At 46.9% G+C, this 61,613-nt stretch overlaps 2 protein-coding genes across 5 annotated transcripts in view; one reads left to right on the top strand and one right to left on the bottom strand.

Annotated features, from left to right (window-relative positions):
• The window catches only part of MSS51 (MSS51 mitochondrial translational activator), a 14,329-nt gene extending 3,902 nt beyond the window's left edge, over nt 1-10,427 (bottom strand). Inside the window, exons 1-6 of one of the 2 annotated variants that reach the window (XM_034783290.1) lie at nt 10,242-10,427; nt 7,706-7,917; nt 6,856-7,011; nt 5,903-6,027; nt 4,509-5,072; nt 4,122-4,331 (exon numbers count right to left, since the gene is read on the bottom strand). In XM_034783290.1, coding sequence (XP_034639181.1) covers nt 4,252-4,331; nt 4,509-5,072; nt 5,903-6,027; nt 6,856-7,011; nt 7,706-7,890 — 1,110 coding nt within the window. In that variant the 5' untranslated portion in view covers nt 7,891-7,917; nt 10,242-10,427 and the 3' untranslated portion in view covers nt 4,122-4,251. Of the gene's footprint in view, nt 1-4,121; nt 4,332-4,508; nt 5,073-5,902; nt 6,028-6,855; nt 7,012-7,705; nt 7,918-10,241 lie in introns of those variants that run through there. The other variant, XM_034783289.1, reaches the window with a different exon arrangement.
• A 3,114-nt stretch (nt 10,428-13,541) lies between these two features.
• CFAP70 (cilia and flagella associated protein 70) lies at nt 13,542-58,306 on the top strand. 3 transcript variants are annotated; one of them, XM_034784457.1, is made up of 28 exons: nt 13,544-13,666; nt 14,941-15,070; nt 19,187-19,373; nt 19,774-19,872; nt 20,089-20,168; nt 22,359-22,535; nt 23,010-23,192; nt 23,576-23,670; nt 26,986-27,085; nt 27,858-27,992; nt 29,384-29,545; nt 31,149-31,229; nt 32,063-32,154; nt 34,519-34,579; nt 37,275-37,466; nt 39,036-39,167; nt 40,500-40,625; nt 41,280-41,413; nt 41,523-41,638; nt 41,822-42,016; nt 46,559-46,711; nt 47,273-47,409; nt 49,438-49,590; nt 51,334-51,495; nt 52,002-52,091; nt 56,192-56,293; nt 56,622-56,669; nt 57,108-58,306. In XM_034784457.1, the coding sequence occupies exons 2-28, from the start codon at nt 14,945-14,947 to the stop codon at nt 57,186-57,188; spliced, it is 3,399 nt and encodes a 1,132-aa protein (XP_034640348.1). In that variant the 5' UTR covers nt 13,544-13,666; nt 14,941-14,944; the 3' UTR covers nt 57,189-58,306. The 3 variants fall into 3 exon arrangements, with proteins under 3 accessions (XP_034640347.1, XP_034640349.1, XP_034640348.1); XM_034784456.1 differs by having other exon boundaries at nt 13,542-13,666; nt 56,622-57,200; XM_034784458.1 differs by lacking the exon at nt 46,559-46,711 and having other exon boundaries at nt 13,542-13,666; nt 56,622-57,200.
• The last annotated feature ends 3,307 nt before the right edge of the window (nt 58,307-61,613 follow it).

A 61,613-nucleotide genomic window follows, 5' to 3' on the forward strand; every position in this document is an offset into this window, starting at 1 on the left:
GCAGGCTGCAGCCCCTCCCTGGGAAAAGGGGAGGGGGCTTTGGGAACTGGTAGGCTCAGGAATAAAAGGGGAACCAGTAGTTGGAAGCAGCCCAGGGACAGAGCAGTTAGGTCTGGAAGAGATGGCCCAGGCTGCTGAGCTGAGGGTCCCTGGGCTGGAACTCACAGTAGATGGTGGGCCTGGGTTCCCCTTCCAGCCACTGGGTGTGTGGCACTGAGGCAGTGACTACTGAGGAGCTAATCTTCCCCTCATCTCCCCCCCCCCCCCGAAGGATAGAGACATGGCTGGAGAGCCAAGCCATAAAGAGGAAAGTGTGGATCCTGAGGCTGTGAGAGGTGCTGCAGGCTGACAGCAGAGATGGAGTGATGGTGCACAAACTGTGGAGAGGGGGTCATAGGCCTTGAGTTAATCCCCAGAGTGACCAGGAGGCGGCGTCAGCCCAGCGGTGAGTGGTGCACCCTGTGACACCACGTGAACTTTAAAACTCTAGGGCCACCTCTCTGCCTGGATAGCCCTCACACCCAACTCCAAACACCTTGCTGGCTTCTTGACCCCACTTACTGTGAACTGACTGTCAGGGCTTCTGCAGTTACCTCGCTCTTTGCCATCTGCCTCTGATTAGATCATTTCACAGCTCCCCATGCTACTGCCCCAGTCTTTTAGAAAAAGACTCCTAGCCCGCTGCACCCCTGCAATGAGTTAAAACCATCTGCCTGGATCCGACCCTTGTGTCCTCTCTCCTAAAGACTAAGCTCTGGATTACTCTATGTAGCACCTACTGGGGACAGATATATTTTCCCCAGATGCATTCCATTTCCAGTAGCTCACGGACTTATTTAGTGATGATCTTAAAAGCACTTTTCCATAAACAGGCTTTCTGAAGCTTTCTCTTCACCCCACCCCCACATCTCCAGATTCAGAACTCGTTGCCTGAGCTAAACTCAGGGCTGATTTACTACAGCCCCAAACTGCCTTGCCATGTCTTCACTGAGCGGGAAAGCAGCGGATCAGAGGGGTTCTAAAGGGCCCGATCCTCAGCTGACTCCAGTGGAGTCAATGGAGTGGTGCTGATTTACACCTGATTTAGCTCCAGAATATCCCTCTGCAGAGGCTGCCTTTGCTCTTTGGGCTTAGCCTAGCACCATTTACTTCTGCAATAGGTTGTGCCATGTCGGTGCTTTCATATCCTAGGCCTTTCTCTTTCTTTTAAATAAAAGTGCTGATATGTTACAAACCCTTGTAATTCTCTGGCCATTTCTACATGCTTGTGAGTATTTCCTGCCCTTTCCAGCCTCGATTGGCCAGTGCAGTGATGCAGGCCTCAGGCAGGCTATGCCGACTGTGAGGAGAGGCCGAGGCAAACCCTTGCAATGGAGATAACCTGAAACTTTGTAAAGGAAACCCCCCAAATTAAGTAAGAACATAAATATTATGAAGTAACATCAAATACTTGTTTAGGAAAATAATAAACTGTAAATAACCATCGCAAGGAAAGAAACTTGGCCAACATGCTGCGTCACCCTCAGGGAGGACTCAACTCTTCCTCCCTCTGGCTACAAAGTCTAGTTTCACCCCGGCTGTCCTGACTTCTCCGGCTTGTGATGCTCCTTTGAGCTGATGCTGCTATGACCGTACCTCTTTCCAGCAGGTTCACCCACAAGTGACAGTGCCTCCCTGGACAGCCATGCCTGTTCCTCCGGTGCCTAAACTTTATTCCCTCTGTCAGTGTCCCAGTGATCAACCTCACCGGTCACACGCTCTGTGCCCCGCACAGCTGGGCTCCTTGCACACGGCCCTTCATATCCAGCTTCCTCAGCAAATCTCCTTTTTACCCCAGTGCCGCTGCCTTCTTTAACCGCCTTCCAATGGCCTCCTCTCCGGCAGAATCTGAGCCCCCTCCGCAGCTCGAGCTGCCCTCTCTCTGCGGGGGTCTATCTCCCCACCAGGGCAGCATTCTGTGCTGCTGCATCACAGCTGCAGGCTCTAACGCTAAGCCCAACTGCAGCAGGGACTAGTGCTAGGGCCAGGATAACTACGCCTTCAAACTTCCTAACCATTTGCAAACGTCCCTTCAGGCTGGATTCTCAGTTCAGAGAGTGGGCTGATCCACAGGGTTCAGAGCGGGATGCGCAAGGCAGGAGAGGAGTCCCAATCTGATGATCTGATTCAGGCCTGTCTCCGCTTTCCAATAGACTGGGCTCTTGGTGACGTCCCAGGGTATCTAGAAAGCACACGGTAGGTCTGGCATAGGCAGAGGGGGAAAGCGCACACCATTCTTGGCTGTGCTTGCTAGGGGGCAGCAGACATCTGGACTGAAATCTTGATAGCCTGGCTGAGCTGTGATATTAGGCCTACAAGATCCTGGCTATGTGGCACTTCCTGTGGCAGCTAGTCCCTAATGGCATATGGCAACAAAGTTAAAAAGCAATCTGACTAGGAGCTAACAAAGTACCTGGGTTTGCCTCCTCCTTTCCCTGGGTATAAGCTACCACAGCCAGTGTCTGCAGTGTTGCTGAGCTCTTGGTTCATGTTATTGTCCCAGCAGAAGGCAAATGCAAGTCACAAGGAACTTGGTTGATGATAAGAGAGCACGGGCTCTCAAAAATCATATACTGTGGCATATATGAGGCAGCAATATCTAGTGGCTAGGGCAGGGCAGTGGGAGTCAGGACTCCAGGGTTCCAATCCCAATTCTGCCACTGACTTGCTGTGTGCCCTTGGGAAAGTCAGTTTAAAAAAAAAAAATCACTTTGTGCCTCAGTTTCCCCATCTATACAATCCCTGCATTTTTAAAGTGTTTTGAGATCATCAGCTCCAAGGCTCTCTATGTGTAAGCCATTATAAAGATGTTATGAGGAAATCTTCTGATCCTGGTTAAACACATGAAGGATCCAGCGTGTATGGTGCATTAAATACTAAAGCCTGTGGCACAATGCTTAGGAGCAGAGACATTAAAAAAAAAAAAAAAGGCAAGCCAAGCTCTAGGAGGAATATACACTAAGCAAGGCCGCCCTTTCCTGACACTGTCCTTTGGTACAAAAATGCTCCCAGCACATTCTAACACCTTGATGCTGAGTCACCGTGTTGCCACATGAACCTCAGTACGTCATTGACAATGGGTCAATGCAATGACATCACGTTGTGTAAACTCAGGAGTCTCTAACTGTCCTGCTAAGCTGGGGTTGCAGGATGCAAGCTGACCCATGCAAAGTTGGACTATGTCATCAATTCCCAGCCCACAAAGCCCGCTGGGAATTCTTCTTGCATGGCAGAAAGGAACAGTTGAAATCTTTTCAGTCGTTCTGGCCTTTAATCCCCAGAGCCTCCTTGGTATCCAGCATTTCTGCCGCCCCAAGCAAAAAAAAAAAAGCTGCGATCGGCGGCGGCAGTTCAGCGGCAGGTCCTTTGCTCCTAGAGGGAGTGAGGGACCTGCCGCCCCCGAATTGCCGCAGGTGCCGCCCCTCTCCCTTGGCCGCCCTAAGCACCTGCTTGTTAAGCTGGTGCCTGGAGCCGGCCCTGTTGGTATCACCATTGAGAAGATGTTGTCTTGGTGTCTCTTCCTTCTTTTTGCTTTATGTTGCCTGTAGTGGAGTGGCTGCCCCACTCCTGTATAACAGGCTAAAAGCAGCCAAGCTAGGCTGATTGGGGAAGCAGCCAAGCTGTAGCCAGCCCAATCAGGGCCCAGCTGGCCCTGATAAGAGGGCTGGGGGCCAGGAACTGGGAGGAGTCTCACTCTAGTCCTGGAGTGGGAAGGGTTAGCTGCCTGGGAGCAAGGCCTCTGAAGCAGAGCAGTGCTGGGGAAAAGACCAAGAGGAGCTGTGGGGAGCTCCAGCCTGGTAAACCCCCAGGCTGCAGGCCTTGGCGAAGGCCTACAGAGGAAATGGGGCTGCAGAAGTGTAGCCCGGGGATAGGAAGAGGCGGCTGGTCCTACCCCATTGCCAATGGTGAGTGGCCATTATAGACTGCAGTCGCCCCACTGAGCGGGGGCTAGATGATGACTGGCAGTAGCCAATGAAGCAAGATGAGTATAGAGGGTTGGGGGTTCCCCTGAGAGGGGAGACCCAGAGCGTGGGGGTACTGCTGAGGCAGAACCCTGAGGTAAAGGGCACCAGGGTCCAGGAGACACTGACCTGCAGAGGGTGCTCCATATGCTGGAAAAGAGCTAATTCCAAGATGACCAGCAGGAGGTGCCGTGCCAGTGGGTCTTCACTTTGCTACACTGCCCCAAGTCCTTGTCAATCTGAGCGTCCTCTACCTTCTGGAAGTGGAGAAGGTCAGCAGGAGGAAACCCAGCCGCGGGGTGTGGTGATAACAGAGGGTGCAGAAACAAGCTGCAGGAGAGGAGATTTCGGGGGAGGGGGAGCTGTCAGGGAGAAGCAGGAAATCTGAAGGGCAGCATTGATTGGGCCTAGAAGGAGGGACCCAAGGAGCGCTGCCCCAGATGGGCAGTATCAGTGGGGAGGGCAGCACCATTTGAGACAGTAGTTAGCCTCTGTCTGTGCACTCACCTGGATGAAAGCCTACCACAAGGTCTGGGCGGGCAGCCTGATGAGTCTCCACCTGGGATTCCCAGAAGTCAGGATAAAGCGACTTGTAGCTGCTAAGATAGACTCTTCCCCTGGGTCCGAACGCTGTCAGTGGAGGCCTCATGATGGGTCCATCTACCACATTGACTCCCACCATTACTACCTCGATGCCCTGGTGCCCAGGAAACACCCGTGTCAGCTCATCGTAATCCGTCACCCGGGTGTTGAGGGTCTCGATATGGGAAGCCCCTATGATATGCACTGTGACAGGCTTGGTATAGAGATTAATGCCGAAAGCGTGCAGCGCCAAGCCGATGGTGATCGGCCTGGACTGGAAGTCTGTGGTCAGCCGTTTGACAGACTCCAGCAGCTCTCCCTCCTCTGGCTTTGGCTTCCCCACGTTGGCCCAGAGGATATTCATATAACGCCCGGTCAGTATAGCACTCAGCTTTTCTTCCAGGTGCTCCTGCATGGAGAACCAGTCCTCCCAGCTTTTCACCTCCTGTATGCGCTTTGTCCAGGTCGCCGTGGGGAATGGGATGTCACCTAGAAGGAGAACCCCAGAAATTCTCAGCTCAGTGCTCCAGACTTCCCCAGGGTGTACTGATCTTTTTCCCTGGATAAGGGTATCATCCCTTTAAAAAGACAGCGCTTGAAGCTCTGCCATTCAGCTTAACAGGAGGTGCTGAGCTCAGAGCAGCCCTGCCAGTGAACAAGGATACATTGTGTGGTAACGAAGGGGAAACAATAGGGAGATGAACGAGCTGACTGTATAACGGACGTCTGAGCCATCAACTCTGTGAAGGATGTTGGAACCCCAGAGAACCCAGGAGTCTTCAAGCCAAACTAGGAGAGCAGCTACAGGTATGCAGGACTCCACAAATCCCCTGAACAGTTGTGTGTGTGTGTGTGTGTGTGTGTGTGTGTGTGTGTGTGTGTGTGTATATATATATATATATATATATATATATATATATAAAAAATTCCTGGATTCCCCCTAGCTAACACTCAGTGGTATCCAGACACCACCTTGCTTGGCTTCACAGCATGACAGGGCTCTGTCAGGCTTCAAAGACAGCCCTCAGTGCTTGTCACTGATATCATGGAAACCCAGGCAAGCCACAAAGGTCTGGGAGCTGGGGAGGGAATGTGAGCAGGTCTGGATAGAATCCACCATGAGACCCCAGGCCCAATTCCCTTCTTGGTGCAATCTTCTTACTATCTACTTGGAGGCTTGCTTCCTGCATGAGGCAGCAGACAGATGAATCTGCACTAAGACAGTCAAATGGCCTCTGGCTGCAGATAGCCCAGCCAGCTTTGACCCAGTCAAAGAGGACCCCTTGTCCCCTTCTGTTGAATGTAGGCAGCAAACCTACCTGTGAAGACGAGCCATTCTACCAGCCGGTCAAGAGCTACCAACCTCAGCTTCTTACACAACTTCTTGTGCACAGGCCAGTTGGCCCGTTGGCACTCTGAGTTGCAGTAATACACGTTCTGGCACCTAGAGGGAGCAAGAGAGAGGAGAAAGAATATGGTGCTCCACCAGGCAGCAAATTCAAGATACATCCTAGCACCTGATAGGAGAGGACCATCAGGAGTGAGCCTGAGAGAGCTGCCCCAAGGAGACCAATACTCAGTGCGTGAGTTGATGGGCTCTCTCTGGACTGCACAGCATTCTTGCCCTCCCCTATCCCTGCATGTGAACATGAAACATAAATACAAGAATTTGTTCCTGGGGTAACTTCATTGATCCATTGGGGTTACACCAGGGATTAGTTTGGCCTTGGTGCTGTTGCAATGCCTTTCAAAGGGGCTGGTAAGAACAGAGAGCTCCTCACTTAGCAGGTGTCGCCCACTGAGTTGGTACTGCCGCCTTCATGCAGAAGGCAGCCAGGCAGCATCACTGGAATCACGTACAAGCTACCCACCAAGGGACAGCTACACCCCCTCTCCTCAGTTATACCCCCTGCAACATCTCATCCTCCACCCATGATAGCCAGAGAGTGCAGAGGTTTAGACACTGAGGGCCTGTGCTCACTGAAGTTAATGGAATGACTCCCATTGACTTTGGATCCGGTCCTGAGGAATTAAAAAAAAAAAAAAAAAAAAAAAAAAAAAGATGCACCCAGCCGCTACTCAGAGGACTAACCTCTATTATGGGGCCCCATTCAGAAGCCTAGCTAAGCCTCTATGTTAGAAGGAATTGTCCTCCTGTTCCCATAGATATTCTGGGAATATTTCCACTGGGGACAAGGGAAGGATCTTGCCTTATGCTATGGCTCAGTCCTTTATAGCCGCCCTCAGCCACACACTGGGTGCTGTTGAGTACCTTTTGCATCGTCGGAGGCTTCTGGGGTCAGGGAGGGCATCGGGGAGTTTCTTGCACTCAGCACAGAATTTGAAGGTGTCCTCCATTTTTTGAAACATGTCGAAATAAGTCCGGATCCCGAAATCCATCCCCAGCTTCTTCCCATCCATGACAGACCTGCAGGAAAACAGCCAAAGTAGCAAAGTCGATGAAAGGCGAGCAGGGCACAACCCAACCTTGTCCTAGCGTGGTCCTTTCATAGCGACAAGACTGGCCCAAAGATGCCGTGTAATGGAAGATGTTAGCATCAGCTCAACTTGCAGGGGAGTACTGTATGCTGCTTCATCACTGCTGCAGTATGAATTCATTACCACAGCTTTGATGAGGGCTTCTGTTGTAAGGGCCAGCCCAAATGTTATCAATGCCCTGATAGCAGCTAGCAGAGACTGTCCTGATCGGATGCCTTTATCAATGCTTGGTATGATCAGTGACTGTTCTGAACTGAAGGGAAGTTATAGCCACATGTTGATATGAACTGGCAGGGCCAGGCCTCATCTGAGGACCCCTTAGGAGAGAGAACTTTTTCCCTACTAGGGTATGAACCAACAGGGCATGATGTTCTGATCCTTTGAGAACAAGGGAGTTTAACTTTCTTTTCACTGTAAGTGGCCCTATCAGTCCACCAAGGTCCCTTCTAGCCAGGGTCACATAGTGTTTGCTTTGTTCTTTCCCTCAGGCCATCCAGCAGTCTAATGCTCCCAGTGGCTAGTGCAGACAGTCCTAGAGCTGTCTGAGGTCGTGTGCCATGCGGGTGTTCAGATGGCAGCACACACCTTGTGCAGAAGCCACCAGGTACCCCGGCATTACTCACTTGTATTCGTCATAGCTCTTCATGTTGAGCTTCTTCAGGATGACCTGCGACAGACCAGGGACGTTGCTATCCATAGCTTGGAAGCCCAGGGAGTCCATGTTGTGGCTTGTAATTACTGGTTCTTCCGCAGGCTTCTTCTTGGAGTGGCTGGACTTGGAAGTCATGCCCTTGTTTATGTGGGCCATTTCTGTCAGTGCTGGAAATCGGGCAGGCTGGAAATAGGGAGAATGAATAAAGGAGAATAACTGTGGAGGTCTTGAACAGGCCCCCCCCCCATCTATCCCAGACTATGGTGCCTGAGCTCTGGACGCCTCTTCTTGGTATGCTGGAGATGTCCTCCCCACTTAACGACCTGCAGGGAAAGCAGCAGAGTCTAGCATGCAAACGGCTGTGAGCCTGGTAATCTGGGATCCAGTGTCTGGTCTGCTCTGTGTGAACTGGGGCAAGACACTTCACATCTCTGCTTCTCTGTTTCCCTGACTTTAAAATGGAGAAGTACTGATATCACCCCACTTCCCCGATGAGTTGCGGCTGAATTAATTCACGTACATAAAGCCGTTTTAAATCCCCCCTGGTATGGAAGTTTGGAGAAACCTGAGATGCAAAATATAGATCTGGATGCTGAATTTGGGGAGGATCTGACTCAGACCCATGTCTAAATGGAATGGCCATAATAGTAGCCACTTCTACTGGGTGGTTTTCAACTTTCCTCTCTACAATAGCTGTCTACATCCCCTCTCTCTTCCTCCACCCACCTCTGACTTCCGTCAGCTCCCCTTCCCACTAGTGATTGGGATCCAGTTTGTTTCTGTTATCCTGACTGGGTCTGGAACGTTCCCACGGCACAGCAGGAATGTCCAAGACTGGCCAGGATCCCATTGTTCTGCCCCTGCAAATGGACTTTCTCTGCCCTCTTGGCTCCCGTACCTGGTCAGAGGAATCACTGACTATATAGCACATTGCGGGGGTCTCTCTGGGAGGCACCCAGCTGACAGCCAGAAAATGTGGCTTTGCTCGGTGGCGCATCTGTCATTGCTTAGCACAAGCTGCCAGCATTGCATGACTCAGCCTCTCAGATAGCTCTTGCTCTGCTCCCCCCACAGCAGCCGTGACCTCTCTTCTGAAGAGGATGCCAGCAGCAGGAGGAGAGAAGGAAGCCCTTTCATCCTCTGGTTTTGCCTAGTCCTTTAACAGCAGACCCCCAAATCTGCTCTGGGCTGTGCGCAGGAGGCTCCCAGGGCAATCAATGAGATCCATGTGCATCTCTGACCAGCACGAAGGGTAGCTCAGCAGGTGTCATGACTAGCCAGTGGCACAAGACCATGTCAAATGTTCTCCAAGCTGGCACCCTGGTGAATGCAGTAGTGTTATTACCATAGCTGCATGCTGTGTGGGCAGACAGAGCCAGGGTGGGGTGACCCACGGTGTAAAGAACTGGTCCCACAAGAGGAGACACAGAAGATGAAGGAGGACATAGGGTAGGAGGTCCTCAGGCTGGTTCTAGTTGGCACTGTTGGAAGGAAGTCTGCGCTAACGGTCTAGTGATCTGACAGGTTCAGGGAAGGATAAGCTTGTGGCCAAAACATGGGGGTTGGGAGTCAGGAGATCTGGGTTCTCTTCATATCTCTACCATGGACTCACTGAGCACAGGACGGCCCCTCTCTGTGCTTCTCTTTCCCCATTTATACAACAGGGGCATGATAATGATCTATCTCTCAGGAGTGGTTTTTAAAATTAATTTGCTAACATTTCTTGTAAGGTGCTTTGAGATCCTCAGCTCAGAAAAGGGCGGTGTGTTTTTACTTCTAGATCAAAGGTTCAAACTTGGCCCAGCTCAGTAGTACAAAAGTTACCACCAGTTTCATACAGACCACACATCAGATGGTAGTGTCCATGGAAAGGTGCTCCTAACATCCAAGACACCACCATAATTGGCACTTACAGCATTTGCCCCCTTTTGTGCAGTCCCAGCAGAGAAGACAAGAACTGAGTGAATAGAGTGAGCTCTCCTTATTGGAATAGGTCCCTGCAGAGCAAGACTGGGGCACACTGGGGAGAGAGCTTACACTTTCCCTGCCTGTGTTGTACCTGCTCTGTTAGTAGAGAGAGGACTCTGGCTCCAGGACTGGCAATCAGGCACGTTTTCCCAGCACTGAACTTGCATAGACTAAGAAAAGGTGATCTGTACAGCGGGCTGGTTTCTCTTTATGATAAGCAAGTTCATTGCTGTTTCTCAGCAGGGCCTGGAGATGCACGCAGAGGTCTGGCCTAGGGGAATAACTGCTGACAGGTGGACGGTGCCTGCCTTGCTTGCAAAGCTGGTTGAAAGCCAGGAAAACGCTTTCAGCCCAGCCAGCTGACTTGGTTGGCAAAGAACTGAGCCCTGCTGTCAGCCTTACAAGGGCCTGATCATGGTCCAGAGCCAGAGAAGGAACAAGTCTGGTACCCCCGATCTCCATTTGATGAGTATTAAATTCTAGGCTGTTGTTATTCCGGCTTTATGCTCTACCCATAACCATAGCATCTGAGCACCTACCACGTTGCCCTTACAAAGTCAATCAGCCTAATTAGGAAATGCAAAGGGAAAACATTGATGCCACCATCAGCCAGTCCATGTTGTTTGGTTTGTCTCCGGATGGGACAGATCATGCTTGAACTTCATGGGCACATAGGAGTTGGTGATGCTATACACCGCGAAGGGAAGGGTGTTGGTGATGGCCATGATCTCACCCCTTTTCCATACTAGCGGCAGCTAGCCCACGAGGGAGCATATGTTGAACCTGTAAAAAGGAGGTCTAGCTGCTGCCTCTGAGCATACTCTTCCCCCTCTCCCCTCCACATACATACATATACCAGCAGTGACATTCTGTCTACATGTGTGCTCCACAGACAGAATTCTTCCTTCATGTGTGTGTGTACCAATGCACATGCTGCTAGTGTTTATAAGATACTTTTCTGCGCCAGCTCCAGGGACCTGAATCTTGTGGCATATAATAACCCAAGCTCAACAGAAGCCAGTGGTGGTGGAATGGTACAAATCACTCACCCAAGGGAGCAGGGCATGGATTCAATGTGTGAGCTGGGGCGGGGGGGGGGGAAGGGAGTTTGCCAGTTGGATCACTCGGACTGCCTCCCACACCACTTGACAGATGCTTGATCTATTCCTGTACCAGACTGATTGCCTTTCCAACCCAGAGTAAAAAAAAAAAAGCACTTATGGAGATAGGGTGATGAGGAATAAAGGAGGAAAGCCAAGGGCAGCCATGCTCAAATGTCATGGGGCAAGAAGATAGACCCAGGAAAAAACACAACCACTACCAACACAAATCTGATAGCAGTGCTATTCTGGTCCTGGGTCACCATGGGGAGCCAGCCAATCAGCTATAGGACTGGCCAGAGACCTCCTAGGAATCAAGCCAAAAGCAATTTTAATGGCAGGAGTGATTTCCATTAACTGTTTGCCCTGGAACTTTTCAGATCTTTTCAGTCCGTATTTTGCTCCCCAAGCATCCAAACATAGCTCCTCAAGCTAGCCACAGCTAGTCCCAAGACCCTGCTCCCCCCAGGAAATCGGTGGGTACATTAACAACAAGGAGTCTGGTGGCACCTCAAAGCACTCTTCCAACCCAGATCAACAAAATGGTTAAAAATGCTTATCTCACTGAAATCCTCCTCACCTGGCCCTCAGCCCCATGCCGGCCAGGAGCTTGAGGTGTCCAAGCAGAGAGAAAATTGTGCTCAGCCCCTGAATATAGAGACCGGAGAAGGTTATTTCCCCTCCCCTTTGAATCCTCTTAGCCTGTTCCTTCATTCATCTGTAGCTCCATTTGTCAGAAGGGAGAAATGTAATGGGTCTAAAAACTGCTTCAGCAGGAGGAACGTAAGAGAATGCTAAGTGGAGGTGACGAGAGGGGAGGAAGAAAGCAGTGCAGGAAGGGAATCTAAGGACCAGAGTAGACTTTGAGAAGTTAAACCATCCATTCCTTGAAATGACAACAGCTTACAAGGCAGACTAACCTTTTAGGTGCTTTTTCTTTCTTTCTTTCTTTCTTTCTTTCTTTCTTTCTTTCTTTCTTTCCCACTCCGTTGCTCTCTCCTTCGCTGTGGATTTGTCTTAGAGCTGCAGCTGCCTGCCTTCTCCTGGATTGTTTTCTGCTTCTAACTGCAGAAATGCTAGACAGAACCTTGTGGTCTAAGAATATACTGCCTACTCAGACCCTGTCAAGAATTACTTCTCACTGGGTAGAGTGACTGAGACACTGGGGCTTGGCTCTTAGGAGACGCACGTGCAAAACTCTTATCAGGTCCTGACAACAGGATCTCCAGGATCCTATGTCTCACCTGCCCCCTGCTGGAAAATATGGTATTATTCACTAACCCCATGCCAGGGAATACTGTGAATCACCCAATTCACCCCTATGCTGGATGATAGTATCACCTAACTGATCCCATCACTTCCACGTGGCTGGAATGTGTGTATCCCACCTCACCTCTCTGGAAGAGGACAGTGCATATCATCTACCCTATGCCACCATTTCTCCATGGCCAATGATACTGTGCATCACCTGTTTCGCCCCCACATCCCTCCATGCCTGAGGATGAGACTTGTAGGGCACCTGTGGCTCAGGAGTTGTGTATGCCTGTTAATTTGTTACTATATTTCCAGTGCAATATGGACACTAAAAAAATTATAGATGAGGAGGACATTCAGAGCCACGGATTTCCTTCTTCCCTGCTTTAGTATACTGCCCCCACAAGATGCTATCCACTCTGCTCTTGAGGATTCTAGTTTCTCACAGCTGTGTCCTGTAAATCAGGTAGGGTGGTCACCTATGTGTCATGGAAATAAAGGATTATCTATCTATCTACCTATCTATCTATCTAAATGCCAATAGTTCCATTCCTGGACCAAAGCCCCACATTTGTATTGCACTGTGTGATACTTCGTGTAATTGTTGCTGAAATGGGAAACAAAATGCATTCTACTGTATTACAAACTCTCACGAATCTTGCAAGATTTGATATTTTTCTTAAGTTGCAGCTCATGGCATCATTTCATTATGTGAGAATCTCAGCTTTCTCTTTCTTTCTTTCTTTCTTTCTTTCTTTCTTTCTTTCTTTCTTTCAATTAAGCTTTAAGCCCTCAGGGCTGAAGAGAAAAGCTTGAAAGTGTGACCCTAAAGGTCAAATAAAAAGAATCCCAAATGTATTATTTTTTAAAATCTCGTGACTTTTAAGGCAATCTCATGATTTTCAGGGCCTGATGAGTTTTGAATGCTTGGGGCTCGCTATAATGCTTCCATGGTGACTTGATATGGGATACGGCACATTGGATCCTAAGTAAGGGAATTCCTTAAACAATAGGGTCCATACTATAGGGTCGAGGGCAGTTAAAGAGCCCCAGATTGACTGGGAGCATTATAGAATCATGTGTTGATAGGCGAGGATGTGTGCCAGGCAAGGTCCCAGGGCATTCCCATGGCCCAGCCATGGGAACTCATACCTGTTCCCACAATGTCACTGTGTGAGGTCACAGCATGTTCCCATGGCACTGACAGGAGAGGACACAGGCATGTCAGAGTGGTTATGTCCCGGGCGCCCTAGGCTGCATGAGGTTTTGCCCCTCAGGACCCCGCGCAGCTAGAACCAAGGTCCTGCTCTGCTCCAATCAAAGTGACTGGCCAGTCTGCTCAGGCTCTGGAGCTGGGCACAGTCCACCTGCGCCAGTAACCAAAATGGCCGCCTGGGCCTCAGCCCCAGCTCAGGAAAGAGGCTCCCCGCCCCCTGCTGCCCACAACAAGCTTGGCGGCAGGAGAGGTGGAGTCAGAACACCGTCACGTGCCCTATGCGTCGAGCAAGGGGCGGGGCACGCGCGGGAGTAGGAACGGTTGCTATGGTTACCGAGGACGCGCCCCTGAAAAGTGATCACTGACTCGCCCCTCCCCGTCCCAGCCGTAAGCGGTGAGTACCCCTCGCTCGCGTCCCCGTACACCCGGGACCAGGGGTGACTCTACCCTGGGGTCTGCCCCCGTCATGTACATCCGGCGGGGAACCCCCGGGAACTGCCCTCTCTGGGTAGGTAGCCCCCTACCCCGGGAACCGGCCTCCATCGGGTATCCCCCCACCTATCCCCTGCCCTGGGAACTGCCCCCCCCCCGGCTGTCCTCTCCCCCTACCGAGAACAGCCCCCTCTGGGTATCCCTCCCTCCTACCGCGGGAACTGCCCCCTCCAGGCTCTGGGTATCCTCTCCCGGCTATCCCCTGCCCCGGAAACCGGCCTCCACCGGGTATCCCCGCCTAGCCTATCCCCTGCCCATGGAAGTTGGGAACTGCCCCCCTCATCCCCGGTTGTCCCCTCCTCCTCCCGGGAACTCCCCACCTCTGGTTTCAGAGTAGCAGCCATGTTAGTCTGTATCCGCAAAAAGAACAGGAGTACTTGTGGCACCTTAGAGACTAACGAATTTATTAGAGCATAAGCTTTCGTAGACTACAGCCCACTTCTTCGGATGCACCTCTGGGTATCCCTCCCCCAGGAACTGCCCCCTCCCCCCAGGTATCCTCTCCTGGCTATCCCCTGCCCCGGGAACCGCCCCCACCAGGTATCCCCTCCGCGCCTCCCCTTCCCCCAGGAACTCCCCCCCCCCACCAGCTATCCCCATCCCTGGGAACTGCCCTCCGTTGGCTGTTCCCTCTCCTCTCCTGCCCTGGGAACTGCCTGTGGGTACCCCTTCCCTCCCTGCCTATCCCCTGCCACAGGAACTCCCCACACACACACACACTGGGTATCCCTGTCCCTGGGACCTGCCCTTCTTTGGGTATCCCTTCACCCCACTCTCCCTCCATAGCTAGATACATCACACAAACGTTTGACATGCTCCCCGTCCTGTACCATTTTGGGTTTATGTCCATAAGATATTTTTCACTTTGAGCTTCACACTGAAGGGAACTGAACTGTACAAAGTGTTTGTGTGATCAGTAAAACCATGTGCATTTTGTGATGTTTCAACATCCAGGTCTTGAATCTTATTAGAATGTGCCGTTTCTGTGTATCATTTACATTATTTTGAATTTGATTAGCTGGGAGAGGGGGTAGTTTTAGAGAAGGTAGAAGAGCTCACAACACAGGAATAGTGCCGCTGAGAGCATAACAAGAGGTTGTGCTGAGTTACTGCAAAACAGAGCCCAGAAGAAAGAGTATGGGTATGTTTAATTTTTTTCATTCCTTATTTCTGCAGAGACATGGCTGTTCTCTCTGGGCAGGCTAGTAAAAGAGGATCCCTCATATTGGCTCCACCTTCTTCCATTGAGGCACCTCTGTCCCCAATCAAACCGGTACAGATCACAGTGTTGGAGGCACGTGACCTGGTAAAGGCTTCTGAAATGTCTCATCTTGTCTGGCATTAAATATATCTGGTTTAGTAAATGGGGCAGACATGAACTTTTATGCTGTAAACGCTTCCAAAACTTGGTGTGAGAACATAACACTCCTGAGCAATCTATAATGAAACCAGGACCTCAGTGTAACCCATAGTTACACAGCATGGTTCTCTGTTCCCCAGTAGTGGCTAGCTCGTATGTAGAGTAAAGGGTCTTGTTTTTCGGTCCAAAAATCTTGGGTTCAATCCCCACCGACAGCCCATCCAGGAATATTGCATTGCATAAACATTAATTTGAAACGTGGCCTGCTATGCCCCCTCTTGCATTACTATCAGTATTTTTAGTTATTTCTTTACAACAAAGTTTTCTAAGCAATGCATGATATAAATCATACTCCTTGTAGTAGTTCCGGGGTGGGGCTCGTCCCTTCCTGGGGCGCCTGGAAGCCAGGCCGCCCCGCTACAAAGCGAATAACAGTTAGGGCCCCGACCTTTGGGTAGGGGCTAAGCACACAATTAGCAGTTTTAGAGCTCAGGCCCTTATGCAGGGGCTGAGCACACAATTAGCAGTTTAGAACTCAGGCCCTTAGACAGGGACTGAGCACACAATTAACAGCTCCGGCCCTGGGTCAGGGCGGGGCAGCAAACCAATAGTCTGTCAGGGGCCCAGGCCCCTTGGACAAGGAGGAGGAGAGACTGCCACCCGGCGCGGGGTGGCAGGGGGGAACACAGGTCCACCCACTCCACTGTGTTCCAGCCCGGGGCCCTATCCGCAGCAGTCTGTCTGCCGCGCAGTCAGTGGGGATCCTGACCGCAACACACTGACATGGGTTCGGGGTCTGCTATCCCCGGGCCACTTCCCATCTCCTCCTCCATGGGTACCTGCTCCTCCTGAGTTCCGTCTGCTGGGTCGCAGATCATGGGCTCCTCCGGGCCCCGAGCACCAGGTAGGTCTGTCGCTCCCTCTGGGCCCTCGGCGGGGGGAAGCTCAGACCGCTCCTCAGGATACCGGGCTCTCGGCAGGCTCGGCCAGTCCTCCTCAGGGTACCGGGCTCTCGGCAGGCTCGGCCAGTCCTCCTCAGGGTACCGGGCTCTCGGCAGGCTCAGGTCCGCGGGAGCTCGGGCACCAGCGTCTGTCCGCTGCCGGCCAGCTACTGAGCGCTGGGGCCTGGCCTTTATACTTCCTGTCCTGCCCCTTGACTTCCGGGGGGCGGGGACAGGCCGCGGTGGCTCCGCCCACTCTGGCGGCTTTTCTGGCTCATCGCTTCCTGGGGCGCCTGGAAGCCAGGCCGCCCCGCTACACTCCTGTTTTGCTAACATGTTCTTTTTTTTTTTAATTCCACACCCTCCTTCCATCACCAACATAATATAGAGACAAATACTTATAAAAGAGTTGATTCTGATCTCAGTTACAGCAATGTAAATCTCAAATAACTCCACTGAAATTTGTGCCAGTTAACTAAAATCAAAATCTGGCCATTAATGGAGTCTATGTACCACATTACATTCCTGGCTGATCTTATTGACGTCCAGAGTAATTGTAACAACTCAGGAAAAAGACCTGGGTGTCACAGTGGACAGCACAATGAAAATTTCTGCTCATTACATAGCAGCAGTCAGAAAAGCAAATAAAATGGTAGAATGCATCTAGCTATCTGTCTAGGCATTTATACTATAGTATCAAAATACCTCTCATGCATTAATAGATTTACCCTTGCTATGTCTTTGTGCAGTAGGGAAGTCTATAAAGGAATGAGATGGGAAATAATACTGAAAATATTAAATGTCATTATATAAATCAGTGGTACAACCTGAACTGGAATACTTCAGTTCTGGTCGCCCCCTCTCAAAAAGAAAATAGCAAGTATAGAGAGGGCTAAGAGATGGGGTGGGGGGAATGTTAAGAGATACGTAAAAGCTTCCAGATGAAGGTACATAGAAGAAATTTGGGAATGTTTAGTTAGAGAGGAGATGAATAAGAGAGGACATGAGAAAGGAATACAGAATAATGAATGGTATAGAAAAGGTGTCTTCTATTTAGCCTTTCTCTTAATAGATTAATAAGGAGGCATTTAATGAAACTGAAAAACAGCAAATTTAAAACTGATAAAAGGATATATTGATTACACAATGCACAATGAAAGCTGGGGAGGCATCAGTTGGAAGTAACAGAGGAGGAGAAGGACCTCGGAGTATTGGTTGATCACTGGATGACTATGAGCCGCCAATGTGATATGGCTGTGAAAAAAGCTAATGCGGTCTTGGGATGCATCAGGCAAGGTATTTCCAGTAGAGATAAGGAGGTGTTAGTACCTTATACAAGGCACTGGTGAGACCTCATCTGGAATAGTGTGTGCAGTTCTGGTCTCCCATGTTTAAGAAGGATGAATTCAAACTGGAAGAGGTTCAGAGAAGGGCTGCTAGGATGATCCGAGGAATGGAAAGCCTGTCTTATGAAAGGAGATTCAAAGAGCTTGGCTTGTTTAGCCTAACCAAAAAGAAGGCTGAGGGGAGATATGATTGCTCTCTATAAATATATCAGAGGGATAATTACCAGGGAGGGAGAGGAATTATTTAAGCTCAGTACCAATGTGGACACAAGAACAAATGGATATAAACTGGACTTCAGGAAATTTAGACTTGAAATTAGATGAAGGTTTCTAACCATCAGAGGAGTGAAGTTCTGGAACAGCCTTCTAAGGGGAGTAGTGGGGGCAAAAGATATATCTGGCTTCAAGACTAAGCTTGATAAGTTTATGGAGAAGATGGTATAATGGGATAGCCTAATTTTGGCAATTAATTCGTCTTTGACCAATAGCGGTAAATATGCCCAATGGCTTGTGATTGGATGTTAGATGGGGTGGGATCTGAGTTACTACAGAGAATTCTTTCCTGGGTGTCTGGCTGGTGAGTCTTGCCCACGTGCTCAGGGTTTAGCTGATCGCCATATTTGGGGTCGGGAAGGAATTTTCCTCCAGGGCAGATTGGCAGAAGCCTTGGGGGTTTTTCGCCTTCCTCTGCAGCATGGGGCATGGGTCACTTGCTGGAAGATTCTCTGCACCTTGAAGTCTTTAAACCATGATTTGAGGACTTCAATGGCTCAGACACAGGTTTGATACAGGAGTGGGTGGGTGAGATTCTGTGGCCTGCATTGTGCAGGAGATCAGACTAGATGATCATAATGGTCCCTTCTGACCTTAAAGTCTATGATTACCGCAAAGTATCATTAGGCAAAATTGCTTAGCAGGATTCAAATAAAGATTTGGCTTATATGGATAAGAATTAAAGAAAAGTTTGGAGAGGATATCAGCCTTTGTTGGTCATAAGTCAACCTCTATCTTGAGAGGGTTAGGAAATATTTTCCCCCTGTATTGAGGTTATATTATAATTGCCCACCTCATCATTTCTTGCACTGTCTTTGGGAGCATCTGCTCCTGGCCAGTGGCCACTGTCAGAGAAAAGCTGGTGAGTTAAATGGACCACTGGTCTGATATACTTTAGAACTTCCTATATTCCTATGTTTAAGAACACTGGTAAACACATGCTAAAAACTGTGCCCTTCTTTAAAGCTACTAGTGTAGAATTAATGAGTCTACAGAATCCAAATATTTCCAAAAAACTTGCTAAAATTCCCACTAGATTTCAAGGAGTTCTTTAGCTATACAGTATTCTAGAATTTCATATTAATGCAGCCATACCATTTGTGAGCTACCTCCTCAGTTGTTTACAAAAATCAGAACCTTTCTTGAAATTATTATTATTGTTCATTATTATGTTGCCCCTTTGGATGAAAATCAGTGTAGTTATGCTTCTCTCCTCCTCCATGTTAATGAAGACTATTAGTTCTAAATGTCCCTACCACATCTGGGTGCTAGTAACCACTGGGGTGCTGCAGAGAGAGAGAATGAAGAAAAGAGGGTGAAATCTCAGTGAGACCAGAATTTTTCATCATAAACCCATTCTTGTGTGTGGAGTAACTGAAAAAAAATCCTTCTTTTCCTTAGCTCAACCACCTTTTGTGGACAGCTCTGGTTGTGAGCAGTTTGAAATCTGCCTTTTGCAGTAGAATAAAATAATTAACCTATTGTTGGTTTGTGTTTGCCAGAAAGGTGTCAAAGGAGACACTCCAGTGACCTATGTGCGTGCAGAGTATAATGGTGTTATCCTGGGTGACTCCCTGAAAATTGATGTTTCTTCAGATGGAACAGTGAAATATAACTTCACCACTAGCTTTGAATACAACTCTGATGGGCCAAACTCTCTAGATGACATCGCACACAAACCCTTATTCTGTAAGTAACTGTCACTCTAACTGTCCATTTATATTTGCTCAGAATGAATCACTAGAGAATTGAAAGGAGCTCTGGCCGTGGGGATCTCTCACTGCTTCATCCCCATCTGCTCCTAGCAGGAGTCACTCATTAGAGAATGGAGTAGAAGCATCACTGTAGGGAACTCTCAGCTTCTCTATTCTCATCCTCTTCCAGCAGGACTTGCTTGAGAATGAAGTCTGAACACTGGCTGTGGGAAACACTCAGCTATTCTATCCCCTTCAATCACTGGGGAATCAAGTAGGAATGTTGGTTAAGAGCTAATATACTTTTTAGGCACCCTGAATGATCTCACTGTTTCCAACTGCTGTTTTATAGGTGATTGAGAAACATCACCAGATTCTATGTTTTTCCCCCCCAGTGACTGTGATTGAAGTTTTACCAAAGGAGAAGAAGCAGAAGGAGGAAAAGACTGTGGCTCTTGGTCAGGCTGTTGTGGACCTTCTACCTCTGCTGGAAGGTGCAAAGTAGAATTCATACTGTGTCCACATCCACCTCTTGCTCTCACATAGCTTCTTCATTGTAGCTTCACTTCTGTTGACAAATAATACCTAGTGCTGTCTTTAGAAAGTTGGATTATATGGGGGGCAGATAGCACAGTTTTTCCATTCAGGAAGTGATTTCACTACAGGAGGGCTTCAGACTTTGTGCTGATTCTGTCTTTGTTTCTTCACAGGACAGTGTTCATTTAGAGCAACAGTTCCACTGCATCCAGTTCCTGGCTCTCCACTAGAGAGCCTTCGTCCAGATGCCAAGGTATTTAGAATTTCCCAAGGCCATTCACTCAATAATTCAACTATGCAGCTATATGGTGTAATTTAAATAAAAAGCTATGAATATTTCAGGAACTATGACTCAGCCATATTGCAAATTATGTATACATTATGGTAATACATATAAAAATGTGGGGCCCTGTCCTTCTCCCATTGATTACAATAGGAGCAGGATTGGGTCCATAAACCCTAATATATGCTGTACAAAAAGCTACATTGAAAGAACGTTAATGTAACAAAGCGAAGGACTGAAAAATCAGAAAATGGCTTTATTAAGGATGCCTGAATAACCTTAACTCTGTCCCTTTGTGCAAACAAAATATTACATGGTCTTTTAGTACTTCATCGCATACTATTTTTACTATAGGATCCCTGCCTTATTCAGCACACTGGTTGAACAGTGTTCAGTGAATGAAGCAATGATACATAGTGAATGAAGCAATGATACATAGTGAATGAGGAAATGTGTCTAATTTTAATCCAAATTCTGTTTGCAATTACCAGTGTAAATTTAAAGTCCACTGATTTCAATGAATTTACACTGGTATATCTGAAAATATATTTCTGCCGTCAGTAGACAGGTCAATCGATATGTAATGAATGAGGCAAGTGTCCAATCACACTGAACAGTAAAGATAATAAATATTCAAAAGTTACTTCATTCACTGAATCCCATCCATCCTATATGTGATCTTGTAATTAAATACTGTGTAATAATGTATATGGATAAAGAGCTCAGTTGAGGTTCCATGTGTTAACTTTGGCATCTCCTGAATGTTGAGTGTTTCATTTTGCATCCTTTATGTTCTTTCAACACAGCTAAGTTTTAACTTTTCATTTGTTTGTTAAGCAGTGACTGTGAGAGACATGGTCCCTGCCCTGAGAAGCTTACATTCTAAATACAGTAACTCCTCACTTAAAGTTGTCCCAGTTAACGTTGTTACGTTGCTTATCAATTAGAGAACGTGCTCGTTTAAAGTTGCGCAATGCTCCCTTATAACCTTGTTTGGCAGCCACTTGCTTTGTCCACTGCTTGCAGAAAGAGCAGCCCATTGGAGCAAATTGGGTGCTTGGAACCAGGGTGGACTGGCAGTCTCCCTATCAGCTCCCTGTTCCCCTAAGTTCCCTGTGCAGCAGCCGCCCAGCAAGCTATCAGTTGCCAGCTGTTCAGCTGTCCCTCTCCCCACTGCCGTGTGCTGCTCCTGCCCTCTTCCTTGGAGCTGTCCCTGGGAGCCTTCTGCTTGCTGTGCAGGCAGGGTAGGAGGGGGGCTAATGTCAGGGTGTCCCCGTACCCCCACTTCTGCCCCCCGCTCCTTTACCTCATCTCCACAGAGTGGGGGGGGGAGGTGGGGAACAAAACAGGGCTCAGGACGGAGGGAGCTTGCTGGCAGCAGCTGCTGTCTCAACTTGCTGAGCTACTTAAAAAGGCAATGTACTTAGAGTGGGGTCAGCGTACTTAAAGGGGCAATGCGCATCTCTCTCTCACATAGGGTGTGTGTCTCCGTCTCTGTCTGCCATGCTGTCTCCCCTCCCTCCATTCATGTTGCCTTGTAGAGTGTGAGGCTACATTAACAACAATGTGTTAACCCTTGAGGGCTCAGCCGAGTGCTAGTTCATCATTTAGCAGTAAGGCATTCCCTGGGAAATATCCCATCCTCTGACTCCACCACCTCAACCAAGCTTCACAATCATCATTGCTGTGTATGGTACTAAATTGTTTGTTTAAAACTTATACTCTGTGTGTGTGTGTATGTGTATGTGTGTGTATATATATATATATATATATATATATATATATATATGTCTGGCAAAAAAAAATTCCCTGGAATCTAACCCCCCCTATTTACATTAATTCTTATAGGAAATTGGATTTGCTTAACATTGTTTCGCTTAAAGTAGCATTTTTCAGGAACATAACTACAATGTTAAGTGAGGAGTTACTGTAGAGAAACATTACAATTTGGAAACAAATAATTTAATTACCGTAAGATTCATTTAGCACACAGTAATGCCCATTTTGTCTTCATTTGAATCAATGAATAAAATAATATTGTAGATTTCTAACTTAGGCAGACCTCTACTCATTTCCTCTGCAAAGACGGATGCATGGTAACTGTTTAATAACTTTGCCGTTTCCAGTGGAATGTCACTTCAGTTTGCTCTTGTTTTGCAGTGTGGCCTTGAAGTGTCAGTGTCCATCCAAGAGTCCCTGCTTTCTGTATCACAACTTTCAGGTGGCAACCTCCTCAGGGTTACCTTGGAGGCCGCTTATTCTGTCCCTGAAGTGTTTGTTCCCACAGGACCCCAGCAAAACTACATGGTTTGCTTGCAAGTACCAACTGTTGGAGAGGTGGGGAACTGTCAATGAACTCTTTGTACATGTCCCAGATAGATCTTTGCTTCTGTGGTTGTGGTTTCTAAGATGTTAATCTGCATGAGTAATGAATGCCTATGCCTATTATGTGAGTATGTCCAACTGTTTCTGTGGCCACATAAGTATATTGATATTTGTCAATGATTTTTCAGCTGTTTGTGTATGTATAGTTCTGTGACTTAGATCAAGCCCATTGTTGCCTGGTCTGTTCATCACCATGGCAACTCCCATGTGCATGTGTGTTGAAATGGGTGGGATTTTCCTGTCTCTGTCAGTTCATGCAGTTTGATGCTTGTGTTTTGTAGCTTCTATACCTGTGTGGGCTGGAGCATGTTTTCCAAGTTGTGTCGCTATAATGTTGCTTTTTACTTGTTGGTCACACCTCACTAGTGTTTACTTGCTTTTGCTCAGACCTCTGAATGAAAATCCTTTTCCTTTATACCTCTCTAGAAAGAGTACCCCTTGGCATTCAAGAACGGGATCCTGAAGCTTGGTGGTGAAAAAGAGCCAATACCTCGGCCAAAAAAATGGCCCATTAGCAACATCCTGGCACCAGGAGCTCAAAACATTCCAGACTCTTTTATTGTTGGTGGGCCCTATGAGGAGGAGGATGGAGAGCTCAACAAAACAGAGGTGAGGAAGAAATGACCTTGAAGCAGCCGGGAGCGAGCCGGAGTATGTAGCAAAACTAATGACTGACAACCTACTTTCAAAGATACAAAATGGGAGGAATGAGAAGCAAGGTTCAGAGGAGGAGACCTGATGCTTGTCCAAGCACCATCAGCCAGGCTGCTGGTGACACAAGTAAATCTAACTTTAATTGGCCCAAGAACTATAGTAACGGTTGCTAACTCATTTTGGTCATATGCTGATTTTTCTGTGTGGAGCTGAATTCTGCAATAAGTTCTCCCCTTGGAGGTGATAAGCATTTCACTGCTAGGCTAGGCACTGCCCATCAGTTGGAATGCAGTGTACTGAGTCAGGGTGTGATCTGAACATCCGACTGTTTCTCCTAGGACAGGGAATTTAGGATTCAGGCAGAGAGCATAAAGAAGAGAATTGTTTGGGACTTGGAAAGGCGCTGTTACCTAGACCCTCCAGCAGTTCTCAGGTAAGAAAACTAAGGAAAATTCTCTGGGCAAAAAGTGATGGGGATCGGGAGGAACATATGAATTTCCAGATTGCATCAGCCCCATGATTCATCTATTTCAGTATCCTGTCTCTGACAGTGACCAGCACCAGGTGCTTTCGAGGAAGACGCAATAGACCCCACCATAGATGTGGGGTAATCTGCCTAATCCCTCATAGAGCTTGTTTTAAATCCTGAAGCATGAGGTTTTATATCCCTTCCAGTACTTTTAATTTTTTTAGCATCCATAAGTCTGGATATTTCTGTTATCTATATAAATATCAAATCCCTCTGAATCTTGCTAAGTTTTTGACCTCAGTGTCATACTGTGGCAATGAGTTCCATAGTCCAGTTATACATTATGTGTAGAAATATTTCTTTGTATCCGTTTTGAATTTGCTACTTTTCAATTTCATTGAATGTTCCCTTTGTTTTTGAGCTATAAGACCGGAAGAATGGACACTCTCCATCTACCTTCTCTATAATTCATTATTTTAAACTTTTGTCATGTCTGCTCTTATTCATCTCCTTTCTAAGGTAAAGGGGAGAAAAGAAAGGAAAACTCCAACATGTTTCAGACCGATTTGCCAATTAATAATAGATCTATATCTAATGTGCCACAGTGAGTAAAATATGCCAAAAAAATAAGAGTCACAGCCCCAAAATGCTTATTTTCTAAAGCCACAAAATGGTTTGTTCTGTCCAATGCAAAGGGTACTGAACAAACAGAGTGGATGCTTTGCAGGAGGGGGAAGATGGTTATCTTCAGGAGTGTTTTGAAAGAGAGGGAGGACTTGGCTCACATTAAATGGAAGGCTATTCCAGGCATAACAAGTAGCATGAAAGAAGACGTAAGATGTGGTCTGAAGTTTCCTCTTTAAACCTTCCCAGCTCTCTCCCTGCCCTAAGTGATCATCCTAGCCTATCAACAGCAAACTATCCCAATGCAAAGATAGGAGGAATAGTAAGAGGCCAACATGGTTGCATTGGGAGCTCTTTAATGACCTGAAAATCAAAAAGTAATCCTACAAAAAGTGGAAGCCTGGACCAATTGCTAAAGATGAGTGTGAAAGAATAGCAGAAGCATGTAGGGACAAAATCAGAAAGCCTAAGGCACAAATTGTGTTATGCCTAGCCAGGGTCATAAAAGGCAAGAAGAGGTTCTATAATACAGTAGGGGCAAGAGAAAGGTGAAGGAAAGTGTAGGTCTATTACTTGTGGGGAAGGAGAGCTAATGGACAACACCAAAAAAGCTGAGGTGTTTAATGTTTTTTTTTGCTTCTGTCTTCCCTAAAACCGTTAATTATGATCAGATGCTTAACACAGTTAATATTAACAACAAGAGGGAAGGAACACAGGACAGAATAGGAAAAGAACAGGTTAAAGAATATTTAGATAAATTAGATGTATTCAAATCATCATGGCCTGACAAAATGCACCCCTAGGGTACTTAAGGAACTAGGTGGAGCCATAGGCGCCGACTTCCCGTCTTCCCCGTGAGTGCTCGACCCCCTGACCCCGCCCCTGCCCACCCCTGCACCAACCTCGCCCCGCCCCAATTCCACCCCCTTCCCCCAAGTCCCCACCCCTGCCCCGCCGCTTTACCACCTCCTCCCCTGAGTGCACTGCATCCCCACTCCTCCCCCTCCCTCCTGGAAAGTCCTAAGCGTGCCAAACAGCTGTTAGGCGGCAGGCGGGAAGCGCTGGGAGGGGGAGGAGTGGGGACGCGGTGTGCTTGGGGGAGGAGAAGGTGAGGAGGGGATGGGGCTGGGAGAGCTTGGCTGCTGGTGGGCGTGGAGCACCTGCTAATTTTCCCCCATGGGTGCTGCAGCCCTGCAGAAACCACGGAGTCGGTGCCAATGGGTGGAGCAGTCTCGGAACCATTAACAATTATCCTCAAGAACTCATGGAGGATGGGTGAGGTCCCAGAGGAGTGCAGAAGAACAAACATAGTAGCTATCTTTAAAAAGGGGAACAAAAAGGACCCAGGGAATTATAAACCAGTCAGCCTAACTTTGATACCTGGAAAGATACTGGAACAAATTATTAAATAATCTGCTTGTAAGCACCTAGAATTTGTGGATGACACCAGGCTGGCAGGGATTGCAAGCACTTTGGAGGACAGGATTAGACTTAAAAATAGGCTTGAGAATTGGTCAGAATCAACAAGATGAAATTCAATAAAGACAAGTGCAAGGTGCTACACTTACAGACAACTACAAAATGGGGAATAGCCAGCTAAGCAGTAGTGCTGCTGAAAAGGATCTGGGGGTTATACTGGGTCACATTGATTGTGAGCCAACTACAGATGCAGTTGTAAAAAAAATTAATATCATGCTGGGGTGTATTAACTGGAGTGTCATAAGTGTGACCTGGGAAGTAACTCTTCCATTATACTCGGTGCTGGTAAGGCCTCTCCTGGAGTATTGTGGCCAGTTCTGGGTGCCACACTTTAAGAAGGACTTGGACAAGTTGGAGAAAGTACAGAGGACAGTAACAAAAATGATAAAAAGGTTTAGAAAACCTGACCTGTGAGGAACAGTTTAAAAAACCCAGGGCATGTTTAGTCTTAAGAAAAGAAGACTGAGAGGGAGCCTGTTAACAGTCTTCAAGTATATTAAGGACTGGTGTAAAGAGGCCAGTGAGCAATTGTTCTCCATATCCATTTGAAGATAGGACAAGAAGTAATGGGCTTAATCTGCAGCAAAGGAGATTTAGATTAGATATTAGCAAAAACTTTCAACTATAAGGACCGTTAAGTACAGGAATAGGCTACCAAGGGAGTTTGTGGAATCCCCATCATCGGAAGTTTTTAAGAAGTTAGACAAACACCTTTCAGGGATGGCATAGGTATACTTGATCCTGCCTCAGCATGGGGTAATGGACTAGGCGACCTCTCAAGATCCCTTCCAGCCCTACATTTCTGCGATTCTATCCTGTGATTCTGTCCTTTGTGATTTTTACAGTTGAATGCTGTGATAGCACAGCCAAAGCACTGCGATTTACAATGGAGAATGAGCCATAGGAGCTGATGAACTCTTAAGGAATAACGTTCCTGTTTTCATGCAGTTGTCCCTGCTAATAAAAACTGAAACGTAGAATAGAACATTTCACTGGGGGCACTGGTAGATTTTTTTTTATTTTTTTATTTTTATTTTTTTTAAGAAGATAATTCTACCAGTTTATTTCTTCTCATAGAGTTTACTGTAAATGTGTAGCCTCACTTTCCCTACATGGCACAGGCTAATTTTTGGACTGTTTTTCTATATTTCTCAATTGTCTCCTTTGGTGTGGCAGTTTACAGAAGCGCATTGCAGAATGCCGCTACTGGCCAGTGGAGATTACCAGGGTGCCTGTGGTTACTTCCACCAAAGGGAAATCTAGCAAGTTAGACAAGGTAAATATGCCTAGAGATTTGTATGTATGTGTATGATTGTATTTTGGTGCCATTTTCCATCAGCGGTTCTGCTAAGCCAGGAACAGTTTCCAAATGGCAGAGGTAAGTTAGGGAGGGCTAGAGGCTTTGGTAATGGAGTAATCAGCCTTACAAAGCTGTCAAACAAATAGCAACGTTTCAAGTTACAACACACAACTATCTTGCTAGTGCTCTTTTGTACCATGGCAACTGAAGAGGGATTACTTGGGAAAATAACTGCTTGGGAAAGTGATTAGCTGATCTTTCCTTTGGCCAAGATGTTCCTTGAGCACCTCTCAGATGTTCAGGGATCCTAAACTGGCCATATGATTTTGCAGCAATGACTAACTATGTTCTCCTTGCCCCATACTGGACACTAAGCTCCTCATAACTCTAGCAGAACATTCTGTTTCCTAGTCAGCTGGTGAGTGCCTTTAGAGGCTTATCTCTTTGAGTGCCAGGATTCAGCCCAGTAGGAACAGAGCACTTGGCTTCACTAAGAAAATGTGTCCTTGACTTGCAGAGATTGGAATAATATTGGGTATGGAAGGACTACAGCATATTCTTTCATGCTGACACAGCTTTATGCCAGCTGGGGAAACTTCAGTGACAGGACACCATTGATATAACTTTGTTTTATTAGGAATTGGGGCAGTATGCAGAAGCCTGCAGTGATGGCCTGAAAACCTTGCAAAGAACAGTCCTGAGAACAATCATTTAGCTAACTCATGCCTGGTCTTGTTTGCCTTTCCAGGGAGATGATGATGGACAGATTTTCTTCCATGGCGTGGCATACGTCAACATGGTGCCTTTGCTGTACCCTGGTGTGAAGCGCATACGAGGGGCTTTCCGTGTATTTGCATATCAAGACAGTGAGGTGTTTGGGAAGGTGAGAATGGGCTTGTACTGTACACTGCAGTACAATCTCCTTGTCCATCTGTGTTCATGCATCACATGTTTGGGAGCAGTCAGGGCTATCAGAATGGTATTTTAGTTTGCCTTTACAATAAAGCTGGCTCTGGATTCACTGGATTTCCAAGCTTATTGGAGCAGTTTCCTAAATGAGCCAATTTATTTCCTAAGCCATGGTATGAGGCAGACATCTTGTGCAATGGGGTTTGGGGATTGAAGGGACCCTTAGGACATGACTTGTCTGCACTCCTTTCTCTGGCAGCAGCTAATCAGTGTTGTAAAAATCCTCTTCCCCCTTATGATAGGTGTTCACCACCACTTCTTAGTGAGGCAGGTCCTCCCTAGGAAAATATAGTGGTTACTGGATCAGTGTAGTTACCACCAAGGATGCTCAAAAGATTTTAATTAATTAAAAGGACCACATTGAGGTTGTAATTCATACAGTTTTTTCTGTTTTCGTTTCTCTTCTCCCCTTCCCCCAACCATGTTACTTTAGGCAAATATTAACATTCATGTTTCCCTTGACCAATGTTGAACTTGTTTCTGTGTTTGTCCCAAAGCAGGAGAGACTCACACAAGGGAAAGTAAGTTGGTTTTACTGGTCCCCTCATTCACCTTAACTGTTGACTGGGGATCACAAATATCCCAGGTGCAGTCTAGTAGCTGGACCTGGATGAAAACACCAGCCCTTTCCTGTGTGAGTCACACAAACTTTATCCTTCTAGGAGATGGATTATTGAAAAACAGGTCCAGGCAGACAGCTTTCCTCTAGTCTCTGCTCCATAGGGTGACCAGATGTCCCGATTTTATAGGGACAGTCCTGATATTTGGGGCTTTTCCTTATATAGGCTCCTATTACTCCCCACCCCCATCCTGATTTTTCACACTTGCTGTCTGGTCACCCTACTGCTCCACAATATCCCAGTAATGCTTTGGTGATGTCTTCTTTCCCATATGGTACTCCCCACTGGGTCACAATTATAAAAATACGTTGTAACTTGCAAATAAAACAACACATGCTCTCTCTGTCTCTCTTACATTCTCATTTCCTGGTTCCTTAATGCCATGGACTGGACCTTATGCTTGATGAGAGCTATTGTCCAGATGATGTAGCTAATTCAAACCAACCTAAGTTATTGCACTAACCATAGCTTTTAAATAGGTGCTAAATTGCAGGTGATGCAACCCTCCTATGCAGAGATAAAATGTTATTTAAAAAGGCAACCTTTGAAAAATGTTTAGTGATAATTTAATGATTCATTGCTGTGCTCTAACATGTGAGTGTTGAGGCAAGAAGGATGGTGAAGTCCAGTCCCACAAGCTGCATTTCTTTTTTTGCCTCAATTTCATAATTTCCTTCTTTTTCAGACTAAGTGTCTATTCAGCATTTTACGTGATCTTGGGCATCAAGCCAATCTGAACAAATTAGGGCCAGTGATCGCAGCAGCAAGCTCCCCTCATTCAAAAGCTATGCCCAGTAGGAACCAGAAAGAGGATAAAATGACCAAAGAGAAGGATGTTCTAAGAAAGGTAAGGGTTAGAGAGAAATTTACCCATGGTTATAAAGCTCTTGGGCCTTGCCATGCTTGTGTGACCTGGGGTGCCTGGGGCAGACCTCACTGAAAATGCCAAGGTTAGGGAAAGCTGCAGAAGGGAGGGCAGATACACCCAAAACTGGTGGTTAACACTGAAGTTAAGTTCATCAACCAGTCACAAACTGTGCTTCTGATCTCCCCGACACTGGTTATCAAGAAGCTAAAAAAGAAATCACCTAGCCCCCTTTATTGCATTCCAGTTCTCTGGCTCCCAATCAGCACCTAAGTCCAGGATAGTGAGAAGTTATTTAAAAAACTGTGCTCACTATATAAAATGTTCTTCTGACCCCAAAGGGTCAGCCACATTTCCAGGTCAGTATAAGTTTGGTTCTTACCCGAAATACCACGCTGCCAGCCAATCCTTTAGTTCCTAAAACTAAAGGTTTATCATAACGAAAAAAGAAAGAACAAGAGAGTTGTTAAATGGTAAAGCACTCAGATACATACAGAGACTTCAAAGTCCATATATCAGGTTCGTAGCAATACTGGTGAGATTGCTGGCTTGAAAGTCCTTCTGGAACACATCCACAGCTGGATGGGTCATTCAGTCCTTTGTTCAGAGCTTCGTTTGTAGAAAATACGATGGTATCTGATCGTCTTCGAACCTCCGACTTTCGTTCTTGATTAATGAAAACATTCTTGGCAAATGCTTCAAAGCGAAAGCATTTGCCAAGTTTGTAGAAAAGTTATTCAAGGGTAAGAAGCAGGAATGAAGACAAAATGGAGAAGATGCAGCTGCCTTTTATATTCTTTTGCCATGTGGCTTGTACTTCCTGTGTCCCAAACACAAGCTTCACAGCACATGGCATGGAAAAGCCTTAGAATTTTCTGTCTACCGACGTGCCCCTACATGCCTTGCTGTCTCATAAGGTGTATCCCTTACCCTCTCTCAATGGGTCAGTTGTATAGCAGATGACCCTTGATGAGCTATCGAACAGGCTAGGCAGTGCTGTTGCCAATCTGTCTGGGGGTGTTACCCAGAAACACAGCACAAGTTTGGAAATAACTGATATACCCTACATATCTATAACTTACCATAAAAAGGTGATACAAACATATACACAAGATTATCATACTTGGCAAATTATAACATTTTCATAGATACCTTACACTGCATATCTGGCCAGATTCTTTGCAATTTTATAATATGGTATCAGTAATATCACAAAATGTCCCACATATTCCATACAGTGTCACAGTTTGTATAAGAGAAAGCAGATTTGTGGAACTCAGAAACTTGGAAACGTTGCATGTTTTAGGACAGAAGGGAGGCAGGGGGGCCAGCTAGTATTCCTTCTTCCTGAATGATTGAAAAATCGTCATCACTTTAGAATTTCCTAATACATGATGCATGAACCAAATCTAACATTGAGAATGGCTTGGCTGTTTAATATTCATGGCTTTCAAAACTGTAGCACGGTAAGCAGGTAATAAACCTCTGTTTTACTGCTCTCTTGGTGTCACAGGGACTGGATTAATTTTGGGAAGTGTGAGGATCTTTGAATACTGAACAATGTAGACCTTCTTTCTCTTGCTAGATGTCCACTACGCTAAAATCTCAGGTGTCAGAGACTGCTATAGAAACTGAAGCAACAGTGTGTCAGAACCTGGAAGGACAGGTCAGTGTGTGCTTTAAAGAGATGGAAAGAATCTGTAAACTGTCATTGTGTAAATTCCCATAGCCCAGATTCCAGCATCATCTACATAACTGACTTCTGCTAGGAGAGCTGAGGACTGGGGACTTTCACCTCTTTTGCAGCTACCACAGTGAGATCTCTCTAGTGACAGCTGTGCACACATTATCATTCAAGTGGGGGATCAAAAATATCGGGAACTGAATTTAGGAGGGTTCTTCAACAGTTTTCATATTTTGGCTTCCTTCTCAAAAAAAAAAAAAAGAATCTGAGGAAATTGTTACTCCAGACCTGTGCCTTTCTCTAACTCGATTTTTCTGTGATATAAAATCTTGAGATCAGATAAGAAAACAAGCTGTTACTCTATGATTCCAGCAGAGTCCTTGGTAAACATTTGGCATTGTGCTAAGGCTTCAGTCATGACAGCAGTGACACTGAAAAATGTGACACTGAGAGAGCAAGGTTCTCTTGCAAGGTTCCCAGCAGGGCTGGTACAAGGATATGTTGCACCCTAGGCGAAACTTCCACCTTGCGCACACACACCCCATGTCCAGCCCCCACCTTCCTACGGTCAAGTTCCCCCACGGGGGGAGGGATAGCTCAGTGGTTTGAGCATTGGCCTGCTAAACCCAGGGTTGTGAGTTCAATCCTTGAGGGGGCCACTTGGGAATCTGGGGCAAAATCAGTACTTGGTCCTGCTAGTGAAGGCAGGGGGCTGGACTCGATGACCTTTCAAGGTCCCTTCCAGTTCTAGGAGATGGGATATCTCCATTATATTATTATTATTATTATATTATTATTAATGTTTGTCTTCACAGCAATATGTAGATGCAGGGACATTCCTGGTGATGGAAATAGAGCTGGCCAAGGCCTTGGTACCAAAACGATTGCCGGAGGAGCTCGCCAGTCGGTGCGTAAAGGCGTGACTGTAACACTGGAGTCAGTGGTTTGACTGTAAGCTCCTCAGGCCAGGGACTGTTTTGTAATATATCTGTTAAATGTCATGCACACTTGTGGTGCTGTATAAATAATAATGGGCCTGATCCAAAGTCCATTGAAATCAATAGAAAGAATTGCCTTGACTTCATTGGGCTTTGGATCAGGCCCATTAAGAACAGAGAACTGGTGTGGGTTTGGAAGACAGGAAGATAGATTCACATTTCACCTAGCCTTGTATGGTTCTTTTTAATGTATAATTTATTGAATAGGAAAGAGAGAATACTGAAAACAGATAAAATCCAGCATGTGCGGAAAAAGGGCCTCACAAACTCTCTCGATGTACAACTGAATCAACAGACCTAAGGGAACAGCACAGGTGGGCAGAGGGATAGGAGAGGGTGTGAGGGAGCTACTGAGACTCGGCTGAGGGGGTGGCAGCCCACTTCAGACTGGGAAGGGTGGTCCCAGCAGTTCCTACCTGCTCACCAGCCCTCTGGGTCCCACTCTTGCTTCCACCGCTCTCGCTTCCACTGCCCCCTTGTCCTCCCACCCCCATGCACAAGTTTACATGGGGGCAGAGCCCACGCAATAATTCCATTGCATGGGCACTACTCCCCATTGCTCCTGGAACAACACAGGAATTGCCATAATTCAGTAGGTCACTGGCCTACATAAACTGGTATGCTCTAGCAATGGCCTATGTCTGGTGCATGAGAGGAAGTTGAAACCCCTTTATAACAGCCTTCATTTTAACTTTGTTTACACCAGTTCTACTTCTGGGCAATTTCACTGAATTTGGTGTTATTGGTCCTGATTTATACTGCGGTAAGTGAGATTGGAATCAGGTTCAGAACACCCAGCCAGTTGTGCAATGCTGAACATTGGGCAGGAGGGCTTCTGGCCTGTGTTATACAGGTCAGACTAGGTGACCACAGTGGCCTTGGGATCTGGGAATCTGGATTCTGGGTTTGAAATCTGAATCTATTCTGGCCCTGGATGGTAATCAGGTTACACCCAGAAGTGTGCTCATCTAGTTGCAAACGTTATTCCTGTGTATGTCAATACTGAATCATTTCTGGACTCGTGTTTAAAATACTGTGAATTCCATAGTCAGCTTCTGTGGGCTGAGTTTAAGGTTCTCTATCAGTCTAAACTCATATTTCCAGCGTTATTTGCCTGATCATTGACCCTTAACAATATTTTCACAATATTTGCTAATGATAAAGTAGATAATGCTGTACAGTTTTCATTCCTGACAGTAGTCATGGATTCCATGAGACTGGTATTGACAAACATACAAGATCTGAGATGTGGGGGTTCATAGGGCAGCAGGTGGGTAGGTAAGTGAGGTAGGGGATGTACTTTGAATATTTGTACTGATGTTGAGCATTTTCAGAGACGAGCCCGTGGCAATGTACAGAGGTGGGTGCTAGAGATCAATTAAAACATTGCAGGAATAGAAAGGGCTAGAGCAGTGGCTCACAGCACAAGTACTAGACACTGGACTAGATAGTACAGGACAGTCAGGTTTGTGAAAAGAGCCTAGGGACTTTATTTGCGTTCATACTAAGCCCCCTTTATACCCTTTAATGTAAATGAAAATCAGGCCTTGGGCCTTTAGTGAGGTGTGAGGTTTTGAGCACTGGCCTGCTAAACCCGGGGTTGTGAGTTCAATCCTTGAGGGGGCCACTTAGGGATCTGGGGCAAAAATCAGTACTTGGGCCTGCTAGTGAAGGCAGGGAGCTGGACTCGATGACCTTTCGGGGTCCCTTCCAGTTCTATGAGATAGGTATATCTCCATATATTTTTATATTTAACTAGTTATCCAAGAAGTCACGATGAGCCCCACACACTGAATGTAGAGATTTTTGTCTGCACTGAGTTGTTCTTGGTCTATGGTATGTCTACACGGCAGCAGGCAGGGTAATTTCCAGTTCTACTTGAGCTGGTACACTGAAAATAGGAGTGTGGCTGTGATGGCATGGCAGCAGTTCAGGATAGCTGCCCAAGTATTTACCCAGGAGGTCAGACAGGATTGTACTCGGGCAATTAGCCCAAGCCACCACCCGTGCCATCACGGACACACTACTGCTTTTAGCATGATAGTTCAAGCGCATGTATGTCTGGCTGGGTTGGGAATTGCCCTTCCAGCTGCTGTATGGACATTCCCTGTGAGGCTTCATAATTTCTCCCATGATCTGATTGTTTCTGTGCCTTATCCCCAAGCTAACTATAACAGGCCAATAACCCTAGAAATACAAACTACTTGGGTCCAGGACAGATTGGGGCTGCTTTCTGCACATGGAATAGCTTCCTTCTGCTTTCTCTCACACAGAGTTAAGGAGATGATTCCTCCACGCCCTCAGCTACCACGCCGGAGTGCAGGAGCTAAGAAGGTAGGTCCTTTCTGTGACTGTTTTCCGCTCCACAGGTGTCTAGTAACCCTCCACGATCCTCATTTTCAAGTCCACACTACCGAGAAGTCAGTAATAGAATGAGCTAAAAGGGCTATGTCTACACTACAGCCTGTATCAACATCATGAATAAACCACCCCCTGAGCGACATAAGCACTTGTGTACACAGCGCTATCCGACATAGCTTCTGCTGTTTACAGAGGTGGTTTTATTATGCTGACGGGAAAGATCTCTCCTGTTGGCATAGAGCAGCTTCACCAGATGTGCTGCTGCTGCAGCACTGTACATGTAGTCATGCCCTAAGATTTGCAGGAAACACGTTCCTTTCTAAAGGACAAACAGAATGAAGAAAGCGTTTAGGGATATATTGTGTATATATGGTACTTGTATCACACCTTTAAGGAGCTCCTCCCCTAATCTGTGTTAGCTAGACTCATGGAAAATCAGAGAGGGAGGAAACAGCAGTAGTTGGGTTTATTCCCCCCCCCTTTCACTAGGTTGGGCATGCTTCCAGCTACAGAGTCCTTGGGGTCTGTTCCCACCGCTGCAGTCACCAGGACCTCAACTTCCAGCTCCAGGATACATGTCTTTGTGCACCTCTTCCACTCCATTACAGCCTGTTCATGCTTCTGGGTCTTAATTGCTTTGTCTTTAAAGTCCAGGGTTTGCTGGTGGGCAGCCTTTTCTTTTTCCAGGGCAGCCTTTTCCCAGGAAAATTGCACATCAATTTCCATTTGTTTTCCCTTTAGATCATCACTTGATGACCTGGGATACCACAGAGAACCCCCTCCTGCCAGAACAGGCACCCCTCCACTCCTGTCTTGCTAAGTTAGACACTCCAGTCAGCTTCAGCACAGACACAGAGGTTGGGCCACACCTGTCTGCAGTTCACTGAAACAGAGGTGCACTCAGCTCAAGGGCTTCTTAGTTAACAGGGATTTTCCCAGTGCCCAGAGTTCAGCCTTCCTGGCAATTTGCAACTTGTGTAGTTCTAGCCTCTTCTGATCTTCACTCTTACTTATTTTGCTTCCTTTTCTGTCCCTATTTCCCTTACCTGAAATAAGCAAACAGAAAATAACAAACCAGTAACCACTGTGTCTGTTCTCCAGCCACCACACTTAAAACTCACTTAAAATCACTACCAGTATCTCAAAGCAATCAGCTGTGCACAGACCGTGCTCGACTACACCACTGTGACGGGTTGGGTCACAGAAACCCCCTTGGAGACTGCCAACTGATGTGCCAAGACTACTTCTGCCCCTGCTTTCCCTGCCAGCTTGGGACTCCAGCACCGTGTCTAGAGACACGACAGTCTGCTCCAACACAGACCCAGGATCTGAACCACGTGCCCCAAAGCTGCAGATTTAACTGAAAGCAACTTAAGAAGTGTTCCTGTCTTTAACACTCAGATGCTCAACTCCCAATGGGGTCCGAACCCCAAATAAATCTATTTTACCCTGTATAAAGCTTATACAGGGTAAACTCATAAATTGTTCGCCCTCTATCGCAATGATAGAGAGAGATGCACAGCTGTTTGCCCCCCCCAGGTATTAATACATACTCTGGGTTAATTAATAAGTAAAAAGTGATTTTATTAAATACAGAAAGCAGGATTTAAGTGGTTCCAAGTAATAGCAGAAAGAACAAAGCGAATTACCAAGCAAAATAAAATAAAACACGCAACTCTAAACCTAATATAATAAGAAAAGTGAATACAGATAAAATATCACCCTCAGAGATCTTTCAATAAGCTTCTATCACATGCCTTCCTAGTCCGGGCACAATCCTTTTCCCTGGCACAGTCCTTGTTCCAGCTCAGGTGGTAGCTCGGGGATTTCTCATGATTACAGCCTCTTTTGTTCTGTTCCACCTACTTATATGTCTTTTGCATAAGGCAGGAATCCTTTGTCCCTCTCTGGGTTCCCACCCTTCCTTCTCAATGGAAAATCACCAGGTTAGAGATGGATTCCAGTTCAGGTGACATGATCACATGTCACTGCAAGACTTCATTACCCACTTGCCAGCAATACGTATACAGAAAGACTTACAAGTAAAACAGAGCCATCTACAGTCAACTGTCCTGGTTAATGGGAGCCATCAAGATTCCAAACCACCAATAATGGCCCACGCTTTGCATAATTACAATAGGCCCTCAGAGTTTTATTTCATATTTCTAGTTTCAGATACAAGAGTGATACATTTATACAAATAGGATGACCACACTCAGTAGATTATAAGCTTTGTAATGATATCTTGCAAGAGACCTTTTGCATGAAGCATATTTCAGTTACATTATGTTCACACTCATCAGCATACTTTCAAAAAATCATAGAGTGCAACGTCACACTGACAAATAAAATTGTATTTTATGTAAAGCCTATTATACTACCGAAGAGATGACAATGTCTGAAATACTAGATTATGCTGGAAAAATAAAACAGGAGCAATATCTAATTATAAAGGAGAAAGCTTCTATTTATACACAGACACCTTAGTAGTTATCAATCACTGATGAGACGGATACGACAGGTTAATTGAGGCTGAGTCAGACATACTTAGCAGGAGGAGTGGGCTCTGTAACATAAGTCAATTTCAAGCTTTGTACTAGAAGTTACCTTTAAAGTCTGAATCCCAGGACCGGATTCCTGTTTCAGCTCCGGCTTCTCTGTTTTCTAGGCTGTGGAAGGTTACCACAATCAGATCACTAGTATTGCTGGAGCCATCCTGGATGAGTACCATGAGCTGTTTGGGAAGCAGATGGTTGATGGTGGTGTAATAGATCATCACACCCTGGAGGAACAGAAGTGTCAACTGAACTATGAACTCAACAGCTCAGGAAAATACTTTGCTTTTAAGGAACAGCTGAAGGCAAACCTTCCATTTGTATCTCTTTGATTGCCTTGTCATTTCCTTTCTGACTCTTTCTCTTCAGCAGAGAGCTTCTGTACTTCAATAGGAACTTAAAATGACAGGTGCCATCTTACTGCAACTGAGGAATCCCTTTCAAATAGTCAGTACCTGTTCCAACAGGGGCATAAATTCTGAAGTTTCTCTTCTAACGGGGCAGGTAGTTGTCCAAACTTTGGTTGCATGCAGTGACGGATTAATGATTTTGCCGCCCCTAGGCCCTGAAATAATTGCTGCCCCGCCCGCCCCGACTCCACCCTTTCCCCGCCCCCATTCCAACCTCTTCCCCAAAGTCTCTGCCCCCTCCTTGCCCCATTGGATCCCTTCCCCAAATCCCCGCCCCAGCCCCGCCTCTTCCCCCAGCACGCCGTGTTCCCCCCTCCCTCCTCCTCCCTCCTCGCCCCACGAAACAGCTGTTTCGCGGTGCAAGCGCTGGGAGGGAGGGGGAGAGAAACAGGACATGGTGGTGTGCTCGCGGAGGAGGCAGAGGCGAGCTGGAGTAGGGGGGGGCGATGTGGGGAGGGGAGGGGAGCGGAGCTTCTCCATGGGTGCTCAAATTTGCCACCCCTGCAAATTTGCCACCCTAAGCCTAGGCCTTGTCGGGCTAGGCCGGGGTAGGCAACTTATGGCACGCGTGCCGAAGGTGGCACACGAGCTGATTTTCAGTGGCACTCACACTGCCTGGGTCCTGGCCTCTGGTTCGGGGGCCTCTGCATTTTAATTTAATTTTAAATGAAGCATCTTAAACATTTTAAAAACCTTATTACTTTACATACAACAATAGTTTAGTTATATATTATAGACTTATAGAAAGAAATCTAAAAATGTTAAAATGTATTACTGGCATGTGAAACCCTAAATTAGAGTGAATAAATGAAGACTCGGCACACCACTTCTGAAAGATTGCCGACCCCTGGTCTAGGCGATAATACGCCGCTGGTTGCATGTCAGGAGAATCTTTTCTGTCAGTGGGGTACAGCTACAAGCACGAAGTCACAAATGGCATGTGTTTGCACCACATTTCTAGGCAGGTTTAGTTTAGTTTCGAGCTAAAGGAAGGGATGGATAATCAGCTTTCCACATGCAGTAATCCTCTGTGTACAATTCTGGACCTGAACCATCCTACTAAGATGAAAAAAAGAGTTCACTTCTTTGATTTAGTTAGTCTTGGCCTATGCTTGTACCACTCTGCCAATTGACCCCAGCCGTTGGAGGAACTGCCCTTTCTGGGGGTAAGAGCAGAATTCAGTCTCCATGTGTATTTATCCAATGCTCCACCATGGACTGCTCCACCAATGGACTTGGGTCTGTCCAAGAGGGACCATAGTCAGCTAGGCTGAAAGTGGAATTCAGCTGCATTTACCCATCCCCTTAATCAGTGCTGTACATGGCCTTCTTTCATTAAATACATGTTATGGGTTCAGGCTAAATTAAGTTGGTGTTTTTTGGCTCTCTGCTGCTGCCACAGAGGAAAGTGGTAGGTTGAAGGTGGGGCCCTATTGTCAAGTAGTTGTTTTATGTTCTCTGCAGCATGCAGTGGTGAAGATTGTGAGAGAGAAGTACTTGAGGACAACAGCATTCAACAACCTGGAGCAGCTACAAGCTTTCTTGAGTGAGCTGTATGTGTACCTTGTGGATCAGATGCACGTTGCTCTAAATCAGGTAGGCAGACACCCAGTCACATAGTAAGAACATTGTCAAATGTGACTTGGAGTGTATTTATTTCACTATGGAGCTGAGGCCTAACACGGCTTTCTTGGAAATCAGTGGGGGCAGGATCAAGCTCTGAATATGCAATTACTACAATTAGCCTAACATGCAGCCCCGAAACATTGTCAGAAACATTTTTAATCTACAGTATCTAGGTATTTCTATGGTCCCATAGCCAGAGGTGAAAGTATGCCGGTACAGTCTGGTACGGCGTACCCGGCAAGAGCTGGTACGCCATGCCGGACTGGACCAGCTTCTCCGGCGGTGATTTAAAGGGCCCAGGGCTCCAGCTGCTGCGGGAAGCCCCGGGCCCTTTAAATCACCACCGGAGCTCCAGCAGCCAGGCTCCGTTGCTGGAGCTCCAGCAGCGCTTTAAAGGGACCGGGGCTCCCCACAGCGGCTGGAGCCCCGGGCCCTTTAAATCGCCTCTGAAGCCCTGCCACCGCTACCCCAGCCCTAGCCCGAGCCCTGCCGCCCCGGGGTAGTGGTGGTAGGGCTCCCGTGGTGATTTAAAGGGCCCGGAGCTCCGCGGCAGCCGGAGCCCCGGGCCCTTTAATTCGCTCCGGGGCTCCCAGCCGCCTCTGCAGCTGGTAACTCCAGGGTGATTTAAAGCCCCTGGGGCTCCCAGCCACAGACGGAGCCCCAGGGCCTTTACATCTTGAAAGGCCCCACCTCTTCCAGTTGAGGCCAGACCCCGCTCAGGACTCTGACGTACCGGTAAGTCCTTTAAGTTACTTTCACCCCTGCCCATAGCCATAGAATATGTATGTGTATGAGGTGTCTTTGGGTTGATGCATGTTAGGGGTAGATGAGGAGATGTCAGCTAGCAGACTCATATATATGATACAGATCTTTCATTGTGTATCAAAGAGCCACACTGGTGACATTACACAAATTAGTAGAGTAGGAAGCTTGCAATATTCTTGGTCCATATGGAAGTCCTTAGATGTTTCTTTGGTTTTTAAGATTGAGATCTTCTGATACCAATAGACCACAGGTGTAAATAATGGGGAAGACACCTCGCTAATATGATGAAGGTAGCTCAAAGTCCATGATTTTACACACCTGATAGTGAGGTACAGATAAGAGAGATGCAGGAATGAGTCCCATTTGCCATCAATAGTCAGAATGATTTATAATTTGTCGCCCAGCCTGTAATGTATTACATTTTGTATCACACTGGATTTGCACAGTGATGCCACAGAGTGACCTAGTTCATCCTTGCCAAACTTCTGTGTGCTGATTTGACTTCATTTTATCTCCTATGTCCTTGTCTCTTAACAGATACTGTCACAGGAGAGTACTGTCGTTGCCTCACCCACCTTCACAAGCTGTGAGCAGCTGCGACTCTTTGCTCATGAAGCCGAAGTCAATGAGGACTATGCTCTGGCATCTGTCTACTATCAGGAGGTAAGGGAGCTTCTCCCTTCCCTCTCTCCAGGCACGTTGTTTGGCACACAGTATGTTATAGGGATGACAGTGGGGCTGAAATCAGTGAAGACCTCAAGTTTCTTACTGTAACTCCACTGTAGGCTGGGCACAGTGAAGGAAGGATGATGCAGCTCAGTAGGCTTAGCACTTACCGTTGAGAGTTGTTTGTCAGGAGAAGGCTTATCTCAGGCTGAAGCATGACAGAGGCTGACCATGTCATTGTGGGCTTTCATCCTGATGGGGAGGGGAAAAGAACGGATCTGATGAGCTGTCACAAAAGGCAGCTAGAGTGAGAATTGGAAGATTATGTCACCTAACAAGAGGGGAAGGAGAGCTAGAAGGAAAAGCAACAAGAAGACTGGCTAAAGATGAAAAACTCTCTGCTCCTTACTGCCAGGTGAAGGAGGCAAAAAGACTGAAGGTGGGTAGACTGAAGGTTGATACTGGTCATGATCCCTGCTTAGGAGAAACTCTAGCTCATAGCAAATAAAGGCTGACAGTTGGCAACCAAATGTTGGGGTGAAGATACAGAAAGGGAGATTAGCATAAAACTGAAACTCCTCATTCTGCACAACTTCTGCATCAGTTAAAACTCCAGGGATCCTAACTGTAGCAATGGTATCTTATACCTAGAGGCTGGCTCGTGACCGCCAGATTGTCCAGCACTGGCTAGATTATGGGGCATTCTGCCTCCTGATGGAGGAAAATATCAAAGCCCAGGAGTGTTTTCGTGAAGCTCTTTCTCTGAATCCAAGTCACCTGCACAGGTACTGCTGGTTCTGGCTAGGAGGGGTGGCAGGGAGAGGAGTCTGTTTAATGTCACTGATTTAATCAGTTGTGAGTTTTTGTGGGTAACCTGTTTGACACCATCTCTAGCTTGCTGCTGTGTGGTATCATAGCTGTCATGATGGAGCACTATGAAGAGGCAGAAATCTTCTTTGAGGATGCCACCTGCTTGGAGCCATCCAGCATCCTGTCCTGGACTCTCTTAGGTATGAGATCAACTGAATATGTACCTTTGATAAACTCTGTAGACCTTTGATTTTGCTCCTTATTTTGGTCCTGATCCCCATTGCTTGCTCTGGTGCTGTAAGAGCAGGAGTATGGAATCCAACAGAACAGAGGGAAATAGGTGCAACAACTCCTCATTGTGCAATTCCTTTGTCCCCACTCAGGTTTGTTCTATGAAATACAGGAAAATGATATTCGGGTGGAGATGGCCTTCCATGAGGCTAACAAACTACTGAAGGCACGACTGGCCAAAGAGAAAAACATCGCTGAAGCTGCTGAAGGAGGAGGAAAAAAGCTGCACACTGTCTCTGCCACAGTTCTAAGAACTGTCACTTCTCCCCAGGAAGACACCCTATTAGGTAAGTCAGCAGTGTAGCCAGCAGCCAATCAGAGACTGGCGAGAAGGGCACTCAGATTTAACGTGGAGGGATGATGTCCAGTGAAAGGCATGAGAGGAAAATTAATGTTGGCTCTTTTGACCCAAGCAGTCAATCAAAGTGGGGGCACTGGGGATGTTCCAGTTGGAAGTAGAAATTGATGGAGTTTGGTATATTCTTATTGTAATCTTGTTTATTTAAAAAGAATATGCAAAGTCCTGTTTCTCTGACCACAGAGGGAACCAAGAACAAAAGGAGCAGCTTCTTAGCTTACCACCCCCAAGCCTGCCAACACCAGACCTGAAAGCTCTAGCTCTCTCTTCTAAGGGCGCGTCTACACTTGCAAAGTTACAGCGCCGGCAGTTACAGCGCTGCTCAGAGAGCGCAGAAGGGAACAAACCGCTGTTGTGTGTTCACACTGACAACTGCCTGTGCAATATGTGTTCACACTTGCAGCACTTGCAGCGCTATTCACAGCGGTGCATTCTGGGAAGCTATCCCACAGAGTATCTCTTTCTCTTTTGCCGCTAAGACATGTGGGAAAGCAGAGAGTGTCGCGGGGCATCCTGGGTCCAATTCCAATGCTCCGTGATGCATTGCTTCACATCCCATCAATCCCTGTGCTTCCGTCCACATTTGGCGCCATCTTTCAACAGTTTGTGTACTGCACGCCCTGCCTCTTTCGGGCTGCAGGAATGGATCCCGAACTGCTGACCAGTATGCTGCTCGCTCTGACCAACACGTCACGTGTGGAAGTGGAGTTATTCCTTAAACTACAAAGGCAAGAAGGTGTGACATTGATCTCACCACGCGTAATAGCTATGACAGGAGATTGTTTGTGGCATTCACAGGGGTGGAATGCTACTTTTGGGCTCGGGATCGAATTGTGATGAATGTCTGGGATGACGAGCAGTGGCTGCAGAACTTTTGCATGAGGAAAGCCACATTCATGGGACTGTGTGATGAGCTCACCATGGCCCTGTGGTGCAAGGACATGAGATTGAGAGCTGCCCTGTCACTGGAGAAGCGCGTGGCGATAGCACTGTGGAAGCTGGCTACTCCAGACTGCTACCGATCGGTTGCTAACCAGTTCGGAGTGGGAAAGTTGACCGTTGGAGTTGTGTGGATGGAAGTGTGCAGGGCCATTAATCGCATCCTGCTCCGAAAGACTGTGACTCTGGGCATGACACTGCATGACATTATGGATGGCTTTATACAAGTGGGCTTCCCTAACTGCGGAGGGGCGATAGATGGCATGCACATTCCAATTCTGGCACCAGACCATGTAGCCACCGAGTACATTCATTGCAAGGGGTATTTCTCAATGGATCTCCAGGCGCTTGTGGATCACCATGGGCATTTTAGAGATATTAACGCAGGCTGGTCCAGAAAGGTACATGACGAATGCATCTTTCAGAACACTGACCTGTTCAAGAAGCTGCAAGCAGGGACTTTCTTCCCAGACCAGAAGATCACCATAGGGGAAGTCGAAATGCCCATTGTGATCCTGGGAGACCCTGCCTACCCCTTAATGCCATGGCTCATGAAGCCATACATGGGGCAACTTGATAGCAGCAAGGAGCGGTTCAACAACAGGCTGAGCAAGTGCAGAATGACTGTGGAGTGTGCATTTGGCCATTTAAAAGCCCGCTGGCGCTGCCTCTATGGGAAGCTGGTCATGGCCAATGACAATATTCCTATGCTTATAGCCGTGTGCTGTACACTCCATAATATTTGTGAAGGGAAGGGTGAAAGCTTCACTCAAGGCTGGATCGCAGAGGCTGAGTTTGAACAGCCAGAGACCAGGGCTATTAGAAGGGCACCACGCGGGGCCATAAGGATCAGGGATGCCTTGAGGCAGCAATTTGAAGATGAAAGACACTAATTTTTATTGCTATGCTCAGGATTGCAGTGATTGTAATGCTAAGAGGTGATTGGTGCGCATGATGCAAGAAGGGGCCTTAACATTATTGTATGTTGCTTTGCGGTGCTATTTTTGCTTTCACTTAATAGAATAAAGATTGCTTTCAAACAAACACAATTCTTTTATTAAAAGACAACAACCGAAGGAGAGAGTCAAACGAAAAAATTCATCAGCAGGGAGGGGGAGGGGAAGTTTTCAAGAGGAGGAGGGGTCCCAGGATGGCTACAGATTTGTGTATGTCCAGGGATCATACCCAACCTTTTCCTTTGGAGTACAATGCAGTGGGTACTGTACTTCAGCAGGGCCAAGCTGCAGAGGGCTGGGTGTTGAGTGCAGTGGGTAGTGGGAGTCCACACTGCTGGACTGTGAGGAGGGAGGAGTGGAATGCTGCGAGTAGAGAGTGGAGTCAGATTGATAACAGTGTGTTGGCAGTGTGTGGGGGTGCGCATGGGAAAGAGTTTTGTGACAGCAGCTTCAGGGGAGGGCGGGCGCGGACCTGCTCGGTTTGCAGAGCCTAGTATCGGCTGGAACGTGTCCACTTGGTGCTCCATAACTGTTAGGAGCCGCTCTGTGGCTTCTTTTTTGTGTGCCGCGTTCTCCCGTCGGTCCTTCTTCTCGTTGTGCTGCCACTTCTTCAATTCCTGTTTCTCGGCGGACGAATGCATCATAACCTCACACAGAAAGTCCTCCTTAGTTCTTCTTGGCCACTTTCTAATTCTGTGCAGCTGTTCTGCCACCAATAAGGGAGATTGGCCTCCCAAGGTCATCTCTGTGAAGTTTAAATGCAACATTTTACAGAAGCAGTATTGTTTGCAACACAGACAACAGTGATTCAGTTCTTTAAAACACAGCCAGTACTCTCACACCTGTCACTAACTGGCTGACCCCAGGCAAGCACACATGAGCCACAAGACCCCCAAAATCATGAGTAAATCACTCTTCTTGGACCCTGTTGTACACTTGGCATGTGGCTCTTGGGTAGAGCCAGCACTGTAGGGTGGGCCTGATAATCATTCCTGTCCCCACACTTTCCACAGGAGGTGATCATTACGGAAGATAGCTCAGCTGCTGAGGGTGAGCAGGAAATCAAGGGAGGGTCTTCTCCAGGCCTGCGGCTTCCGCCCTGGCGCCTATGCGGCTAGCCTATGTGCAGCAATGGTTCCTCCCACCCCTCCCCCGTCACGGCAAAGTGGCGCGGGAAAGTTACCGTTAATGGGGCAAGAAACAAAGCAGCTCTGCCGAGGAACCTGCGGCAGTGGATTGCCCAGTATCTCCATGAGAGTTTCCTGGAGATCTCTGAGGGAGATTCTCGTGAAGTGAGGGAGTCTATCAACAGCCTGTTCTGGCACTCAGATTAGGCATGCGGTGGGAGACAAGCCTGCTTCCTGCAACCCTCCTGCCCCCAACAACTCGCTCTATCAATTCCCAAAATCAGATCTGCTTACCAGGGGCCTCCTCTCCTGTTTGCATTTTGCCAAGCTCCGACAGCTGTGACTGTCTAGGCTCTTCCGGGGTAGAAAAGAACTCCTGACTTCATGCATCTCTGGCCTCTGAGTCATCTTCTGCCTCTGGGTCTCCCTCCCCTCTTCGTCCAAGATTTCCTCCTCCTGGCTCGGTCCACTCTCGACTGGCACGTGAGCCAACAAAGTATCCACAGGGACCTTTGAAGTGGAGGTGGGGTCGCCACCGAGTATCACGTTCAGCTCTTTATAGAACCGTCAGCTTGTGGGCACAGCACCGGAGTGGTGGTTTGCCTCCCGGGCCTTGTGGCAGGCATTCTGGAGCTCCTTCACTTTTACCTATACTGCAGTGTGTCCCGGTCATGGCCCCTTTCAATCATGCATCGTGAAACCTGTCCTTAGGTATCATAATTCCTACGGCTGAAGTGCAGCTGGGACTGCACAGCTTCCTTTCCCCAAATGCCGATGAGGTCCAGTAGCTCAGCATTGTCAAAGCAGGGGATCGCCTGGTGCGTGGAGCAGGCATGGCCACCTGGAAAGATGCGCTGAGACCACTGTATGCATCACCAAGCAAACAGGAAGGGGACTTTCAAATTTGCAAAGGAATGTACGGGTTGGGGCTGACGGTTGGTCACCTAAGGGAAGGGCAGTAGAGTTCAAACCGATGACCAGAGAGGTGAGAACAGGCATTGTGGGACACCTCCCAGAGGCCAATTGCAGTGCTATAATTGCCATGGTGTCTACACTGGCACCGCAGCACTGTAGCCCCAGCACAGAAAGCTCTACAGCTCTCGTCGGGGTTGTTTTTTTTTTAATAGCGCTGCAACTGTGCAGTTTCTGCACACTAAGTGGCTTGACAGTGTGTACAACTTGGGAGTTACAACGTAGAAAGCTGCTTTACTGAGCAGAAACTTGCCAGTGAAGACAGGGCCTTATTGATACTTCATTATAACTTTGCAAGGTATTAACATAACCAAAAATCCATTCCCAGGGATTTGCATCCAGCGCAGTATTTTCCCAGCAGACCTGGGACTGGGCTAGTTCTGCAATTTTCTGAGTTCTCTCAGGTACAGCGTCTTGCTAAGAAGTGACCAATTTATGGAGAACTTTTCATTGCACTTAATCCATTGTGGGGTTTAGTTCCAGATGAGGCTCCAGATGGCTCCCCGAAAGTACAGCCAGATTCTGTAGAGCCTGTTGTAACCATCCAGCTGCCAGAAGATGATCCTGCAGTTAAACTGACCAAGAAACTTTCCCCCACTCTCAGTAAGAACAAGGAGACGTCCCAGAAAGGTTAGAAAGTGGGGTCTGTGGCTTAGAGAGAGGGGGGGATTTCAGTGCTGGGGCAGAGGGTTGGGACTTCACTGCAACCAGTGGCGAAGACGGGGTGTGATTAAGTACAGATAATACAGGAGATAGTCCGTAAAAGCTAACTTGCTGTTCAATTCATTAGGATAGGGTACAAAGCAGAAGGTTTGCTCTCCAACCCAGGTTAGGAATCTTCAGCTAAGTGGATTTTCTTGTAGATGGACCAGCCAGAGCCCGACTATCTACACTGCAATTAAACAGCCCCTGAACCAAGCCCCACAATCCTGAGTCATGACCCTGTCATGGGCCAGCCCCAGGTTTTTAATTGTAGTAGACATACCCTTTGTGACAATGGTGTAGCTTCCTTTTGCATCATTTATCAAAACTTAAGCACTTAAAAAAATCAAAGAAATGACTAGTTAAGGTCAGCTGTGGCCTATCCTGCTCACATAATAAACAAATACATGATATGGTTTTGGATTATCACTGTTATTCTGAACCTCTGGTCTTTTCAGCATCCATGAGCCTCTCTCGCTATTATTTCAGTAATGAAGAAAACTAGTGGAGGAGCACTTGATCCATCACATGCGGTGGCCCTTGTCCCCCTTTCTGGACTTTCACAGCCCTCCCACACAATCTTCATGGAAACCATACACTTCTTGATGGAGGTCAATGCTCTACAGGTCAGTACAGCATGAACTGGGGAAGGAAGGTGGCATTAGGATTTTGAACTCATTTCCATGGGTGACAGTTACTTCCCTGTGGTATTAATCTAGTGAGATCATGGCAGCTTCCAGTAGGATGTTCTTATGGGTTTAAAGAGTGGGCTATGCAGACTCAACTCATCGAACATCAGTCAAGTCAACATTATTGTCAAGTGCTGCCAAGATATGGCTGTTTAGAGACTTCAGAACTGAAATGATCCTAAGATGCATCAAAAATAACCTTAGCTAGGCAAAGTAATAGGAGTGTTCAAATCCACCACTGGTTTGTTGCAGGAAGAACAAGTAATCCAATTTTTGTCCATAAAAGAGCCGTTTCAAGGATAGTTTTGAGAGGAAATACCTATTATTTTGATGCATCCTACAGACCAGGTAGTCACTTCTTGGATCAGAATAGCCATCCACGCACTTCTGTGTGCATCAGAGTAACCTTTCACGTGCATGTGGAGTGCCTCCCTTCCAAAACAATGGCTCCTTGTGGGTTTCATCAAATGGAACTCTCCCTGTGACCTTGGATTTCACAATAGCCATCATACGTTACAATGCATCATTTAATCCTAGGAGTACAGAATAACTTCTCCCTAAAAGAGTTGTGAAGAGGACTCACAGCACATATATTGTTCCATAGACTTTCACCTGTCCACATCATTCTGATGTATAAGCATCAGGGGCGGCTCTAGCTTTTTTGCCGCCCCAAGCACGGCAGGCAGGCTGACTTCGGCGGCTTGCCTGCGGGAGGTCCCCGGTCCCGTGGATTCGGTGGCATGCCTGCGGGAGGTCCGCCAGTCCCACGGATTCAGCGTACCTGCCGCCGAATTGCCGCCGAATCTGCGGGACTGGCAGACCTCCCGCAGGCATGCCACCGAAGGCGGCCTGACTGCCGCCCTCGCGGGGACCAGTAGGACACCCCCTGTGGATTGCTGCCCCAGGCACGCGCTTGGAGCGCTGGTGCTGATAAGCATACATCTTTGACCTTAGTACTCCTCTACCACTGACGCATTGGGCAGTCTAGTTCCTCCTTTGATTACAGTCACTCTCTACTTGTGGTATTTCTTCCCAGGTGATGCCAGTACATTCACTATCTTCTGTCACTCTCTTCTGCCAGTTCTTCCTTTGCCTTCCTTGTTTTCTCTTTCCTCTCTTAGGTACCCAATTCAATGTTTTCTTACCATATTGCCTCATGCATTAAAATCATACAATGGTAATATCCCACAGGAGCACAAAACACTTTCCAAACCAATATACAAACAGAAGCCCTAGGAAAAGGTGTGCAGTGGGAGGCCATGGAGGCACCTGGGAGACTCACTGCCCAGACCTCCTCCTCAGTCCCAATGCCAGCTTGTATGTGCCCCACATCCCCTCATCCAGGTTCTGTCTCTCTCACACATTCATCCTCCTTTCAAGTTAAGACCAGCAGCACCAGTATCAGTCCATTGGATAACCTTTGTCCATTAGATCAGAGCTACTCTCTGAGCAACCACTGGAGGGTTGTCCGAGGGACAAGCTGCCTTCATAACAGCACTCCAAGCTCCTCTTGTCTGGCAACTTTTCTTTCAGTTCTGTCCCCACTATCTCCTAGCCTGTATTGACAGGGGCCTCCTCAAATGCAGTGACTTCCACATTGTGCTGTATGACGTTAACTTGACAGAGAAGCGATGGAAATTTGCTGAGTGTTAACAGCAAACAAAGACAACTAAAAGCAACTGAAGCTAAAATTTCAAAGGAAAAAATGTACCCGTTCAGTGTTTGAACTGCTAATGAGACACCCTCTCATTAAATCGAGGATGCCTTGAGGGAACATGTAAAGTCATCTTGAGACATTACCTGTGTGTTGCGATACATACAGTGCATGGTGAGCATTCTGGTTGTCTGTCACAGAGGAGGCTGCACGTTATCCCTTTTCTCCATGCTGGGAACAGAACAGGGGTTGGGATGTTCATAGCTGGTGTTAGTTTCGTTACAATGCCTGTGTGTGGCTTTCTCTTTCAGTTTGTTCACAGGGCGCTAGCACATGAGCTACTGTGCCAGCAGGAAGGACCCAGCTGTGAGTATTACCTAGTGCTGGCACAAACACACTTGCTCAAGAAGGACTTCTCTAAGGCGGAAGAATGTCTCCGAGAGGCTATCCAGATTGACTACCTGGTAACTGTTTTTATGCTGCCCTGAGCAGTCAACATCCTCTCTCAGAACACAAGGAGATTTGCAGAACAATACAGTATATCCGCTGCTATGTTCATTCCAATGGGTCAGGTCCTGAGGTCTTGACTCGAGCTTTATTCAATCAAATTCCCGTTGCAGTCAGTAGGAGTTTGCCTAAGCAAGGATTACATAGAAGTTGAGTAAGAACATCAGGAGTTGGCCTGGTTCACTTCTCTTCCCCTTTATTTAGTTCATTATTTTGCATTTTAGTTGATCTTTTACATGAGGCAACACATCAGGGGGAGGACTCCTCTTTGTGTAGATCTCCGTCTTTCTTTCCCCTCAGTGTATATGTTGCTCTTGGGGGAATTCTGCGCCACTGTGCAATGCAGAATTTTGCAGAAATTAACATTGTGCACGCAGAATTTTCTCTCCCCCACAGAAATGGGCTGCAGTGCTGCTGGCTACAGAGCCCAGCTTGCACACTGAAGGCACTGCCAAGGGGATGGGGAGGGAGCTAAAGGGTTCTTGACCGCTGCAGTTCTCAGAACGCCCTGTGGGAAGGAAAGGGCAGCGCAGGAAACTCCATGCAAGCCTGGGACCGAGCATCAGGCTGTTTGTCCCTCTGGATCCCTGGGCTCTGGGGCGAGGGTAGGGTGACCAAATGAGAGGAAGAAAATATCGAGCCACGGGGGCGGGGTCCGTCGGTGGAGCAAAAAATAAAGCCGAGTGCTGCCGACGGAGCAAAAAAACCAACAAGCCAGTGCTGCTGGCGGAGCGAAATATCCGGACAACTTGCGTCCTGACCAAAGACCGGTCGGGACGCGGGACAAACACCTAAATATTGGGATGGTCCCAATTTTATCAGGACGTCTGCTCACCCTAGGCTAGAGGGGCAGGTGTCTAGGCTGCAGGGGGGTGGGGGGTGGGTATCTGGGCAAGGGGGGGCCCCTATGGCTGGGCTCTGGCGGGGAGGACGGTAGGTATCTGGGCTAGGGGGAACCCGTAGCTGGGCTGGGTGGGGGGAGGGGATTTGGGTGTATTGGCTGCGGGGGTCCCCGCAGCTGGGCTGTGGAGGGGAGAGGTTGTGGGTGGGTGGGCTCTGCGGGGGATGGGGTGGAAGGGGACAGAGAAACAGGAGCTGGGTTGTCATAGGGGTTTCTTTAACTCTCTGCCCCGGTGGGGATTTTTCTGTGTGTGTCTGCATTGTTACAGACATACTTGCTGACAGGTATTTTGAATAAATTACAAAAATAATTTAAACTGGCGTGATTCTGCAGTGTTATTTTGACAAATAAAATTTGCAGAATTTAAAATATTGTGTGCAGAATTTTTAATTTTGGTGCAGAATGTCCCCAGGAGTAATATGTTCCTTTCTCCCTGTGTGAACATGTGCACTTCTCTATTTCATATATATAATTATGATATTCAGATGAAAGGGAGATGCATCTTTTGAGAATGTCAAGTTGAATAGAGCATGCAGACAGCAGCAGAACTAATATCGCTAAATGTTTTTTAATATTTGTATTTGTCACGGATTAGGCCCCCATTGTGCTAGGTGAAGTAGTTGTTGTGCAAGTACTCCTCGCTACAAACTCAAACTTGCTTGTATGTAAAATACATATCTGTAAGCAAATAGCCTTCATCATCTCCCTTACGTCTGAGCTTAGATGCTATCCAGTTAATCTCTTGTCCACTTTGCCCTACTTGTCTCACTTTGTCTAACTACTGGGTTTGTTTACATAGAATCCAAATGCTTGGGCACAGAAAGGGCACCTGTGCTACCTGAGTGGAAATCTTAGTGAGGCAAAGGAATGCTATGAGCGAACCATCAGCTTTGTAACGGATGCTTCTGAGATACACTTTGTTTACCTGCGACTGGGGTCGATCTATCTGAAAGAGAAAGAGGTGAGGAGCTGAACATGGGATCTAAAAATGGGAGATAAACCAAGGCAGGGAAAGTAACTATTCTGGATGAATACTGTGAATTGCAACTTTTATTTTCATAGCTGCAGATCAGACAATACAATTAAGTCTTTTAATGAACTCAACTCTTTGGAGCAGTTTACTTCTTTGTGTGTACAGTGCCTAGCGCCAATCCTGATCAGAATCTTTGGGTGCTGCTGTAATAATAACCCCAATAATTTTTCTAGCACTAGATATGGAGAGCTAAACATTTCTTGTTGGCTTGTTAATCTGAGGCTCTCAGGGGCTATACAGGCAGAACTGCCTGCTATGGGAAATGTGAGTAGGTTCTTGGCCACAACCAACAGCATTTGGATGGTAGTGTCCCCTCCTATATGAGCCCAGTTGAAATATGGTGGTTTCAGAGTGCCTGTGGAGGAAGAGCAGCCATGGTGCAGAGTGAATGGTTACATTAGAGAGAGCAACTTACTGATCTCTTCTCTTGGCAGTATGATAAGGCAAAGCGCACCTATATGCTGGCCTGTAAGAAGTCCTCATCCTGCCTGACCTGGCTGGGAGTAGGAATCGCCTGCTACAGGGTAAGAGAGTGAAAAGCATCCATGCTTGGCCAGTCTTTAGACAATTGCATGGATCTTGGGAAGATGAGATTATGACTTGACTTTCCACTGTTCCCCTTTCCTTAGGTAAAAGCTGTTCATCCAAACTATCTGGGGGGACCAGAGTTCTCTAAAGATATTCTTAGGGTAAAGGCCACATTGCAGTGGGTGCCATCATGGTTACATGCATGAGACTCACTGATGCTAAAATGGAAAGTTTGTGAGAGGAAAAAATACTCTAACCAGCTGTAGAACAGACAATCACTGTGTAGCAATTAACTCCTCCTGGGACTAGAATCTCTTTTCTCAGTGTGATGTCCTGCTTGGGGTACCCAGATCTGTGAGACACTGTCTTGACCCTCAGTCTCAGCAAGTGAGAGCTTTGCTCTCTGACACTAGCTCATCTGCCTTCCCGGCAAACTCTCCAGGATTCTGCCAGTCCAAACTTTGCCTTGCCGGTAACAGTCAATGAACCCCAATTCCCAAGTTCCCCAGAAACATCTCTCTGTGATGTCCAGAACTTCTGAGAGTGTCCAGTCAGAAGGAAAGTTTGCTGCCTCCAAAGAGACAGAACACACACCAGCCTGTTAGGTTAGCTCAAGACTTGCCCTTTACTATAATACACAGCACTGAGATGGTTTTGTAATAAAACAAGAATAAGTTTATTAACAAAGAAAAGAGATAAGTGTTAATAAGTAAGAATAAAAGAAACAGGTATGATTACAATTAAAACCAAACACAGCACACTTTCAAGTGACTAAAACTTAATTTCACAAGTTACTCTCTTTGTCTGGGTACTAGATAATTAAAAAAACAAATGTTAGACACCTGGAGTTAGTTTCTAGTGACTCTTGCCTTTCAGGCCAAGCAAATCCAGCTTTCAGAGGCTTGGAAGGTGCTGAACACTAAGTCCCCTCAGTGACGGATAACCAAAATGGGATTTTGCTTGTCTTTGTATCCCCTAAAGTTCAATGTCTCTGGAGCCAGGAAGGCTTTGTGGGGTGCAGATTCCATCCCCCATCATGATCGTTAAGCAGTCTCCTCCCCTTCTTGTTAGCTTGATGGCTTTGTTCAGCTTATATATAAACATATTTGCATTGTGATCAAGCTGGTCAGACAAATAAATACACATTCCTTTGTCTAGGGAAGGCTGGGCTTATGTGCTGCCTCCCAAACATATCTTAAGAACATATTTCCAGCACACATCAATAACTCTTTGTATACATTCATACACACACCATGCAATGATTTTGGAGACCAGCATGTTACCAGTTTGCATAAGATACCTTACGTAACACCTATTAGATACAGGTTATGACAACGTGTTGGGGCACTGAGTGTGTCAGACCTGCTGCGAATTACAGTCAGGGGTGAAAGTAAGTCCAGTGACTTACCGGTACGCTGGGGCCAGCTCTGGCCCCCAGAAGGAGCAGGGCCTAGGGTGGAAGGGGTGTGGCTGAAAGAGTCAGAGCCAGCCACTCCCCCCACCCCCCGGGGTAGCAGCAGCAGCCCGAGGCTCTTGGGGCTATTTAAAGAGCCCGGGGCTCCTCTGCTTCTACTGCCCCGGCCCTTTAAATAGCTGCAGGAGCCCTGGGGAAGCAGCGGGGCTCCCATGGCTATTTAAAGGAGCAGGGCGGCAGAGACAGCTGGAGCCCCGGGCCCTTTAAATAACCCCTGGAGCCCCCCACTACTCCTGGAGCTACTCCTACAGCGGGAGCCCCGGACTTTTTAAACAGCTCCCAGGGCCTCGCAGCCCTACCCCAGGGCTCCAGAAGTGGGGCTCTGGTGGCAATTTAAAGGGCCTGGGGCTCCAGCCTCTGCTGGGAGCCCCAGGCCCTTTAAATTGAACCCTGGGGAAGCCAGGCCGTCCCGGTACGGCAAACCGGTTCTTGCCGGTATGCCATACTGGGGCGTACCATAAGAACAGCCGTACCGAGTCAGACCAAAGGTCCATCTAGCCCAGTATCCGTCTACCAACAGTGGCCAATGCCAGGTGCCCCAGAGGGAGTGGACCTAACAGGCAATGATCAAGTGATCTCTCTCCTGCCATCCACCTCCATCCTCTGACAAACAGAGGCTAGGGACACCATTCCTTACCCATCCTGGCTAATAGCCATTAATGGACTTAACCACCATGAATTTATCCAGTTCTCTTTTAAATGCTATTATAGTCCTAGCCTTCACAACCTCCTCAGGTAAGAAGTTCCACAAGTTGACTCTGCGCTGCGTGAAGAAGAATTTCCTTTTATTTGTTTTAAACCTGCTGCCTATTAATTTCATTTGATGACCCCTAGTTCTTGTATTATGGGAATAAGTAAATAACTTTTCCTTATCCACTTTCTCCACATCACTCATGATTTTATATATCTCTATCATATCCTCCCTTAGTCTCCTCTTTTCCAAGCTGAAGAGTCCTAGCCTCTTTAAACTCTCCTCGTATGAGACCCGTTCCAAACCCCTAATCATTTTAGTTGCCCTTTTCTGAACCTTTTCTAGTGCCAGTATATCTTTTTTGAGATGAGGAGACCACATCTGTATGCAGTATTCGAGATGTGGGCGTATCATCCATTTATATAAGGGCAATAATATATTCTCAGTCTTATTCTCTATCCCCTTTTTAATGATTCCTAACATCCTGTTTGCTTTTTTGACCGCCTCCGCACACTGCGTGGACATCTTCAGAGAACTATCCATGATGACGCCAAGATCTTTTTCCTGACTTCTTGTAGCTAAATTAGCCCCCATCATATTGCATGTATAGTTGGGGTTATTTTTTCCAATGTGCATTACTTTACATTTATCCACATTAAATTTCATTTGCCATTTTGTTGCCTAATCACTTGGTTTTGTGAGATCTTTTTGAAGTTCGTCACAGTCTGCTTTGGTCTTAACTATCTTGAGCAGTTTAGTATCATCTGCAAACTTTGCCACCTCACTGTTTACCCCGTTCTCCAGATCATTTATGAATAAGTTGAATAGGATTGGTCCGAGGACTGACCCTTGGGGAACACCACTAGTTACCCCTCTCCATTCTGAGAATTTACCATTAATTCCTACCCTTTGTTCCCGGTCTTTTAACCAGTTCTCAATCCATGAAAGGATCTTCCCTTTCATCCCATGACAGCTTAATTTACGTAAGAGCCTTTGGTGAGGGACAGTGTCAAAGGCTTTCTGGAAATCTAAGTACACTATGTCCACTGGATCCCCCTTGTCCACATGTTTGTTGACCCCCTTCAAAGAACTCTAATAGATTAGTATTACTTACAGCTTACTTTCACCTCTGATTACAGTAAAACATGCACTCTACCAGTTGGTATTAGAGGGCTCCCAGAGACACACTCAGTACATTGTCACATAGGCATGCAATCACTGTGCTGGACTCCATTCTAAATGAGCACCTACCTGTGTGCAACCTAAGTGTCAACAGGAAGGATCCTTTTTCTTTTGACTCACATTGCTTCCCCCATTGGAAGGAATGTAGGCAAGTCAGCAGATGGGAAGGGCTACCAAGAATAACCCTTTCTTTATTAAAGATGTGAGGATTTTCAGAATGGTTTAATAAAGACAGAGAGACAGACCTGAGATCCCTGCAGCCATAAAGAGCGTAGCATCTCCCAAGGGGCTGCTTTGCAAGGTTCCCTCATCTGAAGAAAGTGAATGGGAGGGGTCAGGGTGACTCTACTTTCCTCCTCAACCATCGTAAGGGTTCCCCAGTAGTTTCTAAACTCTAGACACATGGCGGTGAAAGAGTGTTTGTTGCTTTCTTCAGTGAGAATAGTCCATGGGTAATTTGTAAGAGGACTGGGCTCTTCGGTAGTGTCTGAGTCAGTGATGAGGGGCTTTCCCTCCAGTCAGGAGAGCAGGAGAGTCTGACATTGCAGTTGTCTCACTCTCTCTGCTCTAAATTTGTTACACTGTGTCATTATTATTGTACAATTCAGAGGCGCCTAAAGTGAGGTTCATTTCTGAAGGTTTTTAACACTGATTTCTTCAGCTGTCATATACCAGGTGTGTGTTAAACTCTGAGCAATACTTCACCTGCGGTTCAGTTTTTGCTCATCTCTTTCTCTCTCTCTGTAAAGCTGAAAGAAATTGCGGAGGCAGAAGATGCCCTCTCTGAGGCCAATGCCCTGAATAACAACAATGCCGAAGTGTGGGCATATCTAGCGCTAGTCTGCATGCAAGTGAGTGTCTTATCTCAACATCAAATGTGATGAAACATGTTCTGTTTTATCTACATCAATGTTTATCTATATGTCTCAAAGGTGCCTCATTGGTAAAGATAGATAGGTTTGGGGTTTGTTCTCTGGAAACACACAAATGTGGAAGCATTTTAATGCCAAAAGAAACAATCTTCCCCTTTGTTTCTCATTACCCTTTCTCCTACTAAATATTCCACAGCTGAGGTATTCCTGTCATCCAGCCTTGTTAAAATGTGTCTCTTGACAGTAGCTGAAACACCTGATTTTGTCCTATCAAACAAGCTTCTCACAGGCTACTGATGTTTTTCAGGGAGGAAGGCAGTTGGAGGCAGAGCAGTCTTACAAATACGCAATGAAGGTATGTATTTTTCTTATCCCTTTTAGTCTGGGGGAAAAAAGTAGGATGAAGAGGTCGGCTCATGGTCTGATGTCAATTAAAAAGGAAGTCATCTATTTTTCTCAGCAGAGGGTTCTGAATATTCATATAGTGAGAAGTACTTGCCCTTTTTCAGGTTTGAATTATATTTGAAAATAAGATACTCAATTAAAGGTGATATTTCTGAGGCTTCTGCTGTCAGCTGCTATCATCTTGCTGACATATGATATCACTTCTGATACCAGCAGTAGGGAAATATTTGTACAATGACAAAGGCTATTTCTATTTTCTTTACAGTCTCTAAGTGGGATTAGTTGGTTGAATCCTCCTTCATGGCCCAAAGTATTCTAGGAAGATGTATCTTAGGTGCTTTAAGACTTGTTCATGTGTCCCTGTTTGATCCTCTTCTTTTCCATACAGTTAGAGCTGAAGAATGAGGAACTGCTCCAGGAAATCCATGAGGTACAGCGAATGGTTGGCTTCGGTAATCCATCGTTCTGAGCACTGCCTCTTCTCTGATCTATGGTCTCTTCTGTTCAGTCAGGAGATGGGTGAACATCATGGTCTTGGCCCTCATTCACTAATGAAACATTCCAAACGTCCAAACTCCTGCCGATATAGTGGATCATCAGGTGGTCTGGAGAAATTAAACCCCTCACTGGCACGGGGGTGGGGGAAGGAGAACCCCTAGATAAAAGGCCATGGGAATTAATTCCCCTTTTATGATGTGTTACATCAGTTCCTTGATGTAACATATAATACATTCATCAGCCCAGTTCATCTGCTTTATGAAAAATAACTCTCATGTACAATATAAGAAATAAAATAGCTCAGAAGCAATTAACATGGGGTGAGACTCTGAAAAGTAACTCTAAAAATGGTATCATGTGGTTACAAGTTGATAGTTTGTTAATAATTTTTCAGATCCTATTCACTTAGTTTAGGAGTAAAAATACAGGTGTTTTCCTCCTAACTGCCAGCTCTGTAAACTCCATCTGAGATCTGAAAGTCACACTGAGTTCTTTCAGGGTTATACATCTTCACCAGTATTAAAGCTTCTGCAGTTGACATGTAATTAGCAGTTTGGCCGATGATGCATGAGCCAGAATGGATTCCAGCTCTCTCTCCCATAGCTGTGTGTAAGCAGTGGCAGCAAGTGTATAAAATAGTAAAAACTTACTATTGTCGGTAAGCAGATATGACTTGAAATAATGACAGTGAACAGATTTATTGAGTAAGAAGGTACCATTTTTACAGTCACTTTTCAGAGTAGAACCATATTTTAAGGACCATTATCAGAAAAGTATCTTAGGAAGTGATTATAGTCAAAAAGTAAGTGAATGGTTTTATTATAATACACTGGTACTTGACCATTGGATACCCAACCACCATCTTTTTCTGTTAGGGTGGGGTTGGTAAAAGAAAACTACTCATAAACCAGCAGTTAGCCACTGATATTTCCATCATTCAGAACTGGTTTTATCAGGATTATACCTTTAAAAAATATATTATACATCTTTTCCTTATTTGGAGTCTTGTTCTTATTGTAGCACAATTTTGGCAGCCATATAGAAGGAAGGGTAGGAGAGATTATAATGCTGCGTTAATTTTATTCCTAATAAAATTAAGTTTCTGTACTTGAAACAATCTTTGTATGCTTCTTGTTTGTAAAGCCTCTAGGTTTGTCCTGGTGGGCTTCTGTGCTCGCATGCTACCTGCCTTTACCGATATATCACCAGCAGGTCTTAAATCAGCAGGAGGCTGTGCTTTTGTTCTAAGGCCTCCCCTAGGATGGGATTCTATTTGCACCAGATATTAATCTTAGTCCATCTTTTTATGCATTTAGAAACACCAAAAAACTTTTCCCAAAAGAGTTTATGTGGGTGTTCAAAAAACAAAAGGACACAAGTCCTGTCCGTATGTATTATCTGTCCCTTCCATCCCCTCAGGGCCGGCTCTAGGCACCAGCAAACCAAGCATGTGCTTGGGGTGGCACATTTTCAGGGGTGGCATTCCGGCCATCTTTTTTGTTTTTTGTTTTTTGTTGCTTTGGGCGGCAAAAGCCTAGAGCCGGCCCTGGCAGCAGCAGTGCGTGGTGCACGCAGGGCACCCTGGGGCTGCTACGGTTCACGCTGTGGGGGAGCAGCGCCCGTACCTTGTGGCTGGGCCGAGCAGGAGATACTCGTGCTGGGGGCCGCCCCGCGGGGCACAGGGAGCCACCTGCAGGTACCGCAGGGCGGCCGCCCCCCAGTGCCGCAGCCGGGGCTGGGCGAAACAGCCTGAGGACTGCAGCAGGACAGCCAGAAGCAGAAGCAGCAGCGGGGCCATAGAGGGTGGGGTGCTGCCATGCGGGGCCCGCATCCCGCTCTCCGGGGCTCCACTCCCTCTGGGGCTACCCTGTCCTGGCTCCTCAGCCCCCTGCCGGGGCGGTCCCCCAGCTCTGCCCTCCCGGGTCCGGCCGGTCCTGGAGGTGGGATCCCTGGCTGGAGGGACCCTGGGCTGAGGCGTGCCCCGAAAGCCCCACTGCTTACCCCAACCCTGCCAGTGCCGGACTGGCTGGAGGCAAGGGGGGAGCGGGCGGAGTCAGCACTGGTGGGGGGGAGCCCAGGGCTGGGGCGGCAGGGGGTGTGGGGGGGGGGGGGGGGGGAGCCCAGGGCTGGGGGGGCGGGGGGTGCGGGAAGGGGGGGAGAGAGAGACCAGGCCTGGGATGGCAAGGGGTCCGGGTGAGGGAGGGCACTGGTAAGGGGAGGGGGGGGTGAGAGCCCAGGGCTGGGGTGGGGGGCAGCCAAAATTTTTTTTGCTTGGGGCGGCAAAAACCTAGAGCCAGCCTTGCATCCCCTTATAAAAAATCTACTCTCTTGTTTATGTTTGACTTTTAAGAGGGCTGTTTTTGATTAATTTCTTTGTACTATGTTGTACAGAACTTACGTTTTACAACCTAGAGGTTGAGATGGCATTTCATAAACAAACATTATTATTATTTGTATCATTGTAGCGGTTGGGGGGCCAAGTCATGGACCAGGACATGCTAGGCACTGTACAAAACACAGAACAAAAAAGATGGTCCCTGCCCACAGAGCTTACAATTACTGATTTTTTTAATTATTATTTGAATTCTTGCTATCCTAAGCTAGGCAGGACGTTTATACTATTTAATATCTAAAATGACGATTTCCCATCCTTTAGTCAGATTGATAGTACTCAAAAGAGATATATGTGTTTCTTTTTCCCACTTATTTTTGTTTGATTTTTAAAACAGTTCAGTAGTTATGAGAACTGTATAAGGTACCAGCACCATAAAACCAGAGACCTATGTGTATTGAAGAAGAGTCCACCTCACCAAGAAAATTACCAAGAAAGATACAAAATCAACACAAAAAACAGAGATGCTTTGTAAGCCAGCTGGTTGGGTGGTGTACCTCACCGATCAAGCTGAAGAGGGTTTTGCAAACTAGAACAGATGCAATAGTGATTGAAACTGCTGGAGGTTTGTCCTCCTGCATTGTTATGATTAATAAACATTTATGCAGTGCCATAATTCTGCCACAAAGAATTTTCCATCTAAATTAGACAAGCATAGACCATGAAGTTAGATAGTGGAGGGGGGGTTGGAAAAAGGAGAGATGAGGGTGGATTATTATACAGCAAGTGACTCTCATAACTTCTGATGCTTTTAAGAAGAGACTGAGTGAGACAGGACAAAGGGAAGAGTAGAGAGTACAGGAGTAGAGAGTACACAGCAAGGCAAATGCTATGTGTTCTGAGGAGGGAGGATGGCAAAGATGCCTGATACCCAGGAAGAGGGATACTGTATAGGGGCAAGGCAGGAAACAATAAGAGGCAAAAGATGAAACATGGGCAGGGCGCAGAGCTGTTCAGAACCATAAGTGAAGATGATTTTGATCTTGACACAAAAAGAGACAGGAACTTGATGAAGGTACTCTGGGGGTGATATTACCAGAGAGGTGGGAAAGCAAGTATATTTGAGCTACTGAATGGTGGATAGATTGGAGAGGAGAAAATAATGGACACTGGAAAGGAGGAGATTAGGTATCCAGGCAAGATGCAACAATGATGTGAACCAAGATTTTGGTAGTAGGGACAGAAAGGAAAAAGCAGATTTTAGAAATGTTAGTGTGAGAGGTTTGGCAAGAAACTGGCTGTTAGGAGAGAAGGAAAGGGAGGAGTGATAGGATGTGGTACAAGCAAGTGATCTGTTAGTTCTCCGGATCGTTTTGTGCCGCTAATTGTCAGTGAAGCATCAGCTCTTTCCCAGAAGAGCATACAACCTTCCCCACACAGCAGTATTAGCTGTTGGACTAAAGATTTACCTCCTGCTTCCAACATTAACCCTATTTTGGAGGAGGGTTGTTTTAATCTGCAGTGAATAGGCAGGGCTGCCTGTTAAATAATGGAGGAGTGAATCATGTTGGGAAATTGTAACACATTGAGAACAGAACTGTATTGCTAGGGCCCTACCAAATTGATGGCCCTGAAAACGCGTCAGAGACCATGAAATCTGGTCTTCCCCAGTGAAATCTGGTCTTCTGGTCTTTTACCCTATACTATGCAAATTTCACAGGGGAGACCATTGTTTCTCATATTGGGGGAGTCTTAACCCAAAAGGGAGTTGCAGGGGGATTGCAGTATTGCCACCCTTACTTCTGCACTGCCTTCAGAGCTGGGCGGCTATTGTCCAGATGCCCAGCTCTGAAGGCAGCAACCTGCCAGCAGCAGCACAGAAGTAAGGGTGGCAATACCATACCATGCCACCCTTACTTCTGCGCTGCTGCCTTCAGAGTTGGGTGGCTGGAGAGTGGCAGCTGTTGAAGGCCTAACTCTGCAGACAGCCAGGGCCAGCCTTAGCAAGAGCAGGGCCCGATTCCTGGGGGCGGGGCTTGCCGCTGGCAAGCCCCGCCCCCAGGA

This window comes from Trachemys scripta, chromosome 10, assembly GCF_013100865.1.
Source record: "Trachemys scripta elegans isolate TJP31775 chromosome 10, CAS_Tse_1.0, whole genome shotgun sequence".
Taxonomy (NCBI): domain Eukaryota; kingdom Metazoa; phylum Chordata; order Testudines; family Emydidae; genus Trachemys; species Trachemys scripta.

Coding starts and splice junctions, on each gene's coding strand:
- CFAP70 (XM_034784456.1), top strand. CDS start 14,945: ATGGCTGTTCTCTCTGGGCAGGCTAGTAAAAGAGGATCCCTCATATTG. Junction 23,671..26,985: donor GACCCTCCAGCAGTTCTCAG/GTAAGAAAACTA, acceptor TTGGTGTGGCAG/TTTACAGAAGCGCATTGCAG. Junction 39,168..40,499: donor TGCACGTTGCTCTAAATCAG/GTAGGCAGACAC, acceptor GTCTCTTAACAG/ATACTGTCACAGGAGAGTAC.